General features: G+C 37.1%; 2 protein-coding genes and 1 pseudogene across 2 annotated transcripts; all 3 read right to left on the bottom strand.

Annotated features, from left to right (window-relative positions):
* Positions 1-3,967: 3,967 nt before the first annotated feature.
* On the bottom strand, positions 3,968-14,880 carry LOC117901751 (lachesin). The gene is made up of 9 exons (XM_034812637.1): positions 14,571-14,880; positions 14,350-14,468; positions 13,360-13,545; positions 12,955-13,150; positions 11,511-11,642; positions 8,291-8,410; positions 8,057-8,230; positions 6,773-7,036; positions 3,968-6,073 (listed from the first exon to the last, which is right to left on the bottom strand). The coding sequence occupies exons 1-9, from the start codon at positions 14,674-14,676 to the stop codon at positions 5,874-5,876; spliced, it is 1,497 nt and encodes a 498-aa protein (XP_034668528.1). The 5' UTR covers positions 14,677-14,880; the 3' UTR covers positions 3,968-5,873.
* A 12,481-nt stretch (positions 14,881-27,361) lies between these two features.
* LOC117901126 lies at positions 27,362-28,460 on the bottom strand (annotated as a pseudogene).
* Positions 28,461-42,884: 14,424 nt separating this feature from the next.
* Positions 42,885-57,962, bottom strand: LOC117900765 (Down syndrome cell adhesion molecule-like protein Dscam2). The gene is given in 25 exon segments (XM_034811245.1): positions 42,885-43,198; positions 43,256-43,813; positions 43,875-44,133; positions 44,192-44,370; positions 44,425-44,703; positions 44,765-45,896; positions 45,981-46,201; positions 46,267-46,734; positions 46,799-46,990; positions 47,049-47,168; positions 50,905-51,360; positions 53,262-53,420; positions 53,480-53,590; positions 53,652-53,811; positions 54,407-54,543; positions 54,603-54,807; positions 54,873-55,122; positions 55,229-55,346; positions 55,549-55,698; positions 55,771-55,932; positions 56,058-56,205; positions 56,427-56,599; positions 56,880-56,982; positions 57,686-57,729; positions 57,800-57,962. Coding segments are annotated over 23 exon segments (5,970 nt in total). The 5' UTR covers positions 56,944-56,982; positions 57,686-57,729; positions 57,800-57,962; the 3' UTR covers positions 42,885-42,929.
* Positions 57,963-58,212: the final 250 nt, after the last annotated feature.

Here is a 58,212-nt window from a genome sequence, read left to right as displayed (position 1 = left end):
ATGAAAGCTTTCGCTTCAATGGAAATCCTCAATTTTCTGTCATTGTCATTTTACGGGTCTCCAGCTTAACATTCAGCGCTAACGTTTCCCACAAAAATAAATGCATATTGTATCTATTTTTGTACACATTAATACGTATCAGAGAATACTTTCGTACACTAATAAACTGTATATAAATCTCAATTTAACCTTTATATTTAGAAAATAAAAAAATAATGTAGTTAAAGTTTTCGAGTTTTTTAAAGTAGCGTTAAAACAAATATTCTATAAAGCTCGTCCCATGTTCTATTTGAATTCGATTTTTATTATGTAAGTACATACAATTCTGAGTTTACATTTTTGATTTTCCCTTTGTTGTGTATATGTATGAATGTAAGTAGTTTTATTGTCCTGTTTTTCAATTTTTAGCATTTGACTGTTTATTTGTATACCTGCCTTTATATATATGTATATATTATTGTTATATTAAATACAATTATTTAACTTAACGCCAATGCTATGTTGAACTTTATACTCCTCTTATCCAATAAGATTTATCATAAGATACAGATACATACAATCATTTTGTATTCTTATTTTTACAGCATAAAAGCTTTAAATATTATATATTGACGTAAATAGTTTATCCATTACCACGTGAACCTTCTCTTATCTTTATAATTCAACAAATAATTTATTGTCAAGTTTAGCCGACCGCTCGAAGCGCTTCTTACACATAAACATAAGGCTTATGGTCGTATGAAAAAATTATTACAAAAGTACTAAAACAGTTTTTCGTGTGGATGGTGAATATGTACTACATACATATGTATGTACATACATATGTACTGAAAATGTTGATTTTATCTTTGCAATTCTTTCATTTTATATAGTACGCGCATATGCAAATAATAATGATTGTATATATTTATGTAAGTTAAATTAGTAACATTACATATGTCATATCATATCTGTTTATTGATTAAGTATTTTTGCATTTTTGTTGTTTTATGTATTTATGTATGTATATGTAGTATATATGTATGTATGTATTTCAGCTTACAACGTTTAAAATAAATATATGTATGTTTATGCTGTGTTCAATTTTGGTTTGTTTATAAGGTCATTCAGTCATTTAAACTGGTATATTGATTATACATTAAATTCGTTAAACGCGTTTCTTAGTTGAGTATTTAGTTATGTTGTGTGTACTGAAAACTGATTAGCTTAAATTGTGTGGTACACACAATTTGTCATTGTTTGGCTGGTTAGTAAATAATAGATGAAATACTTAGATTAAAACATTTAAACCATTTTAAATCCACAAGAGAGCTTTAATTTTTATTTCTGCGCATTTTATTGTCAGCCACTGAGTATTCCTTTTCACCGTATGTACTGTAGGTTTTCATTTTGCTTAACGGCTGACAATGTAATCTGTTGATGGTTAATGCAACAAAATAAATATGCATGTGCACACGAAATATTCATTTGTAGAATGCAACTAACTAAAAATAAGCGACCCAGTAAATGAATATGCAAATACACGTATTTATTTGTACATATATTTTCGTATATCTTGCTGCAACAATGCGCACCGTGTAAATTGTTGCAGGCCCATGGCAAAGAATATTATGAGACTTACAATTTATTACAACTGCATTGAAATTGTGCCTTGTTTTGTGGGTTTGTATTGGCGGGAGAAGCCAGAAATTATGTAAGTGATAATTAATTGTGTTATTTGATTCGGTGTGCGATATTTCATTTTGTATTTACATACAATATATTTAAAATATATGTATGAATGGATTTAAAGTTGCAGAAAAACTAGCTTCGTCTCGGACTTGCAGTTCATGACCAACCACTAAGAGTGGTTTTCCGGCTTGATAAGTTAGTTCTAAATGCTCGACTGTGGCGCGGAAAAAGAATTAATAAGCAGTTTAATGAAAATGTAGAACGACTGACTCATACCAATCCAAACTTTTCTTTGCTTTCTAGAAAATTTCTTACATTTAAAAAATAAAATTATAGAAATCATTGAAGTGTTCATCAAATGACATGTTTCGTTTCTTTTATCCTTTCAGGATGAAACAGAAATTTTATACAAATCTGATAAAAGTAGTTGAATTCAAGGATATGTAAATACATACATAATCATACATATGTATGTACATATGTTTAAAAGCATACGCAGACATATGGGACACGATGCTTTTAAGAGCGAAATTCTGTGCGGACCGGACCGAATTCGAATAACTGCAAGGTTATTCAGCTCCTTTAACAGAGAGACAGAGAGAGAGAGTAGAAAATGCTATGGTGGCTGTAGTAGATTACTAGCTAAATCAGAGGAAGAAGATGCACTTTCCTGCATTCAGAGTACGGTGGCAGACACTGAGTAAATTATGCATGCAGTCCCAAGTGCAATAAAACAGAATTTAATGGCAATTTAATGTCGAAAACATTATCAGCCCCAGTCCTGGAGGGACTGCGCTTGCAAAGTGCGGATTCGACAAACAAACGGACGCACTCCCACCCAACTTCATACCAAATAGGTGGACACGAGCGAGCGTATCCTCATATGTGGGCGGGTGGATGCGTGGGCATCTGACAATAGCCGAATCAGCAAATTTTTTGTTTCCAACGCAGAATACTAAGCGTCCACCACAAATGGGGAACGCAAGTGCCGTGCAACCAACTGTCTGGCTTAAGCTCCGTTCTGTTTCTGTTCCTCTTGCTAAATTAGTGACAATGACAGTAGCCAAGCATCGGGCAATGCACAAAATTTGGTAATGTGCCTCCGTGGTTTCCAACCCATGACATCTCATTCTCATTCCCTTTCTATGGCCTCCCCCTCGCCCTCCCCCTTATTTTCCTGCCCTGTTTTCGTCGTCAACACAGAACCCCTGTATCAAATATACTTGAAGGTTTAATTCTTATCGCCCATTGTCCATACGGACTCGGTAAATAACAGTAGACGGGCAAGTAACGGAGAGAATGCTGCACTCCACGTCATTTGCACAAATGCGTATCACCCACCTACGCTTATAGTCTTTCCCTTCCTATTAGGCATGGCTGCTGATATGCAACAAACTCACGAGCCCCCCTGCCCCCTTCTCAATACCACTGGCCGTTCCCGTTCCCGTTTCGTTCCCTGTCCTGGAGTCCAGGCGAACCATCACCGTTTCATTGTGTTCATGGGCCACTGGCGACTACAGCTAGATTTGCAATGGCAATGGCACTGGCAGTGGCAGTGGCAATGCTTCAGCAGCCACTTTGGTATGGCGTTCTCGATTGCATACATTTATGTAAATTCAAAGCCAACTTCATCACAGAAACATGGCCACCGCAGTTTACAGCGTTCAGACACATGCGCACTTAAACACATATTCGTATTTACATTCATGTGTAGAGGTTCACCAAGGATGAACAGCGAACTGAACTATTGACGCCAAGCTGAGTATCGACAGCGGAATCGAAATCTGACCATGAAACTGCAGCTTGTTGGTGCAACATGTCTAAAAATGGAGCATTTAAGCATTCTCGAATACAATTTCTGTCACATGAATTTTGATGTGCATAAAATAAATCCAGATTTCTTTGGTAAACAGCATTTAAAATAAATAATAATTTTTGTCTAACAAAAATGATAGAAATGTTGTTACTTCCCAACAGACATGGACAAAGCAAAACCAGACACAGGGGCACCATTGCAAGACCCAGCTTGTCCAGGGTCTTGCAATGGTGCCCCTGTTGCTGAGCCGGTGGAATCGCGATCATTCGTGTCTGGAAGGGTATAATGTGGCCATATGTATGTATGTACATACATATGTATGAGCACTGCACAAACATTGCACAGATAAAAAATGAGCATGCACGTGTACGTGTGTATAACCATATTTACAATGACTAAGGGAACATAACGCATAACGATTAGCTTAGTTATACATATTCAAGCTTTAATTTATGTAATTATAATATTCGGTTTTTTCGGTAGTACCTTATACGCTTACGTTCTATTATATGCATATTGTTCATTTGTATCGGAAGACATTTCTGCATTGCATTGTGTGGTATGTATTATTGGATTACTGTACATTATCTAATGTGAGCAAATAAGCTCACCATTGTTACATAAATTTGTAAGTTATTATTGTTCCGTTATTAGCTTAGGCAGCCAATTATTAAGTCTTGTTTTATAACATTTTATTATATGTGCCATTGACTAAAATATCTAAAAATGTTTTTCTTTTTCTGCACTTGCAAATAATTTGAATGTCAAATAAGAATATTACTGAAGACTGATTTAATTGGAAGTTTTTTTTTCATCACCACGAACACCTGGTATTCAAAGGAAAATGATTAACTAATTTTGCCAACATACCAAAAACCATAAGATAAAATATTAATTAATTCGTTATTAATATTATATTTAGTTACGGTTGTACAACAAAATTATGGCGATAAGAAAAATGTAATTACAATTAGAAAACAACTTTTTCACATACTGAAACAAGAAGTAGATATGATTAGTGGTATTGGGATTCCCAGTTTATCGATCGTGGTGGCTCTGACTGACTGTAGCAACTATTGTCTGATATATTTCTGGTAGATAGTTAAAGGCTAAACATATTATATTTAAGATATTTATATATTCTCTATATACACTTAAGATTGAGTCGACCAATCTCGAACTTATCTTTTTGTCTAACGAATAACAAAGTACTTCAAAAATGTTATGAAACTTAAAGCAAGGGTGCAGGTAAGTTGGAAAAACACTGGAACACGAAACGAAGTGACAATAGGGCCTAGAGTTGGGCGTGAACCGTGTTTTCTTCGAGTCATGGTTACATATGTGACCTTATGATTTTTTTCGAATTTTAAATATTTTACGTGCCTAAATTGTTTGGCCACATCTTCATTACTTTTCACACCAACACGTCATTTTAACTCGCTCGTCTCCGCCAGAGAGTGCACGCGGCACGTGGCGAGAGCGAGCATGAGTTGGCAGACACAGCTCTGGAAAAGGGTGGGTTGGTAGCTGAAAAATAATCTCTTCATTCTGGCTAAATTAATGATCCGATCGACAACCATAAGGCCACATGTATTCTGTCTGAGTACTCGGTATAAACAGAGAGGAGCGGCGAAGGCGCGGCTCACAACGTTCTTCTTGGTTTTTCGGTTTGTACCGTGTCCGGAAAATATATAGCCTTAAGAGACCATAGCGTAAGAGACTTGCAGATGGGTTAATCAAAATAGTTGTGAACAACATAAAATTTCTGAAATTAAATTCTGGATTAATTTTTTGTGGATAATCTTTTTTTTTGAGATGTTTGATCTATTAGGCCAACTGTTATTAGGTAAACTGGGTCCCAGTGTACCAAAAACATTGTGATTCATTTTGCCAATTTTCTTGAGGTTGATATTAAAACTCAAAAAAATCGATCCTAGTTATTTCACTTAACATTTTCTTGTATCTTTTGAAATGGAAAAGTTGGAAGTGCAGTTCCTTAGCTCCAAAGTAACTCACTACACATTAGTGTCTGTTTGAGTAAACACGAAATAATACGTAAGTAGCATATAGATTCTTGAGTAGGTAAATTGTATGCGAATAGTACTAAGTTGTTAATGTCTTAAAACCTGTAGCAATGCTTCCAACTTATATGACATACAATGTGTATGTGTAAATATGTATGTATATTCGATTTTCTTTGTCTAGCTAATAAGACATACTAATTTATGAGGCAGACGAGTCAATTGATAACTACGTACTGCCCAACCACCGGATCTACACTGACCAACACCGACAGACCCAGACCTACTCTCAACTTAAAAGCAGCTGCATAGCCCTCCCCTTCCATTCGTGGCCTCGCATCGGGGATTCTTTGGGGAGCGTGCTTTTAAATGAGCATATACATGCTCGTACACACGGACAGTACGCAAGAAAGAAAAAACACCAGAGAGTTTGTCGCTATCGTGGTGCTGGCATGCAGCTGGGACCCCGCACTCTCAAAGTTCCATGGCGAACGGGGTGATGGTACAGCGCCAGCCGACTTATGTGTCTTTTCATATCCGTTCCGTGCAGGTAGTTGTGTATGTACTGCAAATGAATATATAAAACACACTCAGGCTACATTTTAAATTAACAACTTGACTAATAGTGTAGCTCTAGAAGTGATGTATTTAATCAAGTAAAACGAAAGTCTACTCTTTAAGGTTATTGCTTTGAAACTATCGAAGAGTAGACTATAGATAATACAACGGACATTGTTGGCTTTATTTGTGGTGAATTAATTGGATGCCATTAAGAATGACCCTATTCGCGCCGACTTCAAAGTATTTAAAGTGAGATACTTACTGTAGGAAGTCGTTTTCGCTTACTTCCTATACTCAGTTTCTTATTAGATTGGGCATGTTGTGGTTTACTGGTAGCTGCACTTGCTCTTGACGCAAAGAGAAGATCGAAAAGCTAGTGAAAACCACCGAGAGCTCCTTACGAAGAAATCGGCAACAGGAGCGAAGCGAGCGTGGCCACCTCACTCGTATATTCGCCTCAAGTCATAGTCCCACAGCTGAGCAAAGACATGTGGGCGCTTCTGGGATGGTGCGACTCTACGTGGCATGTATTTGTGTGTGTGTGTATGTGTGATGCCTTTTGTCGGCTGGGGGGAGGTGGTGTCCGGTGGGGGGATTGAATGTGTGTGTTTGTAACTGCCGATTATGCCTGACTACATTCTCGACTGCTTCTGGTCCTGCTGCTGCAGTATGTACTTGTGGAATTTTCTAAATCGTAACTTACCTTCCGCTCCGTTTATCATGCCGTTGACGTTTCCACTTTCAACTACGCTACCAGCATTACCACTGTTGGCGCTCTGGGGCAGACCAATCCCACCGCCGAATACGTCGTTCTCCTGCTGCATTTGATTTGAGAAATGGGTTTCCTTGGCACGCACCACTTCGTTCAGTCCCTTGTTGTGGCCGGGTTGCTGCTTCCGACGCGGTTTTGCCGTTGTGTGCACGTGAGGTGTTGGCGTCGTTGTCGACTTGGGCGGTAATCGTAATTCTGGAAGAAATTGCACCAATTATGAAATACCGACGGTTCCTTCATGGAACTAAAGACAAAAATAAGCTACAGAAATATCAGAGGACCAGCAAGACCACCCAGGGGTTGCTGCGTTTCCCTCTTCATTCTTCAAAGCAGACCAAAAGTTAAAAGCATTTTGCACATAGCAATATTCTGTAATACAGCTTCAGTCAGAATAAAGAGTTGAAATACAAATTTAATTGTTTTTAAAGAACTCTCAGGCCCAGCAGTCTGTTATAAAATTCCTTATCTTTATCTTTATACAATTAATAAAGATAAGGAATGATAAATTCATAAACGCATATTCGGCAGTTGGAAGCTATGAAGTTGAGTAAAAAAGTGTTAGATGGGTTAACGTCAATGCCAATTATTAACCCTGTCTTAAATTCAAAAGGCACCACCCACCATGGGTGTTGGGTATCACTGACTGTCTGTATTTTCGCTGCAACAGTGAAATGTTCTTAGCAGATCTAAGTGAAAACCTTTAAGCTTATCCCTGGCTGCCGTCTATCCTGAACTAAAACTGGAAATTGAAATTGCGCCAGCAATGCTGATGCAGAACTGGTGTGAGGGAGATAGGGTGCGTTGATTGTGCTATAATTCATGCTTATATTCTCTTCCCCATCTCTTTCTGGCTGACATTGGAATGGTAGACGAGGACGAACTACGCAGATGGAAGATAAAGAAAAGGCTACAGTCGTCTTTAAATGAGTTCGATAAAAATAATGGAGCGACGGAAATCCTAGTTGATTTATTGCACGGAAACCGAACGAATTATACACACGACCTAGACACATACATTCGCACATACATACGCTGTTCTCTATGTATTTGCCCCCTTATTTTGTTCTTAAATGAATTGATGGCTTCAAATTTTAAGAACTATTGGGTTTAGGCAAGAACATAAGATAGTCTGCGATATATTTTCCTGTAAGCCTTAGTACTGTGATGTTACAGCATTCGATGCCCTTAAAAAGTAAAATGCTTTTCCCTTATTACCTTGTAGTCTGATGCGAGTTTCACTCTTGCCAAGGGCATTCACACTGGAGCAACTGTAAGCGCCGAAATCGGATTTAGTCAGGTGCCGGATGGTTAAGTTAAGATGCCATGTGTACAGGTTAATCATTTCTTCAGATATGTTGTACTTATTTCCGTTGTGCAATTTGATGTTACCTAAAACACATTTCGATGTTAATTGGCATCAAAATTCAGGACCAACCATTCTATAGTTACCCTCATTGCGGTACCATCCATTCAGTGGCTTGGGATAAACTTCTACAATGCACTCCAATGTTACTTCTCTCTCCACGGGAGCGCCGACCAACTGATTGACAGCTTTAATTGTGGGTGGAACTAAACGGAGGTTGTTTTTGTTTAAAAATCTTTGTATATTAACAGAATAAAATATTTTCTGGTGAATTTTATGTATGTATATCCTATGATATGGCATAATATCATTGCATCCAAAGCATTAACTGAAACTTAGGCTTAGGCATAAAATTCATACGGCTACATTAAAATATAAAAGACGCTCACGAACGCGTCTCACAACGTTGCACTTCGTTTTTATTCAACCCGCATTGAATGCAGGGAAACCAAAATATTTTGTTGCATAAATAAAGCAACCGTCGATGCTTCAGATCTACATAGTTAGATACTCGCACAATGATGTTGACATTCGCTTTGCAGAGCTTGCTAAGCTTGCCTTCCAAAAATATTATTGGTAATGCGGTCGGTGGTGCTCTTAGGCTGTAATCAGCGGGTTTGGAGTGGCGTTTGATTATTTTTATGTAATTTTCAAGGCAGGATTACACTGACAGGACGCCTGTGAGGACGGGCGGAACCGAGAGCATCGCCTGCGTGGTCGCAGTTAAAGCTACGCTGGGAGAGGGTTGTTTTCGCAACTTCATTTTGTATCCACTAGTGTCTGTGTGAGCTGGGAGTATGGCTGTGACGATTGTTAAATCTGCTCCAATGCCGACAAAGGATTACGCGAAGGTTTTTTTTTGCCCTTGTTGGTCGACGTTCCGCTAAAGTTGTGTGTTCCTTACCAAAGAATAATTTAAAGTCATAAATAAAACGGATTAAAGCGCAATGATCCGTACATCAAAATAAATTTGCTCCTCCTGGACTTTGGCAATGAACGATTTTTAAAGCCTTTCTAGTGAGGCAATGGCTTATGTTTGCCCGCACGAAAAATAAATACATGTGTGTATGTAATATTTAAAGTACAAATTCAATGGTTTTTTATCATTGAAAAAATAAATTATTAAAATGTTGTTTCCTGACTTTTGGTTTATAAAACTAAAAGAGTTTTTGCACTAGGTTTCCAAATAGCTCCAAACTCAGCGAAATGAAACAACTAAACGACTGACATGGTACTTTTTTTGAGTACTGCACTCCATTAGTGCCTGGTATAACGAGTAATAATGTAGAGGCCATCCATAATTTCCACAATTACAAAACGTTATACACTGCTGAATGCCAGCTTGTAAGATCTAGAAGTGACAGGACAGTTTGGGGAGAGAGCAGATTGGTTATTTCGGACGGCGGATGGTTTGGACATTTCTGCAATTGTTAACATTGAATTTGCATTTTACTGATTTTGACGTAGACATATGGCCAAAAAATTGTACTGTTGTAGCTGTTAAGTTTTCCTTGTACGAGTATGTACGAGTATGCCTTACAGAACACAAACTATTCAAACCCTCACTGCCCTGCCTGTCCCATTCCGTTCGGTTCGGCTTAGTTTCGCACAATCACTGCCCTGTCCTGCAGATTGCATATGCCACTAAGCACTGGCATACGACCACTGGCACCCCACACATAGGCAAAGTTTAGTAAGCATATAAATTGTGTGTGCATTTATGTATGTATGTACATACGTTAGAAAGCAGTTGTACTTGCGTTGATACATAGGCACGCATAATGTATGTATGTACATACATAAATGTACATTTTATGTACAAATGCAGCCAAAGAGAAGTAACAGCTCTTGGTGATATAAAGTTAAGTTTTTACAAACTATCTTTGGTTTTCAGTTTGAGGGCGAGTATTTGTTTCGATTATGTACTATGCATGTACATAAATCTTATGATTGAATAACTCATTTCGATGAAATTGGGTACAGCTCTCGGCTGTAACCCAACCATCCAAAGTTTTCACCATTGAAATTCTGAATTTGACTTTGCGATGTCATTGTGTTGATTTGTGTTCTTGTGGCACACCATCACTGTTCAGTCATCACCACCAGGCATTGCAACAGTTAAATTTTAAGTTTCCCCTTTCATATCTACATACTTTTGTAGAACAAAAACAAGTGGATGCAACATTAACTCATGTATTTTACAAATACACGAATATTAGTATTTGTTTGAAAGACTTTAAACCCTCGAATGTATCGTACTCATGACATGTTTATGAATACCCGTTAAACAATTAACCAATATTTAAATCGTGTTCAATAGTTACAGTTTAAAATCATGTATGAAAATCATTTTAAGCACATACATATGTATGTATGTATACACAAGCATGCATAGATTTATGTAAACATTTCGTATGTATTTATGTAAATATGGACATTTAAAGCACACAATAAAACGAGTTGTTGCACAGGACATTCGTAGATTTCAAGTAAAAATTCAAAACAAAAGGCTTAGCTTGCACCTCCAGGTAGCCATATAATTAACAAACATTTTTATGTACGAAAATTTCAAAAACCAGACTGGTCCAACGAGACAAAAGCAAAAGTGTTTTTCGGAGACAATTATTTTTTTTTTTTAATGTAAAACGAATTCGAACGGAACATTTTGCCCGGTTCAAAAATGTCCGGTTAAAAACAGTTAACCGAAATAACCTCCTAGCCGATGTTGTGCACATTTTATGAATTTTTTATTATTTAGATGAATAAGTTTGAAAGAATCTTATCTTTGACAATATTTGAATGGAAAAAGTCAAAATGTATGAGCTCTTTGTATAAAACGAATGTACCCATCTGATGGATAGATTCCTAGTAGCATTTTAGCATAGTAGCATTCCTAATACATTGTACATTCAATAAAAGGCTTAATGAACAGTAATGAATTAGTAAATCGATGGAATATGGATAGAATATTGATGGAATACTGCAGCGGTAGGTAATTTTGGCAGCTGTCGAATGAGTTTCTTGCTTTTGGAATGACATAAATTGTATCACGTGCGTATGCTCCGCTGTTTTAACAGCTCTTAAAAACAGCTCTGTAAACTAAAACAATCATCATAAAATCTGAAATCATACTTACTTACTAAGCTAATGTACCCTGATAACCACTATTTTAATATTGTACAAGTAAAGGATATCTACACATACACATGTATATGCATAAGTACATATGTATGTACATATGTACATACATATATACATTAAATATGTCAGTTTCCTATTTTTATTATACATATAATATTAACTCACAGTTTACGTGTACGTCAAATCTCTTGCTCACTGACGGCGGCACACCGTTGGAAGCAATGCAAATGTAGCCACCCATATCCGTACGTTGGACATTTGTCAGAGTAAGTCTTTCTCCTTCGACAGATTTAAGTGCTGTTAAAATGAGAGATAATAAATTCATTTTTATAAGCTTTAGTCAATCAGCAACTTCAAAGAGAGTAAATATGTATGGAAAACATCTAATAATAATGCACGTAACTGCTACAAGAATGCGTCCAACAGTCAAATCGCGATATCTGATTGCAGAATCATACAAAATAAACTTACTGAGAAATGAACGAGGTGAAGTTTCAGAGCAGATTTTGTTTAGAATAATAATTGTCGCTTGTAAATGGATATAGAGAATATGAACGCATCAGCATAAACTATCCACTACTCATCAAAAAATGTACATATGTATGTATGTATGTTTTTGCACATTTATTTATGTAGATATGTACATATGTACATGTACATGTACGCGAGACCACGATCACGGGTGGTCAAGAGTCGGGTGATTGTGGGATGCTGACATACGAGTGCACATGTAAATATTGCATATTTTACAGTTTGTACATGTTGTGTGGAATTTGCATGCACTTATGCATGTACATATGTACATATGTATACATACAGATGTATAATCTGCAAAAGTATTATGCTTAACGAAGCTCTCACCTCTTAACTTCAAAAAACATTCAGATCATATTTGTCCTGTTTTTTTGAATAGACTTGATTTTGTATTTAAAGAATTGTATTTCGTTTGTACATACATACAACCTAAACAAATTTAAGCCTAACTATTGTAGTTCAAAAACTACGTTTCTTATAGCGTGTTTTGGAAAAACAAGCGGCGCACAGTGGGGCCTTAGCCGAAAAGAGGAGGGAAAAGTCGAAGAATTTTGTGAGCGCTTTGTGTACAAAGCATCTATGCAACTATCATTTATTATGTGTAAATGCAGACCAATTGTTGGAAGATGTTTCTTTCAAATGCAGTTTACTGTATGAAGATATGTGCAAATGTACCTACATATGTCCATAGTATGTATCTTGTTTTGCTTAGAAGTTATTAATTTATCAAAATGCGCGACGGTGCTGCGCCAGTCTGCAGTCAAACCGACGGCTGGCGAATGAGAACGTAAAAAATATAGAATTAAATATAGAAAACGACTAGACAACTACCGGATCTTATTGTAGTTGTTGTTGTTAGACCTCTGGACTGTTTTTGGACTCAAAAGGGTGCCCACCGATGAATTATATGTAACATACAACTTATTCACAAGTAAGTGTTTAATGCGGTAGAATCTTATTAGCTAGTAAACTCTTATACTATATATTATTATACTACCACGTTTTCTTATTTGCTCCATGAGGTTTAGAAATATTGAAAACCAAGAAACTAAATATTCTGGAGAAAAGTACACACCTTGTTTGTCTCTGGTCTCCGCTCGGAGTATAATATCCTTTCCCGTTTCACGGCGCCACTGCACCTTGGGCTCGGGTACGCCAGTCGCACTACACACGAGCACAATGCTGCCACCCTCAGTGCTGACGCCTTCCTCGAGATTATGGTCTGGGTGATTTAGAATATCCGGAGGCACAACAACATCTAAATAGCCTGACTGCGAAAAAACAAAGTATGATTCGTAATAAGCGAGTGGGAATGGTGTGCACCGTCTGAGCTGTTTAATACTCGTACTGCAGAGCACGACTGCCCAGGTGGACTGTGGACTGTCCTCCCTTGCACAGGGCACCTAAGCACTGAGGGTAAGGACACCTTTGGACTAGGGATAAGCCCTATGGGAACGTTGTGGGACAGACATGCACTTACAAGGCTCTTCATGGGATCCGTATTCACTTGGCACATGTAGCTGCCGGAGTCATTTATCTGTACGCGAGATATGTGAAGTTTCCAGGTGTTGTGGCCGTTGTGTGTCACAGATAATCTGGGATTTAGTGAGACCATGTGTGTGTGTATGCCAAGTATTGCTTTTGAATCAGATTTAATCCATGCCACCTGAAATTGTAAGAACATAGACAGATACACACACATAGCCATGACATCGCTTTTGATATGGGGTTCAGCACAGCATCCCCGCACGGCATGTCCAAACAGTCTTATGCGGAGCGCAGGGTCTGCGGATCTCAACATAAGATTACCGGAGTATATACAGAGTGTGTATGACTTCAATGCACGTGTGTGGTCGATGCCAATTTTGTGTTATTATTGCATTAGCACAGGGGAACTCACACAAAATAAGCCCAACAACAGGTACATATTTCCTGACTTACAAAAACGAAGCCATCGGTAATTCTGCAGTATTTTATTATATGTACGTACATACATATGTCTAAAGTTTTTTTTTGTAACTATATGAACCATAATAAAATCATAAATTAGCTTGCATTTTTACAATACATTAAATCAGGGCTCGGCACTGCCCTATCTATTGTGCATACCGCGGCAGAGCGTTCGGCTATGCATCACTGAATCACTGCAGTGATTGGTACCAATACCAATACATTGATATGTTCCGTTGTACGTCGCATTGTATGGGTGCGAGCCCTGCATTAAATTAATGTTACGTTTTTATTAACAATGATCCCCCTGTGCTAAGAAGTACAGTAGAATAAGCGGTTATGTTCATTAACAGCCTTCTGATCATCACGTGTGTTGTTTCTTCCACACATGCATATGTACATATGTATGTATGTGTGTACATACAATAAAGCTCAACATTGTAGATTACCGAATCTGCTAACTTGTTATGCATGGAGAATACACAACACCTGTATACGTAACAAATAACACTATACATACCCGATATTGGCCCAAATTATCAACAACACAGGTGAAGGATATGTCTCTTCCTTGGGGTACAGTTATATTCGTCAATTGCGCCAAGAACTCTGGGACCATTTCATCTGGTTCGCTGTGTCCTTTAATTTTAAAGCAGCAGTTAAAGTTAGGTCTTTGGTCTACTCTGTGCACACAAGGAACTAATGAAAATATATCCTAACAGCGAAACTAATTGTATTTACCTTGTGTGTGCGGCAGCGAATGACCTCCGATTTCGCCTTGCCCTTTGATAAGTAACAAAACAATGCCAAAAGCTATCGCTTTTGTGCTCAACTTTAATTGAATCATTGCAACAGTCTTAATATTTTGAACGTTTGATGTTCGATGGATCTTCAGGTACAGTATAAGTATTCTTCTTTAATGCAGTATGTATAAAATACTCGCTACTCGAGTTGATCCCTTGCTCTCTATGTCTTCATACGGCATCGCCATCCACGTTTATTGTCATGCGCTTGCATTCCTTATCCAATTTCTTCATAAAATTGATCTAAAAATATTCGCTGCAATGAGAATTAGTAAACAATTTGAAATATAATACGAGTTACAAAATATAAATATTTAATGTTGGAATTACTGTTCCAGAAAAGGACGAATACATTTCTTGGTAAATGCGGAGAGACCAAATCTCTCCGCAATTTCTCTGAATACAGTTCGAATTTTTCATGTTCAAACACGAACCAATTTTTAAATATTATAAAATTAAATCTACATTAATTGTATCATTTATTACTGTTCGGACTTGAGCGGAGAAAAGTTCGTACAACACGAAATAAGTACGACAGCAAAACACAAGAGGAGAAAACACTTATCCAATGTGGACTCAAACGGGGGCCCAAAAGAGTAAGGAAAAAGTTTTCTGTGTAGCGTCGGGGATTCGGGTTGAATGAACAAAATGTAATTCGTAGGACACATTGTAGCAGTTCGCACAACAGACCAATATAAACCTCCCACGTCTATTGTGTCAGGGTTAATATTGTCTTTCCATTCTTCCGTCGTTTAAGTAGTCATCAAAACTGTATGTTCCATCAAAACTAATTTGGTAGCACTAGCACTCTACGTAAATATAACGTGACTTCGAAAAATAGTCGAATTGTTGTATTTGCATATACAATGTACATACATTTAAATGCTGTTCATTAATTCATTATTTTTTATAATCATTAAATTTAATTCGAACGGACCTTCTCCGTTGTACTCCTTAATAAGATTCCAGCGAAAAGGTTCGCGTTCACGCTGGCGAAGTGAGAGCAGAGCAACATGAATGAAATATTTTAACAAATTTAAAGCAAAAGCAAACATACAAAAGCCCAAAATACCTACTGTGGTATGCTTCGCGGAATGTTCTTTCAGTTAAAATGTTTCTTCCATTTCAATGTGTATATCAAAAGGTTAGTAGCTGGACCAAGTGAAAAAATACAAAACAAATTCAAAAATTCATGAAATTATTTCGAAAATACAAATAGTTTCGTGACCCGTAATATTAACCATTTAATATGGCAATTACTCGTATTGTTGCATATGGAAAACGGCCATTAATTTTAATAGGGACTTTCAGTTTATTTTTTAATGATTAAATTTACATGTACAGCTGTGAAAAAAATAATAGCACCACCACCACAAGCAATTTTCAAATAGTTGCCCAACTCACATTTTTAACTTTAAGGAAACGTTAAGCACATTTTTAGAAAGGGAAGACTCTTACAAATCTGGGAACAACAAAAAAAAGCACCTTTTTTGTTAGGCTTTTAAGTTATTTAAGGAACTTTAGTGAAACTCGTAAAATTATGCGAAAAAAATAATAGCACCACTTTTGAAAAATGGATTTAAAATTTAAAAAATGACCAACAAGTAATGAATTTCTTAGTTAACACTTTTGAACTATTAATTCTAAATCAATATTTATCATTCAAGATTTAGTTCAGTGTCCTATTTTGGCAACATCAGCTGCGCAGCGTCTTGGCATGGAGTCCACTAAGTCCAGGCATAGCTTTTGGGGAGCTTTGGACCAGGACTCTTAAATTTGTTCTCAAAGTGATCCGACAGTGGTTGGTTTGGAATCAGCAACTGCCTTCTGGACGTCGGACCACAGATTTTCGATAGGTTTTATGTCAGGCGACTGTGCAGGCCACTTTAACAAGTTCAGTGTTGGCCCCGAACCAGTCCTTTGCTTTCATGCTGGGGCTATTTTCCGTTTGAAAGACCCATACGAGTGGAATTTCGTATTCTGCAAAGGGTAGCATTACTGTCTCCATGAAATTCAAGGACACGTGCTGATCCATGATGGTTTATAGTCAATGTATTGGCCCTACTCCATAGTAAGAGAAGCAGGCCCATACCATTAAATTCAACCTTTTATTTTTAATGGTTTTCTTTGGTGTACTGGTGTTCCTTGAACGTCTTAAGAATGATCGAGATCCCTTTTCAGTAAATAAAACACTTTTTACTCATCTGACATTAAAATTTATGCTCCATTATAGGGGTGTCCAATTGGCATGCTCCCTTGCAAACATCATGTGCTTAGTAATTTGTCTGTCGTTTAAAAGTGCGATTTTTTTTGGGCATCAGGCTTTTAGGCTATGTTGTCTAAGATATTTCCAAACTTTCTAGCCCGTCGCTTTTATTTTAAGCTCTTTTTTAAAGCTCGATAGCAGGCTTGAAGGGAACCTTCTTGCTCTCGCGAATCAGCCTTTTGACCCTAAAAGGGGTCATAGATCGTTTTCATCCACGTGTTTTACACTTTTCTTCATAGTTGAAGGCGTTTTTAATCATTTTATTGAAACTGCCTACCAATTGACCAAATTCTCTGTAAGTTTTTACGTCAAACATAAATTTTTTGCAGGGGTCGCGCTTTTTCGCATTTCAGAGCTTTCCACGTATTATTGTAATGATTATTATTAGCTTTTATGATAGAAACAATGAAATATTAGTTAAAACTAATAAATACGTGGTTTATACAAAGTCAATTCCGCGAAATTACGGATATTCACTTAAAATAGTGCTAACGGTGCTATTATTTTTTTCGCCATATTCGTGGTATTTTTTCTTAAATTTAAAAAAAAAAAATATAAAGACAAAAGTTTGAAGATAGGCAACACTTTGTTTGTTAATGGGGAATACTTATCTATATGAAAAAACTAAAAATTTAAAAAAATCGCAACAGTAATTGCTTTTTTTTTGTCCAAGAACAAAATGTGTTGTAGTGGTGCTATTATTTTTTTCGCAATGTATGTACGTTACAGTACAGATTTTATTTTAATTCAACTCTTTTCTTTAAGATATTACTCAACTACTTTAACAGTTTCATTAATGTTCGTCTTTGTTAAAAAAGAAAGATTAGTGAACATTAACATTTCTGGGACTACATGAGCTTCTACAAGAAGAAGTATTTCCAGAAGAAATATTTTACGACAAGCATTCCAAAATGAACCCAATTTGCCTTTAGCTTTTTACATCGATTCTACAGAAATGACAGCGGAAAAAGCAAAAATACCAAGAACAGTGAAAATAAGACGAGAAACAAACAATAAGAAAAACCACAAACAATTTAAATGGATTATGTGTTTACACTCAAAATGGGTGGGGCCAAAAGGCCTGGATAAAGAAACCCCCCGAGTGGTGTGAGAGCATCAGAGTCGGAGGCAGTGTTGCAAATTGATGGTAGCTCTTCGCCATCAAATGGACAAGCGGCGCACATGAGGAGGAGGACAAACAGACCGGCTGGCTGCCGCCAGGGCTTCAGTCGGACGAGCGAACTGACAAGTTCAAGGCAGTGGTGCATGCGGGGGCCGGGTGGATGGATGGGCTAGATGGTTGGTGTTGGTGTTGGTGCTGGTCGGGCCGTTCGATGTGGCAGAACTGGCCCTGGTGTCGGGCGCAGCTACTATAGGGATTACGCTTCAACACAAGCAGAAGCAAACAATTGTGCTCACGGCCCATGCGTGTGTGTGAATGTATGTGTCCATGTTCCAGTGCGTTTGCTTGGTCGCTCGTTTGTTTGTTTGTTTTTACAAACGAAATTGTTTTTAATGAGATTTCGGACTGAAATCTTTTTATTTGAATTTTATTTTAGGTTGTCGGAAATGCTGTACTACACCAGTTACTTCTGATTAAAAATTGTGGTGAACGAATTTCGACGGCAAACGGTTTCCAAATTCCACATCCGCATCAACCCAGCGGCTAACTGTGCATGTTCTTGAGGGCTTATCAGCTGATCTGTTCAGCTGATTCACATGCATAATGTCTAAATTTTGGAGAGTGTACATAAATGTATGTATGTATGTATGTATGTATGAATGTATGGAATAAATAAATCCATACAAATACGTACACATAAATAAATATATTTTTAAATATTTAAGTTTGTATTTAAACACAATTATAAACGTATGTACATATGTGCACTTATGTATGTATATTTACATATGCACATACATACATACATACATATGTTTGAATGTATTTAAACATTTTCAACAATCACATCCGTTGCAGTCTGCAACCAGTTGAGTTGAACAGAAGTTAAATTCTTTGATTTCGGTTGTATGACAGTAAAATGCAGACGGCACACTGTATCTCTTTGTATTGGCAATTAATTCGTGTGGATGAATGAAACACATAACGCACCAGCGCACAAAATGTATAATTTTGAACCAAAAAGGCAGCTTTTATGCACGCACTATTTATGTACATATACATATGTATATGTATTTACGTTCGTTCATACAACTTCCGCACTTAATATACATGCATACATATACATACATACACATGTAAATGTATTTCTGAATATACATTTTATCTTAAAACCAAGTAAATTGTGCACATTTTGGTATACGAATCTATTTTTATTAAACTATTGAAAACAGAAACCTCTGCTAATTCATACATTCTATGTTTGTATGTAAATTCTTTTAACCTTTTTTGTAATGTTCAGATATATTAATGAGATCTATAGCAAATCAAATAAAAGTTTTTCTTGCTGTGAGAAAAGTTTTCATGTTACCCAGCTTGTCGACGCATCACTAGTTACACCAAAAAACACTTTCAGGCTTGCATTCCATACTGTTAGACAGCGAGTCTGTGGGAAAGTCAGCATTCCGCAAATTTGCATGGAATCGAAATTGCTTTCGACAAGGCTTCTTCATGCAACAGACAAGATAAAAAGAAAGCATAAAGCTAGCCTACAGAGCCAAAGATTTTTATACCCTTACACATCGATCGTTTCTCTCAGCTAAATAACTTCACTAAACAGCAGGACACGGATGTTAAAGATGTTCGAGCGTCATCGACATATTTATTTACATCATTTTTGGATTTTCAAAGCGACAACAAGAAATAAAATCGAAATATTATAATATTTATACATTTCAGAAATGATCAGAAAGTAAAGTAACGCAAAGGAATCATCGAAAATTTGATATACAAAATACTACACGATACATGGTGGTAGATATATAAGCGAATACCTTCTAAAGGCAAATTTTCTGAGGATACCTTCACAATAAGAGCAGATTTCGTATGAAGAAAAGGAATCCAAGACGTAATTAGAAGTTACGCCGAAGCAGAAGGTAAAGGTGCGGACTAGAATCGTGCTCAAAGATGTGCTAAAATTTTTTATTAGCTTTACTTTCATTCGCCACTCAATAATATGTACAAATAACCTTCAAGGTCCTATTTTTGTAAGCAGTAATTGTGTTTAATTCATAAAGAACTAAGAATATATACATGCACATATGCATCCACTTTACTTCCTTCTTCCGGTTATTTATAACCGAGCAAACTCGTATCTATTCGAACACAATATTCCCCTGTACTCCACGGGTAATGGGTACAGAAAGTTTTGCGGTGAAAGTTACCGCACAAAACTAAAAGATAAAGAGTTTCATTTAGATGGGCATGGAGATTACCTATCTGGCGATGCTTGTTTTCAAATGGACAGGCTGGCATTCCTCACAATGTTGTCCGCAACTTTTGCAGCCCCTTCATGTCTGAGACAGACATTGCCGGGAGTTTCATGCAGGAGTATTGCATGAAATTACCTGCAGTTGGACATGATACACTATTTGGCTTGCATTCATAAATAAATGAGGGGTACAACTCAGCAATTTGATGCTTGTGAGCATTTTCGTTTATTGCCCCGTGGAATGTGAAAAATATGTGGACCTTTATTGTGTATACCTAACAAACAGCACTTCTTTTGTCATCTCATGTGAAAGCGCCACGCTGCGAGACCAAATGTGTACGTACTCGTACATATACGAGTATGTATCTGCATAGGTTTCCAGGCAAAGGCCAGGCCAAACGTATTCGCAATGCCCCCATATAAATAGAGCCCGCACCAAGCAATTCTTCGTCACGTCTGTGGCCAATTGAGTTGTGGAGCGTGCCTGTTGACTTTGCTCCTTATCAACAAGTCGCCACTTAATTCAATTACATTAGCAATCACGAACAAATTTAAGGATGAGTCGAGCGCCCTGCCATCAATAGAGAGAATAAAAGGCTTGGATTGGGTCTGTTGGGAGACAGAACGTTGGGAAAACTGCGGCTAGACGAAAGCTGAGCACCACCACCTTGTCTTTGCCACTACAATAAAAAAAGTTGATAGCTGGCAGCATTTCCATTTGCATATTTCCGCCTTTGAATTCAGTTTTAATATTTAAATGTGCTTTCGCAGTGAAACCGCTTGTTAAAAAGGGTTTACATATTGTTGGGTCGAGGCGGTTCGTCTAAGGTCCAAGGCTATTTAGAAACATTGCCCCAAGGTCAATTGATAAATTTTCATCTTAAATGCTGTAAAAACCTTCAGGGCAAAACAATTCAAAGTATGACATCGTTGTGCTGTAGCATTTTCTGTGTTTTCTGTACCAATCAATGCTTATGTACAAATGTATGTAAGTATGTGTTTTCCGAAATTCATATGTACATATATGTATGTATTTATGTACAATGTACATTTGTACATGTAGATTAGGATTTACAATTATGCATTGATGAAGCTACGAGTACATTAGTTCGCCATGTAATCTAGGTCCATATCTGAATGCAGACAATTAATTGCGATGCAGGGAGTGGAGCCGATTTTACATTTAGTATTTGCAACGTACAAATTCATTCACAAAATAAAACTCAAAATTATGAGTGAAAAACATATAACTTGTCGGGTGGCAAAGATTATTTTAAAATCAATTAAAATATAGCACTTTTACGTTTTTACAAATTTTCTCACATTTTCTCAAAAAGGTGTCGGTACACACTTGATATTTTTTTTTTACTTTTCCCGAGTTTTTAAAGTCAAAATTTCGTAAAAAATACCTCTCAAAAATCAACATTTTTTTATTTGAAAGCTTAGTATTTCTCAAACGGTAAGCTAAAGCCACAATCTGTTTGGGTATACTTTATAGATGCATTGATTAGCTTTAAAGAATGACTAAGTTTATTAAACTAAGATGGAAGATACTTGAGTTGTGTGAAAAAAAAAACTACCTCTAAAAAAAAGTGCTTTAAAAAAAATTCTGCCATAGAAAAAGAAATTAATTATCAAACCATTTCTAAGCCCCATATCTTTCATAAAAAGTTGGTCTGAATCGAAGCGGCAAAAGCGTGTCGAGTAGTGTAATTAAAGACAGCATCTGTCCTAGATCTGTCCGTAGGGTCTTACGCCTAGATTCGGGAGACTATAGGAGATGGCTGAAATGTTCTTGAAAAGCCAGAATATTTGTCATTCAGTGAAAATAGAATAGACGCAGTGCAGGAATGGAATGCATTGTAATATATGTATGTATGTTGAAAGCATCTTAAAATTGAAAGGAAATTTTTGTTTTCCTATTGGCAATTCCGCCGGTGGCGAATTTACGTTCGCACGCTTTCAGTGTACAAAAAAGATACAATTTACATTCGATATTATTCTGTTAGCACTATGTTTAGTGCAGAATGGATTTAGTATTCATACAAATGGCGAAAAACATATGATAGCGAACAAACGCAGAGATCGTGTGGTAAAATGCAAAGAAAATGGCCAATTTGAACGGATTTCTCTAATGCGAATTAGTTCATTGTAAAGAAGATTTATGTAGCTTTCCATCGAGTATCTCGATTAGTTTTTTAAAAATTGAATCAGGTACAGCGTACGTAAGGGTCTAGAACATATGTAGATGAGAAGAAAAATTAAAACTATGCGTCAATCCAAGCCTGTTTTTGGTTTCTTTGCTATCTTCTTAATAGATTTCAATTGCACTGCAGTGGGGTTAGCACCAATCAATGGAATACAACTGTCCTTGATCGGCAGTGCAACAGCCGAGCGCTTTCCAATGCACAATAGATAGGGCCGTGCCGGCGCCTAATGTTAATATATTTGTAAAAAATCTGCCAAATTACGCTCTTGTGACTGGTACTCAGAGGGTATAGGGGTAAATTATAGTTGTGTAATGGCAAAACGGAATAGTTTCCATAAAGTAAAGAATCAATAGACGAGCTTATTTTGCCAGCTTAGTTCTCGGAGACTAAAGCTAAAAATTAGTCTGTGCAGACTCCTGGGATTTCCACTAAAATGAACCAATTTTTTGCACTCTTCTGTCAACCCTTACAAAGACTGAAAGTCTGTGGCATCCACAATATTTAAAAAAGAAGAGAACCGAGAGAGAATATGTCGAATTGCGGATCATTGCGGAATGTGGATCTTTGACTACAAATTTAATAATTTAGCCCCTGTACCGCCAGTCAAAGCCGCGTTTCACCTCTTCGATGTCAAAACAGAGACTGCAGATCACTGACAATTGGTATAGGTAATAGGTAGGACAAGGTACCCAAAGAATGTTTTGTTTTTCTAAATGGGCAAGAGAAATATAAGTCAATTGGGAGATATGTATGCATTACATGCGGTAGAAAGGTTCAAATAAGACTATTTTCGGACATCATTTCAAAGTTAATGATCTTTTAATATTATATTGGGCTAAAAACAAAGCTTTATAATTTTCCAACTTGAACTATTCGAAGTTGAACATTTTATGCACCACAAAAGGACATAAATATGTGCACACTTATCAGCTTTCAACTTTGATTATTTATTGTGAAGCTCTTAGACCTTGTAGCACAATGTCCACATGCAGAATATATTTTGGAAGATTTGTTTTCTAATGCTGTTTATTTAATGAAGATATCTTGATATGTTCAGAAGTTATTATTTAGCAAGTCCACTGTGCGTCGGTGGGGTAAAATTAGTGACGCGTAAGAACGTGACTCACAACGTTTTTTGTTTTATTTTTTGAACATGGAGGTTGTCGAACTTCTCCGCTGTTTTGCGCTTTCTTCCGTAAACACTTCTATTAAATACATTGTAAATTTGCGACACTATCTGACACTATTTTTCTTAGTCTTAGGATATGTATTCTTTCAATATAAGGACTTTGTATGACACGATCTACGCCAATGCACAGCTACACAGCTATTACATCTTGCAAAGGAAGCCCAAAAGGGAATGCTAAATAAATTCCCAATATGCTGGAACCAAAGTTGCTCCAAAAACAAAATAGTTGGGTCATTTCTATTATTTTTTCATCACTGCTCCAATGCATTCCATTCCATGTCGACTTACATATACGACTCCTAATAAGATACTTCCGAACTCACTTCAAGTTAATTTTATGTTCGTAGGCAGCTTTAGGCTTTGCTATTGTAGAATTATAATGCATTTGTCAGAAGCTCAGCCATCTATCCACTGCAAAAATGCAAAATAGTTAACATTTTTCACATATCCACACAAAGAAACATATTCATATCATATTTATGTAAATAAACATAAATGAATGGTTTCATTAATTTCACGTGCTGTTTTTGAACATTTTACACTTATTCGTATAACGTATTACCATATTTAAGAACTCTACTTATATTAAAAATCAATTTGATTCTTTACTTAACGAACACAGAAGATTCAATTGGTGCTCGCCCAAAAGTGAACTTGTTTTTGTTATTGTTTGGTCTACGGATGCTTAGAAAGTAGCATGATGCTAAATCTTTGAATAAGAATATATTTATCACTCATTAGGTCTGGATTCAATTTTATTTTTAAAATTTGAACGCTTCTAACTAGAATAGTTAAATCCTAAATCCCCTAAAAGCGTTTGTTTAATGATTAGAGTTCGGACACTGACTTGCTTTACTGTGTTTACTGTTTGGCATTGGACGTGCATATCTTCGAGTTGTCTATCAAACGCAGTACTGTGACCCCTTCTTTCATTGCTTGTTTACATCCGAATGTTCATGTTTAAGAGACAACATTTTTTGTATCAAAACAAAGATAATCCATGTGATCGTAATACTTTTTGCAGTAATGTGATATGATCCGAAATATTATTATTCTTTTTTTGTATCTTCTTTGAACAGTAAATAAATGCAGAATGCGTGTAATTATTTTGCACTACATTTTACAAATGTTCTGCATGCGTGTTGTTTGCCGTCAACTAATTATAAGTGAAGGAAGAATGACATGTCGGTAATTTGCGGGTATATTCACAAGAATTGATATGGTCCCGTGCAGCTATTTACTGAATTTTGCTCGACCGTCGCGCTACAAGCTCTGCTTGGGACTGAAACGAAATCGTAAAGAACTTTCTGCTGGCGTGGCGTCGCTGAAAGAAGCCTCAATAGAGGCCGTCGTGTTCGTCCCTTCGTAAGCACGACGCTCAGCATCACCATTCCGATGGACGGGGAGTGTTGGTGCTGCGCACCCATTGGTGCCGTATAAGGAAAGGGGTTGGAGAGAGTGCATATCCTTTACAAGGAGTTGACTCTTCGAGCAAAGTGTACATAGATGCCACCACGTGCTTGTGGAATCTATGTTAAATTTATGTTTGCTTACATATGTAGAATAGCAGAACAGGTCAGTAGGTAAGGTGCGCGAAATAAGTCACCTTACAAACATAAATTTATAAAATGTTCATATTTTCAAATTTTTGTTTTTAATTTTGGCTTAAAGTCAACATAAAAACAATTCAAAAAATGTCAACGAATGTTTTGTATACTTTTTGACGTTTTTTTGAGAATTAAATAAATATTTTCCCGATCGAAAAAAGTGAACTTGTAATTTCTTAGGAACTTTATTTTCTTAAAATAACTTGAATTTAAAATTCGCAATTTGTACTAAATTGCTTAAATATGACCTCCTTGCTATTAAAAATTATGTTTTGCATCCTGGCATTGAATATATAAAAGCATAAGTCCAAGTTCGCCCATTCCTTGACTATATCCTCTTTTAACTACTTTAACGTGGTAAATTGTCTTCCGTGCATGTGCGTTTTGATAGAAAGTATGCACCAACGGTATTCAATTGGGTTTAAATCTACACTTTTCGCTGGATACTTCAAAATCAGAGTTTTTATCTCTTCAAAAAATTGTTTTTGTGTACATAGACACAGGGATCTCGGCATTATCCTGTGCAAATGTCCAGGAATCTCCATAATGCGTTCCCCCAAAATCAGTAAGACCTTCGTCCATTAGTGGCACATATTTTTCCGAGCTAATTTTGTGAGTAACAAAACTTATTACACAATTTCCAGCATTACCAAATACAGGCCACACTATAAGGGACCCTCCTTGGAAATTTCGAGACATTTTCACATGTTTTGGAGCCTGTATATCCATCTGGACCATCTAAATTCGATTTTTTTCTTATGACTGCAGACGATATTTGGCCACTCCAAGTCCCTTAATTTATGATTTTGGAAAATTCAATATAGGCAACTTTATGTCGAGGAAGTAGCTGACATTTGACCAGACTTATTTCTTCCGAAATGTTCTGGTTTGCCCTAAACATTTGTTGCACTCGATACTTTGATGCGGAGAGAGCCAGTTCGTGAGAAATTTGGTCTGCGCTAAGATTTTTTTAATTGCCTGGCTTTTTATAAGGCGCTTGTCACGCTCTTGCAGTAATGGTGGGCGAGGTTTTTTCCGCGATTTTCAGGATCTTTGTTCACTTTTGTTCGCTTTTCTAGCAAATGTCTGTAGTGGCATCCCCATTTCGTCATAAGTTGCAATTTTTGCACGCTCTTCATTAGAAATATAACGGCTTTGAGACACTCTAACGAAAAGAAACGTATTTTAAATATAAAACAGCTCATTACAACAACAAACTCAGTTTAAATCTTCATTTATGCTACAACGAAACAAGTTTCATTCAATTTGGAGCTCGGATGCACTTTTAAGATGCCATCGACCACTAATGTAAGGTCAATTATTTCGCTCTGCATTACGAGGGGCGCGAGCTTTTTACACCCGGTACTCGAAGAATCAATAGGGTATATTTGTTGTATTTGTGGGGAATAACGGTTGTATGTAACGCACAGAAGGAAATGTTTCCGACCCCATAAAGTATATATATTATTGATCAGCATCAATAGCCGAGTCGATAGAGCCATGTCTGTCTGTCCGTCCGTCTCTCCGTCCTGATGAGCGACTAGTACTCAGAGACCGTAAAAGCTAGAGCCACCAAATTTTGCATCCAGACTTCTGTATGATCACACTGTTACAAGTGTATTTACAAAATGAGCCGCACCCCCTTCCGCCCCGCAAAAGGGCGAAAATCTCCCAAAGATACAATTTTGAAGATAAAGAAAACTAAAAACACCATTTCGAAGGGAATGACCATATCTATCTGATCACTGAATTGGGATCCGATTGGATCATAAAAGTTGTGACGCGTAAGAAGCGTCTCACACGTCGCTTCTCGTTTTTTTTTTTATTTTGTTAATCTCTCGGTACGTCCATCAGTTTCAATCTAGCTGCTTATCTGAGCTCCCACGACCTTTGTTCTTGAAATGAAACTAGAGACTTGATTATAAGCTTTACACAAGTTTCGCTTACAATGTTTATTTAACGTGGCGGTAACAATGCAAACTATCAAAATGAGTGGAACACCGTTTCAACTGCAACGGTTTATAATAAACCCACAATGAGTGTGCAAGACCTGCCGTTCGAAAGGCTATTCATTATCAAAAACGCTGAAAGGAAAAACACACGATATGGACCAGAAATACTGCTAACGTTAGAAGAATTTGCAGTTTTTCTACCAGACCGGTGTAAGTCTTTATCGAACTCGGCTCTACAACAGGCTACTAAGGAGGACAGAGCAGGAGTGGCCGGATTGCTGTTTACTGGCTGCTCCTCCTGGGCACTGTGGAATTAATTAACGAACGAATTAATACTGTGAGTTATGACTGTAGTTCTCTTACAGGCTCGGATAGATGACAAATGGAAATTTGCGCACCACGGTGCCGTGGTTGCGAATCAGACGCAGCAGAGCGTCCTCCCAGCGAATTAAACGGCCCCGCACCAGACCAACTGGAATGGCTGGCAACCCGATGAGAAGAACGAGCGGATCGCCCGCCTCGTGATCCACAATCTGTGGTAAGAAATGCGATGTTTAGGAAATCTTGCAGACCAAAAATTGAGTAAGTGCTTGCCTGTAGAAATGTTCCTGGCCCGTAGTAACTGCTGTCCAATACAGCGAGCCGCAAAGAAACCTGCGACCAGGAATGGACTCAGGCGTTTAATCACATTATCCATCGCCTCCAACGCTCCACAGAGTTTTCCCATTTGTGGGAGCACAATTTTGTATTCCGTTTGACACTGAGGGCAGGATACGGTGCGCAAAGGATTTCTCTTGTGAGTTTTTTCATCGATCCAGCGATATAGGCACCCACTTGGTAGTCCCACGACACTGGCACGTCTTCACCCAGGCATCCAAACGGCTGTCCTCGTCAGTAGCAAAGCAAATTCAACAACAACGCTCCGATTCCGGGTTCTCTCCCCCCACCAAAACGGTTGTGAATATTGTGGCATTCGACGGTGCTTTATCCTTATCTTCGGGAGTGGAGACATGGGCGTCCCCTGATCCAGGAGCAGGATCCCCCTTAGCAGCCTGTTGTATAGCCGCATACAAACTACGAATTCTTCAAAAGTTAGCAAATGTTTTTGGTCCATATCGTGTGTTTTTCCGTCCAGAGTTTTTGATAATGAATGGGTTTATTATAAAACGTTGAAGTTGAAACGGTGTTCCACTCATTTTGATAGTCTGACATTCTTACCGCCACGTTAAATAAAGCTGAGAGATGAGTCCGACATTGGAAGCGAAACTTGTGTAAGCTTATAAAGAAGTCTCTAGTTTCATTACATGCGGGATTTATGTATATGATTTCTGTTTTTCTCAAGAGTTCAGATTGTAGTTAGAGGAAGAACAAAGGTCGTGAGAGTTCAGATAATCAGTTAGATTAAACATTATGGACGTACCGAGGAAATCCTCTTTACAAAATACAAAAGAAAAACAAAAAAACCTTTACATGAATCTTACAGCTTATCACCTTCACCCGGTGTCTCTCTCTCTCTCTCTCTCTCAGGCTTACAGCTCGCGCTCGCGAGTCTCCCGGTCTCGGGCTATCGTTAAGGCTCGCGCCCGTTCTCGGGTTGATCGTTGAGCAGCAGCAGCAGCTTCTTCTTCCTCTCACAGCCAGCTTTACTCCCAGTCTCGACCCCTGGTCTCACACACAAGCTCTTCTTTTTTTTTTTTTGCAACAAAAAATGCGTCTCTATTGTTTTTTCCGCCACTGTATATCTCTGTCTCTACTCTTATAGCAAAATTCTATGCGTATACGATGTCAAAAGGAAGTTCATAAATATTCCCGATAAGCTGAAAAAGTAGAACAAATATATTCCTATAATCCGTAATCTACTTAGGCCTAAATTTGTATTGTACGGAGCCTAAAAACTGAGAGACTTTCGCTAGTGAATGCGACTGCCTGAACATCATTATGATATACGAATTCGTACAAAGACAAATGGCGTACAAATGGCATTTAAATCCACAAGTAACTATCTCATTTTGGTAGAGTGCACTAGCCTCGCAGCTCACTTTCACAATTAGTTTCTAGTCAGTCAAATTCAAGTAGAATAAATAAACGGAAGAATACTAAACTGTTTTGAACGTAACTACCTTTGCACTTTACTTTGGTAGATGCACCACAGCCAATATACATAAATCCCGCATGTAATGAAACTAGAGACTTCTTTATAAGCTTACACAAGTTTCGCTTCCAATGTCGGACTCATCTCTCAGCTTTATTTAACGTGGCGGTAAGAATGTCAGACTATCAACTTAACTTGTTGGTCAGAATCGGACAGTTGCCTATTAAATAAAATATATTACTTCACACTCGTTCTGCGCAAAATTTGTATTGTGGTAAATGTTTGCTGCAGCCATACATATGCATGTAAGTTCGTATTAGCTGGACAGGTATTCTGAATTTATAGTTTGCAAACTTAAATAAATATGTAAATATAATTATAAGGTCTAGGCTGAGGTGTACTTAATCAGCACTGTGCTTAAAATGAAGGTATATGTTACGTTGCGTTCGTTCGAATATAATTTACAGAAAATATAAAGCTTTTTTGCTTATTTAAATAAGTAGCCTTTGGATCTTTAAAAATGATTAGGAACAAAGTAGAGCAAATTATGAAATGTAAAATGCAGCAATTTGATGACAATATCGCACTTTCATATGCGGAAATGCATAAATAAATATTAATATTCATAGTACATATGTATATACATATTTATGTACATATGTACGAGTAACATTGTGTTCACTTGGCTATAAAACTGACAGACTAATTAGCAGATAAGCAGATGGATAATTCGATCGAGTCATCCTGGAGTCCTTCTTAACGTTACACCAATGTTTCCTTAATTGGAGGACACAAATTTAAAACTCGATCCGTTTGGGTGCTGCGATTGAGTCCGTCTGCCGTCCAAATCTGAGAAATATTTACAAATCATGTTTACATATGTACATGTGTGTGTACATAGCTACTCATTTGTATGTACATATGTATGGATTTTTGTAAATATGTACATGGCAACGTATCGTTCGTCAAGTACTACCTACATACATAAAACATCCACTAAAATACGCGCGCATTAGTTACGTATGAGTTATACGAGTTCAAGTAGCATACTTTGTGTGTGTGCTTCCCACTTCAAATACAATCGAAAGCCGATTTACTTTGTACGAGTCGAGTATCTCAGAAAAAAACTGTTTGCGTTTGGGATTGCAACGAAAGTAAAAGAAGAGTAGGGCTTACCAATGCCGAAAAACAACGGAAGTTGTTGCCGGCAAACAGCAGAGCAGCCAGGCATCCAAGCATCCATGCATAAGACACGACAACGGTAGCGGTTTTGTTGGCAAAAAAAGAAGAATGCCAGAGAAGAGAAGAGAGCGGAGCAGAGCAGAGCAGAGCAGAAACGTAGAGCAAAGACTAAACCTAGGCAAGTCAAGACAGCCAGAGCGTAGAAGTTACTCACTCTGGCGGACATCACAGTACACACTCTTTCGGGAGATTTCACATCATTTATTGTTCAAAGTCTTTTTGAAAAAGCATCAGCCTCCCACTTGAATGACTGACAATAATCTCTGCTGCTGTTTCGTCGACATCAGCATCGCCTCGCGAATGTAATTATTGTTGTTGTTGCCTGTCGTTTTCTGCTGCCACTCTTGAATGGATACTAGGTATATGTACGCATATGTACGAGTACATAAATAGACATGTACATATGTACATACATACAAATATATGCTTTATTCTGCGAGTAGCATACTATTTGGAGGAGGGTTGGTGTGCTGAGGGATTGACAGTGTTTTAATGGTGGCGATTACAATGATTTTCAGTGTTTACTTTGTACCCATAGAGAACAATTCGCCTCTTGTTGACTCACTACCCCCCAAAACGATACGAAATGTGAACGTCAATAAAGAAAAAAGATTTGCTAGAACATGAAATCGTTGGATTGGATAATAAGCTTGATCAGTATTCCATAAATATACTTGCAATAATTACAGTTAAGAGTATACGTACATATGTATGTACATATTTACATGAATAATCATGTTAAAATTAAAACTACGGAAAAGTAGCGGACCAAAGATCGCTCTGGCCGAGCGCGGCAGTTCGCTCGCTATTCGTTTTCGTTTTCGTCTTCTCTTTCACCGTCTGCTTCTGCCTGCGCCATGCACTGTCGAGATCCGCTGCATGGAGTTCTATGCGTGTCCCGTTAGTTTCCGGCCTACAGTCTGTCGATCGATCGTTGCGGTTATTCATTGTATTCTGCAATTCCAGAGCTCGTCTTGTGCAGCATTTCATGGCTGACCTAACACTGGAACTGACTCCGGTGGTGCCTTCCATACTGTCTTAGATTGGAGATCCATACCGCCTCTCTGGCCATATTCCGAAGACTTATTGGCATCAGTGAAAAGGGCAAACCATAATTTGTAACGCTTTGTGGGAGCGTCCCCCTTTAGTTTCGACGAGCTGTGGGCATTGGTCTGTCATGTCAAGTCAAGGCTGTAATCAGTTCTCGTAGAAAACCCTAAAGAGCATTTCCGCGGATGGAGTTTCCCGAACCAGACGTTACAGGTCTAAACTTCAATGGAGAAGTGTTTTATGGAGATGATATTTTGCACCCCAATTCGGACCTTTAAGCTTCATTAATTTAACCTTTGCAACCTTCGATTCAATTCAACGACTTAGTCTGTTAAAGGGGCCCTTAGCCAGGTCGATCGAGGTCATCGCTGGAGCTGGTGGGGCTGTGCAAGTTTCCGTCAAGCTGTGCATCCTACCCGTTAGAGGTCTTGGTCTGGTCCCTCAACGTGCGGGAGTTTGTTCGGAGCAGCATCAAATTCTTAGTTATTAGGACAATAAAATCATCTCTTCTCGTCAATCTCGAATGATAATGTTCTATTGTAGCGCTTATGTAAAAACAAGCATATGTATACATACATATGTACATACATACATAAATGTACCCTTCCTACTGCTAAATTATGCACATATGTAGTATATTGCTCACATATCATAGTCGAACGCGAACCCTTTTACATAATTGTCATTGAGCGCGCAACATCTGGTCGATTTCCTTACACACTTTGTACAGCTTAACGCACCGACTCGTAGTTTACTTCCACAGCCTCTTAAATTTACTACTTCGAATATTCGTCGTACATGTGGAGTCAGAGTGTCCAAGAAGCTCGTTAGCTTCCAACAGTGCTGCTCAAGAGGAGCGAAACGATGACCTCGAATTTCGCCCTCTTTCCGCAATTTAATTTTTAAAATAGTTCATCGCATTCAAGCGCATTTGGGGGTTTGAATGTGGGTGAGAACTTACTCCTATGCAAATGGTGAAGAGTACACCGATAGCCGTGGTAGTGCTCAAACTCAAAAACTTGAAGTGCTTCTTATTCTGCCTTTAAGTATACAATGTGCCAAAACTTTTACTGGCTTTCGAGCTGGAAGGGTATTTGCATTAGCTGGCATTAATTGTGTATTACTTTCCTGCTACACACATGGAATCATGCTCACTTTGTTGGGATTAATGAAACACATGAACTTGTTAGATACTGAATGGTGCATTAAGAGCCTTTTTTATTTCATAAGTCCCTTTAATTAGGGAATTCAGTAATCCAATTTTAATTCCTCATTAGTATAGATTATCTTCATTGCGACAGAAGTAGCAAACATCAGCCCGACTCTCAAGAGCCACATTTTGCCTGTAGTATAACTTGGGGGGGAAATAAAGGAGCAGTCAATGATTTTCTAACAAAACGTACAACACATGCGTATGGTGAGTGCACACACACACACATATACTCATGTACATACACAGTCAAGTCAGTTTCTTGAATTCAAAGACGACGACCAGCGCCAGAGCCGCGATGTCTTGTGCTGATGGAATTTTCCTAAGCCGCACAAAATTCATTGAGCTAATCCCAACAAGAAACTCAGAAAATGTACATAAGTCCCAAAGTGTTTCTTGGATTTTATTATTTGAAATGATTAAAAGTTATTGTTTGCTGCTGCCATTGACGTTCTCCTTGCTTCAGTGCTCTGCAGTAAATGAACACTTCGCTGGTTTTGCCAACAGTCATGAAGTTTCAGTTAAAGATTGATCTGGGACAGCCTTTCATCGTTTTCTATTTAAGTTGTGGGACTTCCAACTATTTATTCAAAATGCTTTACCATATATTTAAATGAATCATAATAGTAATTCGAAACTTGTGACATGTGCTTTATTTATCCAATGAATTTGAACGAGTTTTGTTTATAAATAAATTGTAAGGAACAAGTTTCAGTCAGTCCTGCTGTTGCCACTGTCGATATAATGTTAAGCTGGACCAAAGTACAGGATCGGCTTATTCCTATTTATGCATTATTTTGGAATAACACTCTGCAACACTCCAACCAATTAATGTTTTTAAATGAAGCAACCCAAATGGAAGTAATAAAATAAAGCGAAAATAAATTTGATTAATTGATTTCCAATCTTACATTTAAGTATACAAAAATATTAATATACAAAATATGAATGTTAAATGGTTAAATCAATTTATTTTAATAATTTTAAAAAGTAATATTTCGCGTCAGAATCGGATGGACTTGTATTTTTGTTAACTGTTCGTACCAAGATGTTCTTGTGAAAATGTTTGCATCCGTAGGAAGTTTATCCCATGGGATGGGGAAGCCTCAAATCAACATTCTTTATTAAAAAGATAAAAGTTTGTCTTTCTGCTTAAACTACGAAACATAAAAAGGCTGTAAAACCAAAACTTTTGACAGTATTCAATTAATTCAGGATGAACAGAGAACGGAGCCTTAAAGCTTGCAAGCTAAATACATGCTCGTAGATTGTGGAAAACGGTGAGCAAAGTAATTATGTAGATATAAAACTATTTACATATATTTAATAATTGAGATACTCGTATGTACATAAGTAGTACCCTCGTGGCTAAAAAACGATTACCATTTAATTATAGAGAACACCCCAATAATACGTTTCAGATTCATTCAGGAAATGGTTGGGTGAAGTGTGCAAGAGTGAAGAGTGAAGGTGAACGCTGCACTTAAGAGATGTAAAGGAGCAATAATAAGCCGATTGTATCGATCTTTAAAAATCGGTCTGTGCGTCTTGCTTCACCCATTATAATTCTGATATTTTTGCCAGTGGTATGGAAAGGTATGAGATATCTCATGGCATCGATTTGTCTCTTTAAGAGACATTTTTACTCTCTTTGTGTCTATGTGGCGAGGTATTGTGGTGAACTGACAAACAATTTGGTGGTGGCTATGATTATGGCACATCTTCCACCTCTTCCTTAGCGGAGCTGAGCTTATTGCTGACGTCGCTGTTTTTACTCCGAGTCTCTTCGTCACAAGTGCTGTCGTTCGCTGACACCCTTTCGAAGGTCGATTGATCCCTGGGTTCGTCTTGATTAGCGCTAATCGTGCCTGAGCGAAGAAAGCAGCTGAAGCGTACGTGTCCAGCGTTCTTGGTAGCCTCAAGTCCACAGTAAGGTGGAATTATGCTTTGAAGCTGTCGTGACCCATTATTATTTTTGACTGATAGGATGATCGGGGCTTGGGTACATACTCGTCAGAATTTTACTAGATTGAGAGCCTGTGGTCAAGGATCACTCCATGTTATTTTGCATGTGGTTTTTATGCCTGGTACTCGAATGATTAACGGGTATATTGAATTTACCCAGAAGGAAGCTTTCCCACACAAAAATATTATTTTTAATATAAATTTTTAACGGCAAATGTGGTGAAATATTTCATCATTTAATCTATGTACTTGAAGCCAATGATCAGTACTCCCAACCAATTGTAAGTACGTAAATATGTAGATACGAACAGGGCGGCATCTTTCCCTCTTTATAATGGTAATGGCAATGCCCCCAACAACCCCTAGCCCAAGCATCCTCCACCCACTACAAGGAGTCTCGAAATAAACAAAATAAACAATAAAACATTTGGATTTTAGTTCCAAAAGATTTGAAAATATTGTACTCTTGTAGCGCAGTCGTAGGTATTTCGCTCTCTAATCCAACTTTCTACTTCCAAGCTTACACATACAGAAACAATAATAAAAATCATTTTTTATGTGACTTTGAATAAGTTAGGAATTTCTCATGCTGTACTCGTAACTTCCACCCGCGCAGGCTAGTAATTTAGAATGAAATGGAATTTTATTCCAGTTAATAAAGTTTTTAATTTCCAGAAACAATCGTAAATTTAAGGAATGTCCAAGTTAGGAGCCTAATTAAATAGGGAAAATGAAACCATTTGCATGGCGCCTTTAGCCAAAGGATTTCTGCACAACAGAAAGGCGAAAGATTTGTTTTGAAACATTTTGAAGGTACTCCTTTGATCCGACTTGTGGCGAAACCTTGTCAACTTAATAATAAAAGAGAAAGAGCACTTTTACCCTTATAGTAGTGAGTTGGATTTGTTGTCTGCTTGTCTGTTGGATAAACTAAAATGGCTCGAAGAAATATTTACCTAATGGGTATACAATTACTAAAATATACAAACACTGCAAATGCATTTGAATTGAGCTCAAGGATTTTTTCCGCCGTTCAAACATTTTTTTCATACTGACAGGCGTCTTATCATTTAATGTTGACAGGGGAGTGGAGCAAGCTACAGATAAGTGAAGCCACAGCTACAGCCACAGCAAAGGCACAGGACCAGGCCGAACGAGCAGCGAGCTGCCGAGTGTGTAGTACGTATTAAGTAAGAGCAGCAACCATGCTAACCCGAAATGACACACCGAAAAGAGCTGGGTCTGACACGTAGTGTTCACATTGAGCTTGACGATGACTGGGAGATGGGTGACATGCAGGAAAAATGGTGGGGATGTGACAAGGCTACACACACTGCTTTGCTGTCAAAATGCTGTCAATGTTTGCTCTAACATTTTAACGCAATATTATTAAGTGGCAAATGTCGGAAGTTGGGCATAAATGTATGTTTTTCTGTGCTAATTCATGGATATACTTATAAATATTTTGTGATAGATAGACATACACATATGTAGGTACTATAAGACTAAGTTAAGTAGCAACTAAAAAAATCTACCCACAACTTGAACTTGTATAAAATATTTCAAGGAAAAATAAATCCACTTTGTTCCAATGCAATTAAAGCTTCATCCAGGATACATGTTTAATGTTTGATCATCACGTTCCTTCATCAATTGAATTGCCTTTCAATATCTTACAAATTGAATTGTTGGCAATCAAGTCATATATGGCATAATCAAATTGTGTGAGGGTTATGAATAAAAAGAATGATTCCTGCCACCAATTGACACCGAATAAAGAATAAATTTCTTCACTAACAAAGTTAGCAGTCAAAGTTAGCTTTGGCACCACCCAAAAACGATTTAGCGCGGTTTTTGAAAATCCCATCACGTCGCAATACAACGGCCACCGACCGTCGACAGTCGACCGTCGACCGTCGACGGTCGACTAAAGTTCCACCCGTGCTGGCCGGCACGGCACTCGTGCAGCAGTCACATCAACTCCCAGTAAGAACCGAGTGGGTGTGGCAGGCGTTGTCGCCGCCGGCAACAATTCATGTGCTAGATGAAAACTCATCCGAGCGTGTGATTTATCATCAATGGTCTGCGATTGCAATTTTAATTTATGGCATCAATAGCAAAGTTGGTTGACCAGCAGCGTGTTAATGGACACTATTGATACTGAATGTCCTGGAGGTCCATTTTGTGTATGTGTGTGTGTGTGAGTGGCCGCCAAAAAAAGGAATTTATTTTACCCTTTGGGCAAATCTGTAAGCCGACTTACTTATTTTTAAATCCCATAATTCTTTTCGAGAAATTATGTATACGCATAAAAAACATTTCAAAAATTCTAGATCATAATTCATATAGTCAACTCAACTCGTAGTATTTAAGGCATATTCGTGATTTTGTACTTTATTAATATAGCTGCATAGCCCGACCTATCATAACATTAAAGAGTAAATGAATTGTAAATTAAATGCTTTATTAGCTTTTTCACGGTGCAAGAAACACTCACATTAAAACCGCAATTAAAAGTTAATAAATGGTGAAATGATAATAGAAAACCTACTTGTTAAACAACAAACATTTCATTCATTTGCTCTTTTCATTCCTGATCTGTGCCGAAGAGCAGACCAAATACTTCGAGTGGTGCCTCAATTACAGGTAGCTTCACTTTCCCCAACACCCAACATTCCCCAACACATACCGTCTGACTCTTGATTTACTTTGTTAACGCTGTTGGTAATTTTGTTTGACAGTGTCAACTATGAGCAGTCGCGGCTGTCTCCTTTCCAATTGTCTATGTTCATTTCGATCATTTTGCCACCTCTTGTGATTGATATTCCCGCAAAAGCGACATGCCCATGATTTTAGTTAGTTTAATTAGTTTGAAAATTTGTAAGCTGCATACATACACACATCAACAAACTGTTGCACATAGTCTTCACTAGAAAATATCTACGTAGATATATGAATTTAGCTACAATTGTATGAAGCAGAGGATATAAAAAGAAACAAAGTTTGTGCACCCAGAATGCACTGCAATTTCCGTTCAAATATTTACTTAGAATTATGTACATATTTATTTTTGAATTAAAGTGAATTATATTTGATTTTGCAGTTTTTACTTAAGAACAAATTATTTGATTTACAAATGGGTGATTATGTATTCAATAAGCTTCTTTTTCTTAGTGAAGAAAACCCCTAGTCTCACCTCAAGTCTCACCTCAAGTCTCACTACTGCTTACTTTTTGTTTTGGTATAAATACAACTTTGTTGTTCAGATAATTCACATAATTAAATTTTCCACCAAAAGGTCACTTAATTGGCGTAGAAACCTATGGTGAAAATGCGCACAAAATGGAAATGTAAAACGCCAACGTAAAGCATTTGGAAATGAGTAATAAAGTATACATGAACAGAACTTGATAGTTTTCGTGTCCTAACAAATGGGTATCTTTAGTTGTGGGTTTTTTATTAGTTATTAGGTTGAAAACTTATTTTAAATATGCTGTGGGAACAAAGGAATTCTTGAGTGTAGTGAATTTTGCGAATATTTCTAAGCTCGCTCAAAGGCAAGAACAATATGCTGTCAGCGTGACCAACTCCAAAAGCACAACCCCTTATCCTCAGTTTGGCAGCGACAACTTTCTATGAATATTTTCAATATTACGACATACATATGGACATACTCTTACATAGCCCTGGACGCACATCCATACATACATATAATCCTGCATACCAGGTGTGCATGAATGTTGCTACCTGGAGCACGGAACGAAGGGCAAGCTCCGACGAAACTCGGGAAATGTGAGCCTTCTACGATGAGTGCATGACAAATATTTGAAAGCAGAAAATGCCACCGAAAGAATTCGTGTAAGGGGCTACATATTTTATTTTACTGTTTTACATTACAAGGCATTTTTCAGCTTGCAACATTAAAGTGAACAGGAAAGGTGCCCAAGCTTAGGAAGCCGATGCTGTTAATACCCATGAAGATCAAAAATTTCTGCTTATGCACATTTGTACGTGTGTGTAACGCTCAGAGGAGAGCGTTATCTGGATCAGCATCATTAGCCTGTCTGTTCGTTTGTGCATCCCTACTTCTCAGAGCACCTAGACCCACGTATACCCAAAAAAATAAAATAAACAGGATATATTTTTTTGTACCTTTCCCTGAGTTTTTGAAGTACAAGTTACCGCACAAAAAGCATAATTTTTGCATTTGAAGCTTAAAATTGTCCTAGCCGGTCAGCTAAAACCACAAAGGACTTTGGTCCAAATTCTATCTGCATTAAATAAGCCTTTCGGTTCTTTACATCCAGATGAAAATGTGTGAAAAAAATCGTAAAAAAAAGATCTGCCACTGAAAAAAAACATAATTTATGAACAAATTTTAATGCGCCGAATCTATCAGAAAAAGTCGCTTTGATTTTGATTTTGAACCTGCCTATGCATATGTACACATCATTTAGTTATAACTCGGAATATTGTTAAGCTCCTGCGAGTATTAGTGTGCTTTAAGTACAACATAAGAACGTTCTCGTCAAGATAATAACTATAGTTAAACGTTTTTTGAATTTTAAGTGCCTCTCCTTGTCTCTATATAAAGTTATAATCCTTAGGTAGACTGCAACCGCTTTGAGAACACGAAAGTTTTTTGAAATCGTGACCTGAGAACTTTTCAAAGTACACGTTCTTGGTATTTATATGCAGTAATTGTGGAGTGCTTTTTTTATATTCGTCCAAACGTATTAGACAAGAAGGAGTGAGTTTGTTATTGTTGAGCTATTGAGCGTCTTGGGTAACAGTTATACATGCGAGAAGATGTTTGTATTAAATACACGAATGGGTTATGCTTAATGTATAGATTTATTGTACGTTTATTTGCTCTTACTTATTTTTCAGCCTGCGAAGCTAATGTCTTTTTAAGACATCTTCATCTTTTAAAATCCTTGTCAAGGTTGAGTTTTTAATAAGCAAACATTTTGGCTACAATAAAGATCCAATATGACCTTCATAGATATGCCCATTCTCTACGGAACTGCGTTTTGGTACCGGTCAGTATACAGACTAAGTAGCGGGTATAAAAGTTGAGTCGCGTTAGAAGGCGACTCACAGCGTTCCTCCTAGGATTAATTAGTACATTGTGGAGTACAGCAATTAGAAACCGGATGCACAACTTTACAGATAAGATTTAATTACAAAGTTATTTTTAGAAGTAATGAGAAAAAAAAACTGAAACTGAAAAAATAAAATTAATAGCGCGATATGGGAAGAGCTGGTAAAGCTACTGCTAATGGTCGTATTCCAACACATATCAGGACCAATTTAAACTGGAAGACAGAGATAACATGAGACTAAACGCTAAAATGGCTTTGATTATCGTCTCCTCAGCGTCATCAGTCAAAGAGCTGTGCTAGTTCTAATTCGATAATTTCTCTGCCCCCTCACTGCGTGTATATCCTGTAAGATCTAAATAACTGTCTCACCTTGATGTGCCGTGGAATACATCCTGTAATACAGCTCCCGGCCTAAGGCGTAAAACGTAAGTCGAATTTTTTTAGCAGATTCCAAATCAGTCGGTGCGCTAGTAGCTGCATACTAATAACGGCCACAGGGCAACTTGTACATGTGTACATATGTACGTACAGACCAGCAAGCCCCTGGAGGCTTTACTCCCTGATATTTAGCAGAGGAGACGTGTTAAAGTATATTGTATCTTTGTAACTCTTTTCCACACCACCATGGATATAAATGTAAAGGTTCACTTCTTTTTAGCGTCTTGTGCCCTATAGGCATAATGCTTTTGATGGTAGTCGACTGTAATCTTTCCTAATATCACGTCAGCTACTTTACCATCCAATTCCTTGGTTTTCAGACGTACAGACGAACTATTTTCTGTTGGCAAAATGTTATGGACCAGTGCGTGGGCCAAGCACTGCGTCGGGAAAACAACAAACTGTCATTAAAAAAATCATACAAAAGTTATTGGATGTTGATTTTAATAACAGGCTTACCCAAATATATAGTTAAATCTTATCGAGAATAACTTGATTGAATCAGTGCGCCGGTAATGCATTTGCTGTCAACCTGGAAGTCATTTAAAATGCGAGTTTTACGGGCAGTGTTAGTGTTTTACGTTAGAGGGCGTAAATTGCTGGTTTTTGTCCTAGTTCTGGTATAAGGATCGAGAAACGGTTATGGCGAAAACCTTTTCCTTGTGATATCACAAGAGGTTTCTCAATAATCTTTAAATACTTGGTGTAAAAAGCAGGCTTGTGTGATATGGTTACACAACCCAAACTTGCCCTTTTGCTGATTTGTTACTAAGTCAGTGTGGACGAACAAAAAGTCAATTATTAACGACTCATTGGCTGCAGACACACAAATAAAAATGTAATTTGTTTGATACAGATATACATATGTAATTGTATTTGAGTATATGAAGTTCTGTATGTGGACCTATACTGGAATACAAATCAGACACAAATACACACGAGGTATGTACTTAATATGAACATTGTGTGTTTGACATTTAATAAATAATGATGGTAAAATATTAATCATAATTTAATCGATGTTGACCATGCTTATATGTATGAACATATTTGTACTTCCAAGTGGTGTTTCCAAATGTGACAAACAAAATTTCGAGTTTACTTTAACTTTTCTCGCAAAAGCTAAAAATCAACTTCGCCCCTTATATGAACAGCGATACCAATCGAGCCTTACAAACACGTGAGTGAGGGCAGGTAGGCCGGTGAAAAGAAGCTTTCGAGTTGAAGGAAGAGTTTACCACCAAGAAAATATTCTGCGCGGAAAAGAAATTAATAAAGATCGGATTTGCATTGAGAAACGTTTCAACGCGTTTTCCCAATTGATAACACTTCACATCCTCTAGTTCACTTCTCACGCCAACACGCTTTTTTAGCTCGCCACCCTCCACCAGAACGCGAGAGAATACGCAAGAATATGCAGTACGGCTGGCGGTGTTGGGTTGGTCTCGTGCAAGCTCGGGTATCTCCCAATCCCCTCCTTTAATAGGGGCTCCAGAAAAGTTTACACTCCCAAGGAACCAAAGCGACTTTTTCTGATAGATTACAGAAATTAATTAATGATGGAGCCCCAATACACATTAATTAGTTCACATGATAGTATCAATAATAAGTATGCAAATCATTGACACATAAACGAAACAAGAGTCTTTTTCAACTTGTTACATGTTTATTTTTAAATAAAATAATTTCTTATAAATACAATTCCTATTTGTCTATTAAACTACGCTTACTTTAAATTCACATATAAATTGACCGTTCATTATCCTATGCATTGTCTTAAACAAGTCACGAAATATAAATGAGTATTGATTTAAAGATACAAAAAATAAAGATATAATCATTGAACACATCATGTTGAATAAATCTTTTGTTTCATACACGGCTTTTATAATGATATTTGTTTTATTTTCAGCCTTGTTTTAAACTACAACCGATAACTGAAAACACTTTGCGATTGCAAACTTCAGTCATATAAAGTATGAATGTGCAGTTTCTATAATTTGGCCAAATTTGGATCGAACCCGGTAAAGTTGAAACTTTTGGCGAGACGAACTTTTTTATGTTGATATAATCGAAATATTTTTTTTCTTTGAGAGAGATCTTTACCAGATAATGTTCTTGGTAGCGTTATCTAAACTTTTTTTGCTTAAACTTCTGATATTAAGAACTATGTTTTATTTAATATTATAAATTAAACATTATACAAGAAAGCTTTTGTGTGGACAAAAATCCACTCTGCAATCTGGAAGTTGTTTAATCATCGGCTGTATTGAATGTACTTTTTACATAAACATTGGTTCAGTGCAGTGCAGTCTGTCCAATCGATGTCAAATTAGATTTATATTAAAGATTAATACTTTCATAAACATATATTTAAATGCTATTTTATCTAAGTAAATGCAACAATATAATACTTGAGTTCCTAGTTCTAAATGTATATTTGCATATGTAATTATTTCTTTTTTTTGCCAATAAAATAGCTAAATGCTTTAAATTGCACACCGTTCAATTTGATATTTTTGTTTTCAGTAATTTAAGTGATTCGATCCTATAAAAATTGAGACTTTCTTATTTTGTGTTTAAAATTTCGATATATGCTCGCGGCTGTTGGGAGATGTCATTTTTTTGGAAGAATTGCCTGCTAGTGGGGTCGCTGTTGTCACTATTAGTGGTATCTTGATGTCATTTCCGGTTGGATATACTGCTGGGCATATTTGAATGTTGGGCTGCGCCTTGCCCATATTGATATGAGTGAGCCTGTCGCTGGCTATATTTCGTTGGTGGTGATCGCTTTTACTTTTATGGCGGCTCAAAGAAGCATTAGTCGGTGGGCACGGTGTCCACGCGCCTGCAAATATATCAAGAACAAATGAATAACAAAAAGCCAAGTAAATTACCACATTACCTGTAAATCCACTATCCTCACCACCAGATACTTCCTGAGAGCATCGAACATCTTCTTTAATGCGCTCACCACTTATCTCGCTGTCGCTATTCAAACTGTCATACTCTTCCGACTCGGACTTGATTATATTTGAGCGGCGCTTTTGTCTCTTTTCAGTATTCAAGTGATTATATTCATCACAACTTTCCATGTTTGGGTTTGAGTTGGTGCCGCTTACACAGCTGCTGCTGGCAGCAGATCTTTTTACTTTTGTCCCAGAGCTGCACAAGGTACTCTCGACAGCTAATCTCGAGTCATAATTGACGGATTTTCCTGTGTGGCTTAGCGAGATGTTCCCCGATTGGTTTTCATGCTCTGGTAAATGAAATGTAGCGTAGGGATATATATCTTCGGAGTACTCTGGTATCCGTTCGAGTCCGATTACTGATTCGGGTGGAGATTGTTGACAAGATTTTCGTACCGTACCATAGAAGCGTTCTCGGGGTTGACTAGCCTTGCCACCGGTGCTTCTAGGGGACCTCAGTGAATTCTCGCTACTCTCAAATCTATTCCGTGGATCTAAAAGAGGAGTAAAATCAGTATTTTGTATGAAGAGTTGATGAAGTATTATAGTACGAACAATTTTTAAAGCATATTAAAGCTCCAATTAATGCGAGAATAGTTCCAAAAATGGAGGACACAATTACAGCCACAAGATGGGCATCGGTAAACACAGTCTGGACGTTGGGCAGCTCAGCCAGACCCAACTCATTTTTAAGCTCAACGAAGTCCAAGGTCTTGAAATAAAACTCCTTGTGAGTGGAGCCGGCATTGTTGTGGGCAGTCACTCGTAAGTTATATGCAGTTCCGGGGTCCAAGTCTCCAATATTGTATCTTGCCTGTTGTTGGATAAACTAATTTAATATTATCCTCAATTTAATTGTATTTTTAGCTTACATTTGTTTCAATTTTGTTGGAAACTATTATCCATTCAGTGGAAGATTCGTGCAGCTTGAATTCTATACTGAAGTACAGTATGGGACAGCCACCGTCTTCCCACGAAGATAAATCCAATGTAATCGATGTTGTATTCAAACGAATAAAATTCTGAGTTGTCGGCGCAATGGGCTTATCCCCTGTTACAAAAAAAATCATTAGAATAAAGTATTAAATTTTTTCGGGAATGTTACCTTTTGTTTTTACTGATTCTACTTCGCTGGAAGGACTCGTGCCAATTCTATTATAAGTGTTGATTGTTAGCTGATATCTTGTGCCGCATTGAAGGTTCTCCAAGACGTAGGAGTTAATGCGGCGATCCAATTGTAGTTCCTCCCACTCGGCAGGTTCACGTCTGAAGGTTAATGTGAAGCCTTTTAACGGCGCTCCGCCAATATCTTCCACTCTCCATTGAACAGACACTGAATTTTTGTGAACCGAATTTACAGAGACAATTGGAGCAGAAGGTGGCACTGTAAAAGATTTAAAAAGAGGTTCTTAATGATATGCTAATGATTGGATGAATATAATTACCTTGTACAAATAGCTGATATGTAATGTGGTCAGAACCAATCGGGTTTCTCACAACACACGAGTAATTTCCTTCGTTGGGACGTTGAATGTTCCGGAGACTCAACGAATTGTCATTGCCCACTTCCATGCGGATGTGTTTCTTCAAGCGAGTGTTTAAAACCTTCCACTCTGCAGTCGCTTTGGGGCTACCAACAAAGACGCAAGTCAACTTGATATCGGCTCTCCAACTAACACTCAGTGTCTGACTAAAAGAAATTATAGCTGCTGGCACTAGTGTATTGGGAATGAGTTTAATAACTGGTGTGCTGGGTCCTTGGCCCACTCTTGTGGAAGCTGTGACCCAAGCCTCATAGACTTCTCTCATATTTAAGTCTTTGGCCTCGAAGTGTCGATTATGGGCTGGAAGAACTTCCTTGATAATTTTTAATTCCTGCCCCTTTTCCAGGACTCTAATGAATACATTGTACTTAGTAATCAGCCCATTGGGTCTTCGTGGTGGAAGCCAGCTGATAATTACTGAGGACTCAGTACTCACAATCGATTTGACACGCTCTGGTGCATCAGGAACTGCCTCCTCGGTCATACACGAAACAGCAGGACTTAAATTGCCTTCACCAGCACGAGTAAATGCCAAAACCTGAACGCTGTAATTTGTGTACGGATGGAGGCCATGCAGTACAGTGCTCTGAGCTGATGTTATCTTAGTTTCTCGTCCGTTGTACTCGTTTTCCAGATATACAGGCTCATAGAATATCTTGTATCCTTGTATAATTCCATGACTTAATTCCTTGGGTGGCGACTGCCAAGAAATTTGTATATTTTGCGCAGTTAAAGCAATGCATGACACGGATTTCGGGCTTGCCGACGGGGCGTCCTCTAAGGTATGGCCCAAAGCCACTTCGCTTGGGGGCCCATCACCCTTCACATTATATGCTGATATAGTGATTGCATATTGCGTGTACTTTTCCAAGTCGATCAATCGAAAATCATTTAGACCTTCTGTTCTTAAGCTGCTGACCTTTGTATTATTTTTTACCCTATTTGGGGAGTTATGTTTTTGATATGTAATCGTGTAGCCCAACAACTCTCCATTCCAGGTATCCCGCACAGGAGCACGCCATGTTATCAATAACTACAATTAATTTAAGAGAAAGAGAATTGGTTAGAGAAATGAAAATATTTAATTGACCTACTTTAAGGCTTGTACTTGAATTACCTGTTGGGATCCCAAAGGTTCGGCAGTTACATCTTGCGGAGGTGCAGATGGCACTTCCGAATCAGTTTGAAAGAATAAAACATCACTTGGAGCACTGGTCCCTAAATGGTTTTCAGCGTACAGCCGAATGTGATATGACTGTGCTGGCTTAAGTGATCCCAATTGTGCAGTAGTTCTGTCCCCAGGTATTAGCTTTTGGTTATTATGTTCATGCCAAACATCTAAATAATGGGACAAAAGAGAGAAGAAAATGTATAGATGCGATTTGCCAACTACAGATACATACCTCCTGACTTCTTATATTGTAATATGTAATTTGATATTGGTTGAGAGTCTCGATTGTTGCCTCCACCACCGCCCAAAATCACAGAGTCCTGATCATTTGGCGACCACGCCAGTGTTACAGAACGACTGCCCAAGTCCATAACGTGCAAGTTAACTGGAAAAGTTGGAGGTTCTTGGACCTGCAGGTTAACGACAGATCTATCATGGCCGTAGGCATTGTTGGCAATGCATGAATATTCTCCTCTATCAGTCAGAGCCGTCTGTAATATTGTAAGCTCTGATAAAACTCCATAGGCCAAAGGAGAGTTTTTGATGTGATATCGTATATCATAGGAAGGATCAATTTTATTTGCTTTGGCTCTCCAGGACATTTCCAACGGCCGATCTCCAGTTGCTTCACAGGCTATTGTCACGCGCTCACCGCGTCGTATGGTAAACATTTTTTTAGAAACTGATACCGAAGGACCCACTGTACACAAAATTAGTTCATTAGTTAATGCAATATATTAAATTTGAATTTTTTTATATCTTACCATGTACAGTCAATTTTATTAGAGTACTTAGTCCCACGCCAATGCCGTTGTTGGCCTGACATAAATAGTTGCCCTCGTGCTCTCGTCCGACCTTGGATATAATGAGTGAACCATTGGCGTAGGTCTCTATAACAGAGTGTGAATTTCCATTGCCAATTCCATAATTCAGTTCACGATATTCCCCAGAGTCACCTACATTAAATAATACTCATTTTATTATATTGTTTGAAGTATACAAAAACTTTCATACCGATTGATTGCTTCCATTGAAGTTTGGGCTCAGGAAATCCATCAGCATTACACGACATTACGACTAAATTACCAAGTATGGCATCTTGGTCAGTCGGTTTTAAGATCCATCTTGGCGGTACTAAACAAAAATGTTTTTATTAGCAAATTCAGAGAACTGTTCTATACGTACATATATTTTGTTGCAGATTTCCTATTTTGTCTATGGTACATAAATACATATTTTAAAAATACATGCACAAACTACAGCTGTAGAAATATATTGAACTTACCATACAATTTGAAATTCAAGTAATAAAGATAGATCAATATACTCGAATAATCAGACTACAAGTGGTTATTGCCTAAATATTGTCAAATTTAAATATTACAACAATATAAGAATATAAATAATAAGCTAAGCTTCACACACAAACTATTTGCGCCCTGTTTCAGTTTACAAACAAGAACACGGCTCGATATTGTATGTAAATTGTATTATAGCCCATCACATGGATATTTTTGTATTCCAGCGTTAAATATAACAAACTGTTTATACGCGGGTTTATTTCTGCTGCTGCTGTAATCCAAGCGAAAGCCCCGTCAAAGAAGTAGTCCACGGAGGTGATTTTGTATGTGTATTTGTATGTATATTGCAGTGGGACTGCAGTGTTGGTGGAAACAATACTGCAAGTCCGAGCGTCTTTCTATTCTAGCTTACAAGCTAAGGTCACTCGCGAGCCGTATTGATCGTGAGAGCGAATGCACACCCACTCCCATGAAGCAACTATAATAGTTGCTTAATGCCCACTCCACTCTCAGAGCGCTGTCGGAGAGCACTAACAGCACAGTAGACGGGTGCTCTACAGGCTGTAGGCTGTTGGCTGCCGTCCCGCCAGCGCTGCTCATCTAAACACAAACTTTTCCGTTAGTTGTGAGTTTACATACTTAGTCGTAAAATCGCTTTATATTACCGTTATTACTTCTTCTGCCGTTGAAGAAAACAAATTAAGGTGAGACCTACAAAATAATTAAATGTAATGAACTGAATGAACAGAATATAGCGTTTATTTATTTAGTTAATAAAATTAACTTAAACTTTTACTTTTACGGCCCCTGGTCGTTAGCAAATTATAAAAAAAATTCAGAATCGAGGGCAAAACAGCCACCCGTACTTTTCCACATCCTCTTTACGCGTTATGCCGCACGTGAGTTTCAAACTACAGCCAGACATCAAATTTTAATATGTATGTACATATGTACATATGTATGTACATAACTATGCACATTTTGATGTATATGTGTTTTTAAACTATTTGCAGTTAGCTTGGAGTTTGATTTAAAATTTGCATAAGCTAACCCATAAAAACCATACTTTTTTGAATTTCTTATTATAAACTTAGTATTCTCCCATTTTACCTTTCGAGTCCGTTTGAGTGTTTTGATGTGCGTGTGCGGTGTGCTTAGTGCGGAGTGCTCTTTACTTATTTCATATAAATATGCACGACTTTACCTACATGTGCGGCATTTTTAGAAGATTGCACCCATATTTCATATTTCAATAATTATTATTTTTCTTTATGTTGGTATTTCGTTTGTAACTGCAAAAAATCACAATTATCCACAATAATTATAATTTCTTGTGCTCACAAAAAATGTATATAAAACCAAAGTGGAATCGTGAAAGAAAGAAGGCAAGATATGATTAATACATGTCCAAACATAAGTCTTCTGCTAATTTATTTTCCTCCATCTTTTAATCAACGCATCCATAACGTTTTTTTTCCATTCTTTGAAGAAAGCGTAGTTTGAGAATTGCATCACTTTATGTACGGATTTTAAGGATAAAACACTGCGTCTTTGACCTTTTAATTTTTCTTTGGAGCGCTCTTATCTCCCAGTGATTTGAAACGAGTGCTACAAAATTCCAATGTTTTAATAGCCATAGTTACTACTACACAGAGCGTCTCGTTGGAACGTTTGGTTAAAATCATTCCACTACTTGGAAAAAATGGATTCTATTAATTCATAGTCCGATAACAGTACCAGTTTTGCAAGTACAGACACAAGGGGTTTAAAACTTTGAAAAGTTTGAAGACTTTTCAACAACCAAGAACCAGAAATGTACTTTATGTCTGCTGTATTCAATATATTGAAACAAAATATGGTGGGGAATACCTTCTGGTCTTATTAGTCATGTGCATGTACATACTCGTATTAGGTGATTTTCTACTGTGGACTTTGTGTGTGTTTGGTGCAGATTAAACATTTTTTTAATTTATTATATATTTATTACGGTTCTAAGTATCTTAATAGAACGAAATAGTTACGCTTGATTTACCAGATACCGAGAGAACAGCAGTAAATTGTACAGCACCAGCATGGTTGGCTACTCTACAAGTGTAGTTGCCGTTGTGTCGCGAAGAAACATTATGAATCGACAATATGCTGGAAAATTGTGCATATTGATTTATGGTTAGTGACGGATCCGAAGAAATAAATGTATTCCTTTTATCTGTGGCATGAGCATTAGTCTCAATTACGCTCCCATCTTTCTTGACAGCTACCGTATCACTAATGATGGGCACATCATTTCTTAGCCATGTGATGTTAAACGGTTGGTCCCCTTGACTACTGGAGCACATAATCTGTGTCCTCATACCTTCAGTTATTTCTTCCTCAAAAGCAAAAGGCGATATACGAGGAGGAACTACGTAAATAATAATATGAACATATTTTTATAAGATTAAATATTAATATTATGTGTATTAAGTTTAGTTTTCGAACAAACACTAGTGTGTTGAAATTTTAAGTCGATTTGTCCGATCATAAACTACTCAACATAACGTTCGAACATTTGTAAGTCTGCTCACACAACGAATTCCCAATAAGGACTTTGTTGAAGAATATTTTGTTAAAGTATTTAAGTAGTATTAAGTGTGTTAGGTGGTAAGTATTTATCACGAGACGATTTGTACGTCGACAGCGAACACTGTAACATATTCTATGACTGAAATGTGTTTTAGTGATGTATTTAACAAATTCTCTAATCATAATAGAGTAGAGTTGTTACTAATCATAGTAGAGTTGCTGACCTGGGGGACCTGCTTAAATATTATCCTTGTCTTTTTTTCTCCCCAGAAAGAATAAATTGATTTTACTGTTAATTACTTTCATTCTCTGAAAGATTTGACGTAAAAAATGATGAAAATGTAACAAAACTAGTACAATTACAACATGTATTCGATTTTGATTCATTTTACGCAGCGACAAATCCTAATACGATTGTGTTTCTGCAAGTTTTATTTTAATATTTAGCACAAAAATAATATTTTACTGGTTAAAAGTGGAAAATCAAATAAAAACGTGTTTAGCTACAAAATGCTAAGGTTTTTCCTATTGATAACGAAATTTCCATCTCGTTAGTAATGTGTAATGCTGCTGCCATCAGACGTACAATAGACAAGCATCTACAATTTAAAAATATAAAGCAAACTATGTACAATATAAGTACATATTTACATGATTTTACTACAATGTGCGTTAAAAGAAAATTGTGAATTCAATAGCAATAAGAATACAGTCAATACAATAAGAATATAAAGTTTTATTAAAAAATATAAACAAGCTATAAAAAGAAAGGCACTAATCGACCATTTCAAATTCAACTCAATACATTTTCTAGATAATTCAAACAAAGTTATTAAGCAAATATTTTCTTGTAATTATTTTAATCACATCCACGTCGACTTTTTATAATACAAAAAATGCAAGATACAAGTATGTAACAACGAATCGGAGTAAAAGTGGATGTGTTTACAATCAAATACGAAAACAGGTAAGCTATAAATGATGTGTAAGTTATTCAATGCAAATACCATTAACTTTTAGCTGTGCAGAGTGCGTTACAGTTGCGGCGTCGTTTTGAACGCGACATGTGTACGTGCCGCTTTGGGCCCACGTCACACTTGTGATGCTAAGGGCACTGGTGAAATCATCATTCTGGCGAATTGTCACTAGGCCACTACCTTCACCACCGCTACGACCATTTTCATTCGAAACGACGTGTTCATATTGTTGTTGAAAAGTTGTCGGTGAGGAGGAGGAGATGGATGAAGTTGATACAAAGCCAGAACTCAAAACAGCAGCGCCACCGGTACCACTAAGCCCACCGCTAACACCATCGGATGAGGCGGTCGCTTGCAGAAGTTGCCCGTCCTTTAGCCACGTGAATGAAAGCGGCAGGTCCCCGGTGCCAATAACGCACTGAATGCTTGTACGATCGCCGACATTCAGATCGCGTGCGAATGAGAATGGTGTAATCTTGGGCGGAACTGCGTGTTTAATTTTTAGAAACCATTTTTAAAGACAGCAGATTTAACATAATTTATAGAGACTCAAAAGCATCCTACGTCTAGTCTATTTATGTTTATATTCGGATGTACGAATTGATATATGTAAATGTGTTTTAATATGCACTCACAGGTACACATATACACAATGTATGCACATACACACGTATGTAAGATGTGTTGGTTAAAAAATTGTATACTTAGAGTCAAAAATTCACACCTGTGGTGAGGCTAACGGCAGCATTTGTAGTGAATTGGTCAGTTTCTCCTCCCAAATTTCGTGTTTTATGTGTGCTATGAACAGCTGCATATGTTGCTGCATATCTTACAAAATAATTGTGAATTTGCCTAAAACATCCTATGAACACGATCACCAGGATGATCAACTGACCATAACTCAAAGCCCAATAATGAAAATAATCCCAGTTGGCTTGTCCTTTCCGAGCTCAAAAACGTTTTATGTCCGCACAACTGTCGATGAGGCGGCTTAATTGTCGCCTTTTCCATGCGTAATTTGTGCAGTTATTGGTGCAGTGCAGACGATATAATAGTGCAGGCAATTGCCTAATATTATAAAAGAATTTGCAAAAGTAGCAAATAAGTGGACACAAAAAATATTATCCATGACAAACGCATGTCATAGTTTGCCCGAATAGGGTTATTTGACATCCAATAATAGTGAATAGAATTTATTCGATTGTTAATTATATAAAAAATATACAAAAAACGTGCTTCATGCGTAAAGATTCTATAATTTTGCCTAGGTTTTATTTTCAGTATAGTGTCAACACCAATGATAAAGTAAGGGACATGTGAGTGCAGACGCCTTCACACATTTAAGTGTGCTCAAACACTAAATATATCACCAGGTTCATTCATATAGGAGACCTGCATTAATCCACAACTTATTCGTCTCCTTGTTTGCTAAAATGCATTTCACTTACATTATTAAAATAAAGTCTCCTGAAAACCATTGCTGGAGGGTCAACCAACAAGAAAGAGTTCTGATCAACTTTCAGAACTCGAAGGGAAGCAAAAGTTTATATACAAAAGCTTTTATCGAATGATTATTTTCGAAAAAGTCTTCATCCCAAGGTCAATTTTTAAATAAAATTGTAACAGTAGTCTGATATTGCAGCAGTCTGGATGCCAAATTTGTTTGCTGTAGCATTTATAGTCGCACAAATCCAGGCGCTCTCCAAGACGGACGGACAGACGGGCGACAGACACTAGCCTAGTATAAGTTTTAAAAATCTTATTAACAATTTGCAATGAAAACGGTCGATTATAATAGGAAACAAATTTGAGTTTGTGAGTGTAGGCACAAATGTTTGATATAATCGATCGCTTGAAATCAGATTTTTTATAGTCGATCTAAAATTTATCAATTTCGCATTTCAAAGCTTAATATTCTCCAGAGGCACTCTTAATAACTGGCATATCAGTTTAAAAGCGACATTTATTTGTTTTCAGCATGTTATTTCCACAAATTTTATTAAATCCGCAAAATACTCGATGCCCAGTCATAGATGGCTAAGTTTCTATTTCGTAGGCATTAGCCAACGAGTCGTATACCTCGGTTTCTAAACCGGATTATTAATTAATTATTATTTACACCTCAAAACAAGGTTCGATCCCCAGCTTTTGTCTTAAACTAACCTTTCATAGGATATTTTTTTTTATGAAAGTTTTTTTTTTAGTTAGTAATACCGAAGATTCTATCAAATATACCAATAAAGTTAAGTTACAACTATTAGATAACTTCATTTGTTATCGGGTTGTGAACCTGAAAACTATCGACGGAAACTTTTACTTGTGTGCGTATACAAAATCGGAGAAGTAAATAACACTCTCTGTATTAAAGTAAACTCAAAGCAACGTACCTAAAACTTGAACTTCAACTGACCGCTGAGAGGTGTAGTTGTGCTTGTTTCGAGCTATACAAGTGTAGGTGCCCTGATCCGCATTACGTTGCACGTTTTCAATGGTTAGGGTTCCGTTTTGCATACGCTGTCATATATTGATGGGTAACCTTATACCGTCTGCAAATAAAAAGAGGTGGAACGTTGTGAAGCGAGTGGAAACTTTTACAAAATCTTACCTTTTTCAATGTTAACTGTCTCGATAGGGTATCCAGCTATGGGACACTTGAGAGTAAAAACCTTTCCAGCAACTGCCGAAAGCTTTGGCATATGACGTATATACGGCATTCCTGTCAAATTAGATTAATATGTTTATTAGTTCTTTGTAAAAGATGGTAAAAGAAATCTTACCATAGATGTTAAGACGAGCAGAGTGCGATGCCACCCCAGCTTTTGAGAGAGCTCTACATTCATAGTCTCCTCCGTCTTCAGACTTTACTGCGGTTATATTTACGTGAGAGATGACATCCCCAAACATGGTAACATATTGACCGATCATGAGTCTATCATTCTATAAAAAAAACGAGGAGGAACGTTGTGACTCGCGTTCAAAACAGACTCTTCTTTTATATCCGATACTCAGTCTGTATATGGTTTAATGATTGGTTTAAGATTTTTTTAGAATCTTAAATTTAAAATATTATAAAAAATATTATTTAATCGGTATCCGGCCCAGCTACAAAAAACCGGAGACTTGCCCAAAATTCCTCACGCGTGCTCATCCCAAAAACGACTACAACAGAAGACAACTTTCAACCCTTAGTTGATGTCAGGCGCCCAAGAAGCGCACCGAAAAGATGAATCCGGTTTTTGTATTCTAAGTTACGAACGTTATTTTTGTAGAAAAAATGAGATCCTTAAAACAAAATTTCAAGTTTTGTTTGTGTGGAACGGAACTAAAAAGGGGCGACCATGGCATATAAGAAGCGCATTAAACGTGCATGGTCACTCTGCAAGCTGTGTTTTGTGAACAGTGCCAATTGTTTTGCAAAATAAAAATAGCACAAAACTGAACACTGACGATGACGACGTCGAAGTATACGGATATATTAATTCTATAAGCATATTTCCACACTTCACCATCAGTTTACCCTAAATATACTTACATTAGGCAATGGAAACCCATCCACATACCACACAATTTTTGGTGTCGGATTTCCGCTAGCGCTGCATTTTAATGATACGGATGGACCTGGCTGCATAGTTTGCTCAATGAACTTGTAGAGCAACTGAGGTGCAACTTCTACAAATAATTTATTTTAATATCGATGATTTATTAATAAAATGTTTGTAATACAATACCTCCTAGCCTTAATTCAGCGGAGCTTTGTGTTGATTCAAAATCGTTTTTAAGAATGCATTGATACATTCCTTTATCCTCCTTTACGATAGACGAGATATGAATATGCTCATTAGATAAGAGTCGGACACGAGAACCTGTGCGCAAGGTACCACCATCTTTCATCCAGACAACACTTTGTCTTGGGAATCCAGATATACTGCAAACCTAAAAGCAAATGTGATTAAATTCATGGTAATAATTCAATATTATAAGTATGCCACTTTACTCACTAAATCAGCAGTATGGCCAAGACTAACTGTCTGTATGGCGGGCTGTATGCTTGCGCTTAAGGCAGATGTTACTGATAAGTCTACTTTGAAAGTTTCCGTTCCCTCCGAGTTAGTCACAGTGCAAAAAAAGGCACCGTTATCGGCTTTTGTGACGGCCGATATAATCAGAGTACCATCTTTAGTCTTAGCCCTTCCAGTAGCTAGCATATGTTGAATTGATTCCTCATTATTTGCACGTTTTGTATGCCACCTAATTACAATACAATGAAGATTTAAATCAGTACAGGATGCCAAAAAACGTTTATACGGGTATAGCTTCTGAGAGGATGTAAAATAGCCTTAGAAATGTATCTTACCTATAGGTAGGTTTTGGATTTGCATATGCCACACATGCAACTACTAATGGGTCTCCTGCTCTGATCATCAGCTTAGTATTTTTTTCATTTATAATTGGAGGAACAAGTTCACGCATTTCTGAAATAGTAATAAAGAAATATTTAGTTTCATAGTGAAAATAATTCACATTTTTATTATATTTTGTGATCAAACTTGATAAGAGTTAGTGGAAGAATGCGCTGAGGTAATTGATAAATATAAGCTCTATAATCTAATGAGCACTGAACAGTACCCTCCAACAGAGGGAAATACGTGCCCACGAGTTCCTGAGGATACTAACCCGTGAGTTGAATTTTTCCCACGTTGTTGCTCACTACGGAATCTTGCGTTAACTTATGATGTGTGCGGCAGCGATACACTTTTTGGGCATCACTTTTTGTTATGTTATAAACCAAAAGTTCCCCAGTTAGCAACATATGATTTTTACCATCTGTTAAACAAATAAAGAACAATATTTTAATCATGAGTCTGGGTCTGTCAATTTATTATCAATTTTACATACCGCCTTCAAGTGATGGGTAAATGTTGAAATTTGGCTCTTGTAGCCACGATGTTACTGTAACATACTCTTTTACAAACGACGGAATTGTACATTTGATAAGGACATTGCTGCCAAGGAATCCACCGGGATTTTGTACTTCAGGTTCATAACGCTGATGAACCACTGAAAGTATTACAAATGGTTATTCATAAAGCATAAATTCTTTTCATTTGTACAAATCGTGATTAAAAATTATTCGAATATTATAAAATATATATTAAGAATGTATTTGATAAGGTTGTACATACCAGCTCTGACCACAACATCTTTGGATATAATGGTTCCCACGCTGTTACTTGCAGTACAGCGATAAATTGACCAATGTACATCCTGGCGGAACTCTTCAGCAGCAAATGGTTGAAAATATAGGGAGCTATTAGCCAAAACATGCCGAGCCTGGAAGAAACATAAACCGAATTATAGAATAAAATATAACATTGAGGTAAAAATATGAAGAAGTAAGTCTAACTATGCAATGAGGCAAAGGTGTTTTACACCAAAACCAGCAAGGTTCTATCGAGAAACCCAAATGTACATATCTTAGTCTCTTTTGAGTCATTTCGAATGACATATTGGAAAAATTTTACTTTTATAGATCTTCAGCTATCATACCATACCTTAAAAATTGATGAAATCGGATTATTTTCTTTATCGAGCCACTGAATATTTGGCGGAGGGTTTCCATTAGCAGCGCAATCCACTGTGTTTCCTGCATTGTTCATAAATTCGACCCTTCCCGGAGGTTCGATTGAGAAACTAGGTCCTTGTGTATCGAAAAAGCTTGAACCATCTAGAAATGTTAAGAAATAAATAATTACACCAAGAAATAAACTCGAACTACATTAAAGTGGGACTCTAAACTCTCTAATATGATTGAAATTTGACTACATTCTTATGATAATTACGATGCTTCCGAGCTATGCAATATCGTGATTCTAACGCTTTTTCTTTATGGTCTATAAGTTGATTAAAATGCAATTTTATGATCTGTACACATATTGAAATAAAACAAATTGAAATGTTTGGATAAATAATTTCTAAATGTATAGGTTGTTAATATTAATGCTTACCAGTTTCAGGAAAAGAAAATACTATCGGTATGCAGCTTAAAAAATATATTAATGTCCAACCCATTTTTTATAACCGCTATTGGATATCCTCGTTAGAAATAACCTGTAATACAAAGAAATAAAATATCATTTACAATATTATTAAACCCGGAATATAAAATTACTACAAGTAAGAAAGAAAGTTGTTGTAGAAGAAGCTCGGATCTGATGATTTCAGTTCCATTGCTTCCAAACCTTGTACTTAATGGGAATATGTTGACTTAATGCGTTGAGAAGTTTTTAGTTTGTTTGTTGGAATGAAAAACAATTTCTGTTTTTAAAGGTAATCCAGCCCAATTCACAAGGACTCTGCATATAAAATTAGATCCCTGTATTAAAAGTGTTTTATGCTCATAGTAGCGATCAGTCCCTGGAAATATTTAAGCCATAATTAGCTAAGATAAATTTTAAACCCATATGGAACTTTATTAAAGAAAAAAATATGGTTTAACATCTTATTGTACATATGAAAGCAACAATTTACGACGGGCTAAGAGACGTGACTAAATTAAACCGGCAATTGGTGTTGATCAAAAAATAATTTAATGTGCATATGTATGTATGTATACTTCATTGAGTCGAATGTGTTCTTCTCAGAGAAACAAGCGGCCAAAAATCAAGCGCTGTGAGTGTGTATTGTCCCGAATGTTTCTAAGCTTTTTTCTTTGCTATACTTGCACTTTCGTTCCCTCAAGACACTTATTTTAAACTACAGGTTTTCATTTCTCTGGTTCACGCAACTTTATTTGAATTAAGCAATAACTTACCACTTGAATGGCTTTTAGCTTATGTTACTGTACGTCTCTATTCTCTATTTAATTAGCGGTATAACACAGGAAAAATTATTCATCGTGACAGACATGTACATTCTATGTATTTACCATATTAGTCCAGCTCGTCAGTAATTAATAACAACAATATATTTTAAACGAGGGAAAAACATTTTTCGTGCTTATTATAATATTACCGATTATTCTGACAACAAAGCGGTGACTGAAGTAGCTGCAGCTTTTTAAAGGATGGTTTAGCTATATTGTGCGCGTGCCGTGTGCGCAGTTGTTCTGAGCATTGAAGAACATATACCAACGAATGCTCAGGAGCTTTTTATACCGATAATAAAAGCTCATGGTAAAGTTGCATTATACTTAAAAATACATTAAAACTCCCACTTGAAAGATTTCGAAAACACAGAAACCCTTAGGAGATATTAAATCTCTTGATATTTAAATTTTCGAACTGTTTTTTTCGAACCTAACACGCAACTACGGTCTAAGACTCCTTGGGCTTAGTAGAT

Source organism: Drosophila subobscura, chromosome U (genome assembly GCF_008121235.1).
Source record: "Drosophila subobscura isolate 14011-0131.10 chromosome U, UCBerk_Dsub_1.0, whole genome shotgun sequence".
Classification (NCBI taxonomy): Eukaryota; Metazoa; Arthropoda; class Insecta; order Diptera; family Drosophilidae; genus Drosophila; species Drosophila subobscura.
Note: the sequence above shows the minus strand (reverse complement) of the source record. Positions and strands in the feature narration are given on the sequence as shown.

Bases quoted from the DNA above. Each gene is read 5' to 3' on its own strand.
- LOC117901751 (XM_034812637.1), bottom strand. From the start codon at position 14,676: ATGATTCAATTAAAGTTGAGCACAAAAGCGATAGCTTTTGGCATTGTT. The intron at 13,546-14,349 runs GTATGTATAGTG...TTACAATTTCAG, and splicing joins ATAATTTGGGCCAATATCGG to GTGGCATGGATTAAATCTGA. The intron at 8,411-11,510 runs GTGAGTTAATAT...ACCTCCGTTTAG, and splicing joins ATTTGACGTACACGTAAACT to TTCCACCCACAATTAAAGCT.